Genomic DNA, 68,121 nt, shown 5'->3' with positions numbered 1-68,121 from the left:
CGTCTATTTTCCTTCACTTGTTGTTTTGTTCAATACTTTTCTAACTAAAAATGTTTATTTCCATGCTATTTCTTACTTTGATTCACATCTTCTATTTCTATCCATCCATTCACACAGTGGACATTTTGAGTATGATGATTCAATTTCTACCAGTTATGTTTACAAATAGTAGTAATATAGTAGGTATATATTAGTTTATCTAAATAAATCAGTCATTGAGAGAAAGTAACTTTGTAAACATTCAATAATATGAACTACTGAAAGTGTAGATCTACTTTACTAGTTTTCTCAAGTTTAAACTTTAGATGTGCATTGTATTAAATATTTTAAAAGAGAATTTAATCGTCCCCAGTGATTATACCTGGATCGGATAGAACTGTCGTCAATAAAAAATAGTTTGGTCTCTACAAAAAGAAGCTTGTAATGAAATTTTAGCTATATGAGCTTAAAAGTACAAATTAACCTAACTCATTTAAAAAATGAACAAAGGTCAAGTCACATACACGAGAGAGGCTATAACAGGATACCCTGTAGGCATCCAATGGATTGACTAACCTATTCGCATCCCCAATTGGTCCTGCAAGAGGTATGTAGCTGAAATGGTAAGTTTGAGCATAGCTGAGAACCCTTTGCAGCAACTCTTCAAAGTTCAAACACTCAAAATGGTACTCTTACGTAAAGGGAAAACTTTGTTACTCTAAGAAAAGAGCTGATTTAATACTGAATAGAACGTAAGAAAATTCTCCTGGGACCATAGGAACGACTTATTGTCTCCTTTTCTTTGCAATTTTCACGAAACTTATCAAATAACATGCTCATTTTATCTTATTTTTAATGATTCAAATTACACATATCTCATATATAGTCTGTGCATGTAACATATGGTGGAAACTGGAAAGTTAGAATCAGCCATACCTTTCTTGAGAGCGATGGAGTGGTGCATAGGCTTGGCTTGGCTTGTGTAGCCTTTCATTTCATCCCACTGAAATGGAAAAGGAATTTAGTTAGCAATTAGCAATTGAAAACAAAACTTCATTATCTACACAGCTTTGCATGTAGCTGTGTTCAATTGACTTGACTAAATGTGGCATGATTTTCATTCCCTACACTACATCTTGGCAAACAATAAGAATGGCCATGGATGATTTGATCAAGCAAGCAGAACAAGAAAAGAAAATGCAGTTGGCCCACAAAGCAGAACAGATAAAATGTGGGTACAAATAGGACATGTATACCATGATTCACTGTGTGTCTGACGCTGACTTTACCCTGAAATTTTCCCTCCATGTCTTCCAAGCCTTTCTGACTTCATCCAACTCACCATCTGGAATGCTTGAATAGTTTTCCAAATTCTCAACCCATTTTTCCCAAGGAGAGTTTGATGAGTCTAGGAACTTCGACACTTCAGGCAAGACAACACACGTGTAGAACTCATCAACTGCTTTGAGAATTTGTTCTGATTCAACCATAGACACCATTTCTTGCCGTGTAAAGTTTCCAGCTTTTGATCTCATTTTGAAAGCATTTCCCCTCAAAATCAGAACTTCTGGTGGAGCAAGTGGGAGGACAATCCGTGAAAACTTGTTGAGTGACACCGAAATGACGTCTTTTGGGATTAACTTGCGCTTTACAGCCACAGCAGTCCCAACCATTTTGCGTATCTGATTAGTCATTCAGTTAGTGTGATTGTGTGATTAAGGTTAATGTAAAACAGGTCATCGGAACCAAGAAGTGCATAAAGCTATATTTTGTTATTTGAATAGAAAAGTGCCCAATGTACAGCCCTTTACAGTGTTTAGATACCCAATGTAGAACTGGTTATCAGAATACTAAATATTTCAAGAGAAGAATGTATGAATGCAGCAAACACACCGAAGTGTCCAGTTAAGAAACCCCAGTGTTGAAGTCATAAAGGACCACTAGTCAAATTCCAAGAATGAAGAAACAAATCCTATTTGAATTATGTCCTATAGGCACGCAAAAATTAAGGTTATGAATGGTCATATCATAAAGGACCACCAGTCATGTAATAAAGATTTAAATTAACAGTGTGTCAAAATTAAACTCTTAGGAGTCAGAATCAACTAAGACTTACTTGATGTAACATGAACGAGTCCCCCCATATATGGATCTCTACATAATCATATCCCATAGATGTTTCCAACTTCCCACAAGAACAACGAAAAACATTTCTGAAATGGGAAGCATTTAATCTATCTTTCTCATCTGGTTCGTGTAGCCATCTTGCACGAACTACTACATTAGAGTTTTGACTACTCAAGCCATTGGATTCACTAGACTCTGGAGGCTTGTGGCTCTCTTCCTTATCACTTAATGTGGTTGGACTGCCATCCACAAAATCATAATCATCACTGTCGTCACTCTCTGATTCAAAACCTGATGCCAAACTAGATGATCCTAATCTGTCTGACATGACATCACTTCCAGATGATTGCCTTACTTGGTATTTTTTCCTGTACTTAGATCGAACAGTATAATTATGGAAAGGATGCTCTCCCTGCAATAATAACATCAGCGAATACAAAAAGTAAATAAATACCTGATTTTAAAAATTAGAGCCAATTACAACTTTAAAATCATTACTTTAGCCTCCCCTACTATATATATGACTCCTTTAAAATCACTATTTTTTTCAATTAGTTTTCACACATACCCCTTGAACGATTAAAATTATTTCACAAGTATTCTATGTTTTACAAATATTATACAGGTACCCCCTATATTTTACAAAACTAACATACAATACCTCTGTCTCATATCCTGTGGTAGAATGCCATATATGGACCACAAATGTTTCTTACAAAACATTGTTCAAACAAAATGCATTACAAATTTTGAAAATCGCCACCATTGACCCAGCCCAGAATTAAAAAATCCCTCTCAAAAATACCTACTACAAACAGAGAAAACAGATTGTCCACAAATATAGTGAAGGAGAAAACGCACAAGGTGTCCAATACTTCAAACTGCAGGGCCATGGTTGTTTAATGAAGGAGATAATGACACTTTTTACATTAAAAACTTCATTAAAAATCACGTGCAGATCACATAATGTGAATAGTAAACAAAGTTAACATTGTTTGCTAGGGAGGGATACAACTATAACCAGATCAGAAAAGTTCAGAAATTTTGTGTTGGTGTAATTACATCAAGCTTTAAAGGGTGTCTCAGTAATTTATTCTAAATGGAGCTAACACCATTTGCAAGGAGGGAGTGCAACTGTAACAAGGTCACAAAAATTAGAGACTTTTGTGTAACATAAAAAAGGAGAAAATACAGCTTAATTACAACAAACCTCCGGAATGTGTTATTTTAATTAGCTCTAAACATTGTGTATCAATGATCTTCTTCTCTTGTTAACAATACATAAACAATCGCCCATTACAATTAGGTTTGGCCTATACACAGATTGAAAATACAGCAAATAAAGTTAGAAGCAGCACTTGATAGAAACTGAGATCTATACTAGAGAATTTATGTCAGGAAAAACCATTCAGCAACTAAACAAAAACATAAATGAAAATGAGTATACCTCAAAAACATTAAGTATACTGTTGAACTCTGAAATATGAAAATCAATTTCATCCTTGCTAAAATGACTCTGGATTCCTATTATATCAGCAGGGAGGAGATAAGAATATTTCCGCAAATTGCACTCCCTTCTAGGATCAAATCTCCTAAAACAAGCCAAAACTATAAAGCTATAAGTAACTGTAAGAGAGCAGCAGTAATTGAAAATCAAGGAACACTTGCAATTTGTGAGTCATCTAAAAAAACATAAGTCGTACCAATAGTCCGAAAGAAAATATTTTTTTTTCTTTGTGCATAATCCCACCGGTTAGTTCTATTCCCACACGGTGGGGAAATGGCTTTGGTTGCTGTTATAATTTTCCCACGGATGACAATTTAATCTGAACATTTTTAATTATATACATAACTAAGCATACAGGATTTGTATAACACTTGCATGATTTGTGAAACAAATTGGGCTTTCAATTTTCATACTGAATAGAAGCAGACATAGATGTGTCACGTCACGTGTACTTATAAAGTGGGTTCAGAAGTAAGAGCTCATATATCCTTTAAGATCGTAGTTGAGCAGTCAATTGTAAATTAATTTTCCTATATTAACATTATCAATTTCCTAGTGACAAATGTTAGGGTAGCATCCCTAATCAAATATCATTAAGAATGGACAAATAATGAGATGCAGGAAAAAAAATCATTTAATCTATCGAACCACAAGTACGTATGCATACCAATCAGCATACGAGAAGAGAAATTCAATTATGAAACAACCTCAAGAAATCAAGCATTACAATGTATATATATAACCAGCCAGAGATATCTTACTTCGTTGAAGGCAGAATGCTAAAAACTCTGATGGTATAAGGAAGATAAGAGTTAATGCGGTTTGCTAGCGCAATGCCATAGTCATCACCTTTCCATGCATTCTCAGGGATTTCCATCTTAAAGGATATCACTGTTGCCAGAGAGTGGACCTACACAAGCAAATCATACAAGTGGGAAAAAAATGAAGATATGTAAAAACACAATAACAACAACAAAACCAATTCATAAAAGGAATAACAAGAACTTCAAGAAGGTTACTCACTCCTTTATCAGTTCTGCTACTGCGGCCCCATTTCACTTTGTTCAAGTCCCCAAAATTACTATCACGCATGCCACCGGCAGTGAAAATCGCAGTTTCCAGTTCTTTCTCAATAGCTACATCATGTCAAAATTCTAATACTTTAGCAACACTCCATTGATTCACACACATAGGCTTAAGTATATATATGCCAGCAGTCAGAGTTTACTTTAAAGAATCAAACTATGTATAAATTCAAATAACAAACACACATTTGAATTTCACCACAGTACCTGTTAGGCCATATTCATAACACAACATGATTCCAAATTCCAAAAACACTTGCCTACATTAATGAGCTACATCCATCTTCATAATTTCAATTTTCAAACAAGAACTAATACTTTAATGGGAGATTTTCTACCATAACCAACAAGATAATAGAGAAAAATGGTCTTACTGGATAATGTGTGTTCATCCCGTTGTATCTGCAGGCCTGCAAATAACCCCATGAAATCAAATTAGCCAGATTTTAAAAAAAGAAATGAAATTTGAAAGAAGAAAGAAAAGGGCTAGAGGGTTACCTCTAAAATCTGTTCCAACATATCCAACCCTCATTACAACCTTTTTCTTGAGGAAAGGTTCCCATTTGTTAGAAGGGGTTGGAAGAGAGTGAGTGGAAGAGCAGAAGCAATTGAAAACAGTTGGAGGCAGAAGCAGATATGGCAAAGAACAAGAAGGGAATAACATTGCTACCAAAGTGGATCTTTTGCTCTGTCTTACACGAGTTGGAACTGAAAGAAAGTGAGGAGAAGAAGAAACACAGTTACTCATCATTTTCCAAACTTTCTTTCAACTCAATCTATTATGCTATGCACTGCCAACATAACATCTTCGTGGTACGCTCACGTTAAATAGTGCAATTATCGTACTTTTTCTTTCGCTCTATTTTAATTTTCGGTTTAATTAATTAATTACTAGGTGTTTCAAGGATTTTTTTTAATTGGATTTGTATTTTCTTAAAAAAATTATTAATTGCAATTGTGCAATTTTGATACTCCTGTTTTTAGTTGTGTAAATTTGGTTGCTTTGCTATTCTTGTATTATTATAATGAATGTTTAAATTAATATTAGTTATAGATTTACATTGAAATTTTGTCATACTGGGAAGAAATACATTCTAATGACACCACGTTTTTTTTTCAGTTCTAAAATAGACAAAAAAAATAATTTTTTTAAACGAAAAAAATTAATGGTTTAAGTATAATTTATGAAAAATATATATTCACTTGTCTTATCAAATTGTAAAAAAAAAAATCATATAAAAATAAATAATATAATGATTAAATTAGTATTCTATTTACATATAATTTTATTACAAATATGAACATAATAAAGAGTATGATTACTACTTTATTAATAACATAAGGGATATATAATGTAATTTTTTTCTTATAAAGATTTTCCTCAAATGTGATATTGTGCCCATGGTTGATCGGATAAGTTTGCACACATGGTAGTCATACAACACAAGTTTTTGAAAATCATGAATTAACCTCACAATGATATCAGTTAAGACACTGGAAAAAATGGAAAAAAAATAATCTATATAATAAAATCATTAATTTTTTGTTTATAAGAAAATTCTTTAGTTTTTATATTTTTATATTTTTTTTAATTTTTTAAAAGTTTTAGAAATATGTTATTTTAAAATAAAATAATAGATGTAAGTGTCACTTTATTAAATATATAAGAAAAACAAATGTCATTAGTTCAAAACATTAAAAAAAAACTTTCCATATTAAAATTAGAAAATGTGTAAATCATTTTATTAAAAATATAATTGAGATGTGCATTTATTTTAAAATTAGAGAAGGTGAGAATATATTTAGAATGACCGTTGAGGATCTAATGCAATTTCTTCTTTTATTATTGGTCAGAAATCAACCCTCATCTCTAACTCAGTATGAGAGATTATTCAATCTGTTTGTATGTAGCTAAGGTTATTATCATTGACTAGAGAAATTTTCAGCCTCTGAAGTTGTCATTTATTGCTCATATGTTCAACTTGATGAATTCTTCAGGAATCATTTCCACAGGGCATTCAAACCAAATAATTAAAACTCATCTTTGACTATAAATTCTTTCAGAACTAAAAGTATTGAGCAAACATGATTATCCATTGATAGATCCAAGACCAAGTAGGCTGAATAAATAGCGCAGGACAATCAGAACAAAAGTATTGAATTCCTTCTTCACCTAATAGCAAGAGCAGAATAGAAAAATTCAGGTGCTAGCCCATGGAAACTTTAATTGAGGGGTTAAGCAACCAAATTCAGAATAGGAAGAACAATCACCTCCTCTGAATGCTGGTTCTACTTTCGAGATTTTCTTGTAACAAATTCCAAGCCTTCCTGACCTCATCCAGCTGATCATTTGGTATGCTTGTGTAAGCATCCAATTTCTCAATCCATTCTTCCCAGGGAGATCCTGATGGGTCCAAAAATTTTGAAACTTGAGGTAGCATAACTGATGTGTAAAAGCCATCCACTGCCTTGTTAATTTCTTCTGATTCCACCATTGCCTGCATTTCAGGCCTTGTCACATTTCCTGGCCTTGTTCTTATTGAGAATCGGTTTCCCCTTAATATTAGAACTTCTGAAGGTGCAAGGGGTAGTATAATTCTTGAGAACCTTGCCAGTGATAGCTTTATAATATCTTTTGGCAGTACCTTGCGTTTAACTGCCACTGCTGTCCCAACCATTTTTCTTATCTGGTTAGAGTATAAAAGGTCAAATCACAAAGGTTATAAAAACAAGGAAGCAGAATACATCAACAATTTAATTCAATACATGGAAACAAAATGACAGTGGATGCCAAAATCTCATTTAAGGTTTGACAGATCATGCCATGACTAAAACAAGCAAATAGAGGTTAGTTGGTCAATCATGATCCTTACTGAATAACCAGGTATTGCAATAGTATATGCAACTTCATCATTTGTCAGAATATCAACTTTCATATTAAGTAATCAAATAGCAACTAGGAAATAAAATCAACTTCATTAAATACTGTGGGTATAATAAATTGCTTAGATCAAAGGGGGCTAAGTTATCCAGAATTTTCATAAATCAATACAAGTAAAGCATAAAAAGTTTACAACAAAAATGCATACTAGTGTCTATGCATGTGAACCTTAATCCTGGGGTATTCTCTAAGAATAAAAAAGTTAGAGAGGACTAATATGGGGCAAAGATAAGAAATACCTGATGCAACATGAATGACTCTCCCTGTATGGATATCTCTATGTAATTATATCCCAGTGATGTTTCCAGCTTTCCACAAGAGCACTGAAAAACTTTTCTGAAATGGGAAGCACTTAATCTGTCTGCTTCATCAGGTTCATATAACCATCTAGCACGAGCAACCAATCTAGAGTCTTGGCCAGGCAATCTATTTCCATTCTTATTGCTAGAGCCAACAACAGGTTTACCAAAATTATGAGTTTCTGAACACTTCTGGCTTCGGCACTCTATATTTTCTGTAAATGCCTCGTCAATTTCAAAATTTTCTTCCTCATCACTGTACTCACATTCAGACTCATATGGTGGCAACCTCTCTACACTCTTTGATGACAATTGCTTATTAGGAAAATGTTTCCTGTACTTAGCCCTAGCCGTATAGTTATGGAAAGGATGTTCCCCCTATGAAAGACAATTATAGATAGTAACACTAATATCAGAGAAACAACATAAAATATCAGAAAGCCTGATCCTAATATAGTCAAAAATCTAAAATTTCTAGCACACTTTCAGGAAACACAGCCATCTGGCATCCATGTCCCAACTAAAAAACCATCTAGTTAAACTGATAACAGAAAGAGGAAGAACTAGTGAATGTTTTGTTTATGTTACGCTTTTAAACTAACTGCTGGGTCCATACAAAATGTTGGGTAAGGAAGGAGACAATAATGTGATATATTAATACATGTATGAACCATCAGAAATTAACTAATAACAGGGGAAAAAAATATTCATTACTACTCTCATTGTTTCTTTTCAATTCACAGACTTTTGAAAGATTTTTGTTTCAGTTTAACTGTCATTTTTAAAATTTATCACAATAATAATTACTTTGTTGTCATCTGTACTCTTTGACTCTTCACCTAATCTTTTGCATATATGTATTTATTGTGATGTAAAAACGAAAAGGGTAAAATAGAAAATCTTATAAATACCTTGTTAAGATCAAGAACATTGTTTACAATTCATGGTTTGTCGAAAATAAACTTAAACTACACTTAAAAAGAAACAGACGGAGTAGCATTAGTAATTAAGAACCAAAATAAATGGAGGTTTTTCTTTTAACAGATAAGGGAGGGAAAGTGAGACTAGAATACCACACCTCAAATACATTGAGAATATCATGGAACTCTGATATGTGGTAATCAATTTCATCATTGCTGGAATCGCTTTGAATACCAATAATTTCAGCAGGAAGAAGGTAGGAGTACTTTCGCCAAGCACATTCCTTCCTGGGATCAAAGCTCCTAGGTCAAAGACATAAATCAAATAATTAGAGAAAGGGACCACCAAAGAGCAGCCGGACCTCACAAGTCTATCATTAAAAATTGAAATATGATATGCAGTACATTATCATTATATAAAATGTTCACATCACAACAGATTTCAGTTCAGAGATTACTCCATATTATGAATACTGAAAAATGATATCCATTCCAAGCCTTACCTTTGTGAGGGCAAAATGCTTAAAACTTTGATATCAAAGGGAAGATAAGAGTTAACATAATTTGCAAGGCCAAAGCCATAAGGGTCTCCATTCCAAGCATTCTCCGGGATTTCCATTTTAAAGGATACGATTGTTGCAAGAGAGTGAACCTAATATATAGACAGCATCAAATAGAAAAATCAGACTACATATGCACCAAAATCAGAATAGTACACAATACAAATCAAAACGACAGTTCACAAATTACTCCTTTGTCAGTCCGGCTGCTTCTAGCCCATTTAATCTTCTGCAGATCCCCAAAATTACTTTCACGAATGCCACCAGCCTTGAATACGGCAGTTTCTAGTTCTTTCTCAATAGCTTCATTTTTTTTAAATCACAACACTTTAGAAACGGTCGACCCAACTAGCTAGGTGGATTGAACCACACATGTACTCTACAAATTTACATTATACAGCCAATACAGATAAGAGAAATGCTAATAACACACTCTTTAACTTACTCTCTTAATCGTCTCCTTTATTATTAGCTAATTTTTTTTGAAAATCACAAAATTGTATGATTTCACTCTTTCTTCATGATTTTGTAGTATGTTTTTGTTAGTACTCCTGGAACACACAGTACTTCCTAGTCACTAATGCGTTGACACCAAACACGAAGAGTAAAAGATTTAAAAGTAACAAGTTTTTACTAAATTTTCAAGAATCCTTCAAATTAAAAAAAAGAAACTACTTTTTAAATAAATTTCATTCCTCCCCCTCCCTAGGTAGAGCATTTCTACAAACATCTTAGACTCAAAAAAAAAAAAAAAAGTCTTGTTCTTTCTCTTCTCAACCCCATATGCATAGAGCAATAAGGACAAGCAAAAAGAATCATACTGGAGAGAAAATGTTCATCGTGCTGCATTTGGAGACCTGAATGAAGAGTGAAAAACAAACAAGCAAACAAGAAATTAGACACGAGACGAAAAAGGGCATCGTAGTACGAGAATATTGGTGCTTTAAACAAAGATAGGAACAACAGGGTATGCTAGGAAATTGGACCTCGGTAATTGGTGCCAACATATGCAACGCGCATTACAACTTTTTTCTTTCGTGAAGGTTGCCATGACTGTGAAGAAGTAGAACAACAGCAATGGAATCGTGTCCTTCTCTTATTCTTCCCAAAAGCGGGTGCTACTGTAAAGGGAGCTTTCCTGAGCAAAGGAAACAATGGCACCCGCAAACACCAACTAGCCATTTTCGCACTCCACACCTCAGAGTACATTATGAACACTACTCCAACAACGTTGTTAATATATTTTTGAAAATATTATACTCTTAGTATCTTAGCAAAAAAGTTCATATTTGGCTATGTTTTATTTAAATAATTGCGTTGTAGTTCTCAACCAAAGGTTTAGATCATGATTTAAAAGATCCTATTATACTTTATAATAACAAGAAAATATCAATTGCAATCACTTGAAGAATTGAATTAAACTTGATACACTTGTTCATATGCTCACTTATGTTCGCAATTAAACTTTGGATAAGTAATCATAACCATACATTAGTAGTTATTTATAAAACAATTGTTGTTATGTAGGTTGAAATTTTATTTTATTTTTATCCTTTTTTTTATGTTAGTTCCTAAGAGTTCTTAAGTAAGAATGGGCAGGAATTGCAAAAGAAGATAAGTTCAACATTTAATAATAACATTTGAAAATAATAAATGTTATTAAATATTTAGATTAGTGATGGATAGTAAATCTAAATTAACACATATACTAGTTAATGGTTGTATTAGTCTAATATTAAGTACAAAATCTATATTTAAATGATTTAGGACATCTCGATCATGTATAAAACATTTTACTATATTTAAGTGATATTTACATTGCATATTGCATAACTGAAATGTTATAGATTTAGGTATTTCAAACATATATAATACAGATTGTGTAAAAAAAATATATTTATAGCTGACATTTTCTTTATCTTTCATATTCCAATAATATATAATTATAGAAAAAAATATTAGAAATAGTCCACTAATCTCTAATTATAGAAACAATATTAGAAATGGGAAGAAGATATTATTCACGTTCTTCCCTAGAATCTAATAATCATTTATTCAAATAAACCTTGTGTGGAATATTCCATTTTGAAATAAATCACTAAAGTCATATTGAACACTTTAAATAAATGACTAAAGTCATATTGTTGATTGTAGTTTAAAGTTTCATTCTCTCAACTAAATATAATATTTAAAAGTGTTAAAGAACACTTTTTAACACCAGAAATATATTGCACTGAATTAGTAGAAATCTGTAAAAGAATTAGAAAAAGTTGAGTCTTCTACCTTATTTAATGGTTGAGTCTTGTCTAAATATACGCACGCAAATGCGAGGGTACCCAAAAACTTTAGAATAAGTGTTGATGTGCCACGTGTAGGTGTAGGATTTAGCTTGTTCATAAGATTATAAACGAGGAATAGCCCAACCCAACCCAATAACGACGTTATCTACAAATCTACCCTTCTTTCTATCTTCTCTTCTTCTCCCTCTTTTCGTTAAACCCTATAATCACCACTGCACTCCACTCTCCCCTCTTCTTCTTACGACGTCGTTTAAGAGGGAAAAACCATGAACCTCTCCACCCTCACCTCTTCCCACACCCAACGCCCTCTTCTCTTGCCCTCTCCCTTCCACTCCAGACGACGTCGTTTCAGAGTCTCCCTTCCTCGCTGTTCCTCCGACACTGCCTCCGCTCCTCCTTCGGCGCCGCCACCGCAGCAGCAGCGACCGCCCAAGGACCTCAAGGGAATCGAGGTCCTCGTCGACAAGCTCTCGCCTCCCGCCAGACTCGCCACCTCCGCCATCGTCGTCGCTGGCGCTGTGGCTGCCGGCTATGGCCTCGGCTCCCGCTTCGGCGGTAATCGCTATGCCGCGCTCGGTGGAGCTGTCGCTCTCGGAGCAGCTGGAGGCGCTGCGGCGTACGCTCTCAACGCGTCGGCTCCGCAAGTCGCCGCCGTGAATTTGCACAACTATGTCGCCGCGTTCGACGACCCTTCGAAGTTGAAGAAGGAGGAGATTGATGCCATTGCATTGAAGTTAGCTTCCGTTTCTAAAAATGACCGTTCATTTTTTCTCTGGTAATTTTGTTCCTGCTAGAGTGGTTGATTTTGTATTGGTTAATTTTCCAGGTATGGTGTGAGCAAGCAAGACGAGGCATTCAAAGCTGAGATTTGTGATATATATTCCGAGTGAGTGACAAACTAGTGTTGTTGCTATCATTTAAGTTGAAATTTATGATATATTCTGTAGGTATACAAATTATTATTATTGTCATTATTAATGAGTTATACTTGTTAACGTGTAGGAGTATTGAGTTATATGATATTTGGCTGTTTAATTTTTTTTCACTGAATGATTAATTTGTTTATAACGTGTGGTTCAGGTTTGTCTTTTCTGTGTTTCCTCCTGTTGGTGAGGAACTTAAAGGTGACGAGGTTGATAGGATTGTTGCCTTCAAAAATTCTCTGGGAATTGATGACCCGGATGCTGCTGCTATGCACGTGGAGGTATTTTTGTTTTTATTTTATGTGCATATGTGGAGAGAGATGTGTGTTATTGTGAGAGTGGAAGCGGTCTGTGTCTTACTGGTTTGGTTCTTGTTGATTCCCTAGATTGGGAGGAAAATTTTCAGGCAAAGGCTGGAAGTTGGAGATCGTGAAGCTGATGCTGAGCAACGCCGGGTAAGTTTGTTGTGTTGTAATGTTATCTTAAAGGGTTGGTGGCAATACCATTTAGATGAATAGTGGATACTTGGAGCTTGACCATTGTTGGAGTCTTCAGTGCAGGCATTTCAAAAGTTGATATATGTTTCAAATCTTGTATTTGGAGATGCATCGTCTTTCCTTCTACCTTGGAAGCGTGTGTTCAAGGTCACCGATTCCCAGGTATTTGTTACTTATTTGGTAATGGTATGCTGGCTTGTGCAATGTGATATTATTATGCAATTGTAATAAGATTTGAAGCATAGGCTCATAATTGTCTTTGGGCATTCGCTTATTAGGCAGGAAGAACTAATTTGCTGCATAAAATGCTTTTGCCATTTTTGTAAACAGTGGCACGCTGGCATGAATGTGGTCACATTTCTCAATAATTTTTATCTGTCCTCATTGTCATTATTTCAATTGCAGTATTTTTTGTTATTTTTCATTTGACTATAATCTATTTACCAGATTGAAGTTGCTGTACGTGACAATGCACAGCGTTTGTATGCTTCCAAGCTGAAATCAGTTGGCAGAGGTAAATGTGTAGTCAGTATTCCTCTTGGTCTTTGCTTTCTATTACTGTAACAAAGTTGATCAACTATCTGAAGTCACAATTTTATGCTTTAAAATTTTGCTTATTAATGCAAGAAGATAGTCTGGCACACTTTTACTATCTGTAATATGTATAGTAGTGGAGAAATGACTGTGAATGTTACCCCCTTTTTGTGGTTTTGCATGCACTTCTTATTAAATTATGCTTTAAACTTTGTTTGTATTTATCTGCTATACTGGATTTTATTCTTTAATTCTCTAGAATTACTGCAATCGAAATTAATGAATTCTTTCTATAGCAAATTTTATAAGTTTTAAATCAGGTTTTCTTCGAAAGTGCTAACCAATAATTTCTTGCCAGATATTGATGCAGAACAACTTGTTGCACTGAGAGAAGCACAACTTTTATGTCGCCTCTCTGATGAGGTTCATTTTCATTATTTCTTCTTTCATAAGTCATAGATAATTTTCAACTTCTATGTCCCTTCGTCTCACTATCAAATAGTTCCTTGGTATAGTATAATTAAAGGAAATTTTTCATTGAAGCTTGCTGAGAACTTGTTTAGAGCGCACGCAAGGAAATTGGTTGAGGAAAACATTTCAGTGGCAATTGGCATACTTAAATCTCGCACCAGAGCAGGGTAAGATTCATGATTCTTCTGCCTCAAAATATTATTGTTCGAGGGATTAGTTCAGTGCCAGTTTTCATTAATTGCTGAACCAATGATGGTTCCACATTAAAATTTTAAATCTGGACATCTTTTTCTTACTTTTTTTTCATTAGAGTTACTATTCATTTTTTAATTTTTACAAATGATGCAAAAATAGGATTTTCCATATCTGATCATTACTTTTTCAGTCCTGGAGTTAGCCAAGCAATTGCGGAGCTTGATGGGGTATTGGAATTTAATAATTCACTTATCTCATTTAAGAATCATCCAAATGTGGATCGCTTTGCCCGTGGTGTTGGTCCAGTTTCTTTAGTTGGTAAGCGATGTGATTATTAGGTGTCTATGTTCTTTGCTCTTTTTAATCTAATTCTTGATGTTTACCAATTCATTTTTGGCATAGGCGGTGAGTATGATGGTGACAGAAAGATAGAAGACTTGAAACTCCTATACAGGGCTTATGTTTCAGATGCTTTGTCTGGTGGTCGCCTGGAAGATAGTAAGGTAAATGACCATGACAATTGGATATTAAGTGTGAACTTGTTAGCATGTCTTCTCTCAATACACTAGTTTATTTTGAAAGTGGAGTAGTGTTTTCCAGATTTATGTTCTGACATCAGATTGAGTAAGTTATTTTCTAAATAATGGGAATATTCAGTGGCTAGTTGGACAAAGTAAATGGTACTATAGTATATCATGTTTGATGTATTGATTATCTATACTTATGGTCTTCCACACTCCCATTGGTTTAATAGATATTGAAGCCTAGCAGTTTAGCTTTAATGGTCATTCGTAACTGTCTCGCATGTTTGATCTTTCTTTTTGGTGTAGTACCAAAGCATGATTGAACAGGTTGTTCAGTGCATGCTGCCATATCCATATTGTTCAGTGCATGCTTATTTTAAATATTTCAGCTACAACAGTATTTATTTTCCGTACAAGGTATCTGTTTAATGGTTCAAGCCTACTGGATTTTCACTTAATGGAGCATTTAGCATTATAAAACAATGTCCTAAATCCTTGCTTAACACTTAACAACTTAAAGATTTTTTAAGTCAGGTGGTTTTTTTTTTTTTACTGTTATGTACAAGCTTAAGATTCCCCTTTGAAATAGACATGTTCTCTAATCTTCCTTTCATGAGTAAAATTCAGATGAACAAAGACGCAACAATGTTGAAAACCATGATATCTGTCTATAAAGAGTTGTTATTGATACAAGATATGAAACTTGACCTTGACAACACTGTTTCTTTGATATAAAAAATTATATTTTGAATATATTGTTATTTGTTTCAGCTTGCTGCACTAAATCAGTTAAGAAATATATTTGGACTGGGTAAACGTGAAGCAGAAGCCATTTCACTTGACATTACATCGAAGGTATATCGCAAACAACTTTCACAGGCTGCTGCCGATGGTGAATTAGATATGGCAGATAGCAAAGCAGCCTTCCTTCAAAATCTATGTGATCAACTTCATTTTGATCCACAAAAGGCCAGTGAACTTCATGAAGGTAAAACTCATCATGTTTGCAGTTATTTGGAAGTTGATTATATTCGAGGCCTGGATTATTGAACACTTAATTTATATTTATGTGCAATTCTTAAATCTTAAGATTGTAAACTTGCAATGTAATATTCAATTCTGTTTCTGCTTTCTCAGTTGTTAAGGTGGTTATCATTTTACATGATGTATCTGTCGTTTTTTTTTAATATTATATATTTATTTGATTATAACAAAATCTAATGATAGTTTGTTATTCTTAAGAAATTTATCGGCAAAAGCTTCAGAAATGTGTAGCTGACGGGGAGCTCAGTGAGGAGGACGTTGCTTCATTGTTGAGGTTGCGTGTAATGCTCTGCATACCTCAACAGACTGTTGAAGCAGTGCATTCAGATATCTGTGGCAGTATGTTTGAAAAGGTAGTTGATGTTTCTTTTTACCTATCTAATTTCTTTTTCCCTCAGGTGTCAACTTAGTGAAATTACATATTTCCTGCTATGCAGAAGTAGGATTCATCAATGAATTATAACAGACTGAGAATACTATTTAATCTTGTTCATGGTACTGTCAACAATAGTTGACATGTCAAGTTGGGTGGCTAGCTGTTTGTAGAATATTTTAAATCCTGGATAGTGGCTTGGTCCGACGTAAAAAAGCTTTAGCAGGATATCCACTATTTTTGGATTTTTTATATAGTTATGATAAATATTACTTAAAAATTAATGATATTCATAACTACTGGAAACATAGGTGCCCTGAACAAAACAATCACCTAAATACCAACAAGTTAAATACTAGTTTTGTAGATAGGAATCATCAATCATCTTCTAAATCCACAACCTTTTTAAAATTTTCACTACTATTACAGTTGTAGATTTCCTTTTTAAAACGAAGTGCCATTACCGCTGCTGTTCAGCCAGCTATTTGGTCTGCTACAGCTGCTACACTAACTGCTCTGCTGTGACAGTCCCTGTAGTTGGCAGGGCTTCTTTGAACCCTGCCATGCCTCTAAAAGCATAATATTTAAAACCCTGGTTGTAGGAGGCATGTAAGAGATTCATTCAGGATACACTAACTGCTCTGCTGTGACAGTCCCTGTAGTTGGTAGGGCTTCTTTGAACCCTGCCATGCCTCTAAAAGCATAATATTTAAAACCCTGGTTGTAGGAGGCATGTAAGAGATTCATTCAGGATATACTCGGTAAGGAAAAAAAAAGAAATAGAGAGAATGGAAGAAAAAGAAAGAAATAGAGAATGGAAGAAAAAGAAAGAGATAGATGAGGAATGGGTAAAAATAGAGGTTGTTTGGTTAAAAAGAAATAGGTGGGAATTGAATAGAAATAATTTTTTTTTGTTGATATTGTTTAATTTATGATTTTTTAATATTATTTTATTTATTTATTATTAAGAATTATTATTATAATTTTTACTATTTATTACTATTATCATCATTATTGTTGTTGTTATTATTCGACAAGAAAGATTTGTTTATTATGATCGGGGATTTATTTAACAGTCAAAGAAAAGAAGGTTATTATTATGGCAGCTGCTGCACCTGCACTAGTAGCGAAAATAGAAAACACATAATCAATTAAATGTTGCAGAATTGGTTTCGGTGCAGTGATAAAAATGACTTTCCGGTCAAATCTCTCTATTTGCTGTAAAGAAACTCTTTAATATGGGTCCCATTTACTTATATTTCCTTCCTTTTCCACCCTTCTAAACAATCTATTTCCACTCTTTTCTTTTCTCTCTTTCTTTCTTTCCGTTGTACCAACCAAAATTTCTCGTTTGAGGATGTGTTTTCACCTTGGAGGGTCGTTCTATTATATGATAAGTTACAACTATTGCATTTTAGTGTGGTGATAAACCTTGTAGCTTACATGAAATATACACTGTTGTTACTTAGGCTGTCTATTCAATTTGTAGACCTGTATCTAATTACTATTAATCTGTTTTTTGGTTGGATTATCTTAATCAAACTTGTACAAGTCTAAATTACCTAGTTAATGACGTTGACGTGAAGAAAAGGTTTTGTTCTTTTCATGTTGTTTTAGCATGACATGTTTCAGTCTCTGCCAGAATGTTCTAAAGTTTTTTGAGTTATTTCTAATGCATATTTCTTTGATAGGTTGTCAAGGAGGCAATTGCATCAGGTGTTGATGGATATGATGCTGAAATCCAGAAAGACGTAAGAAAAGCTGCACATGGCTTACGACTTACAAGGGAAGTTGCTATGTCTATTGCAAGCAAAGCTGTGAGTATCAAGTTACCAAGAAACCCAATACTCTTTTATCAAGATTTGAGTAGGCTTAAATTTTACTCTGGTGTTTTTTGGCATTACAGGTAAGGAAAATATTTATTAATTACATAAAACGGGCACGAGGAGCTGGAAATCGTACAGAGTCTGCAAAAGAGCTAAAGAAGATGATAGCTTTCAACACCTTAGTTGTAACTAAGTTGGTTGAGGACATTAAAGGGGAGCCAAGTGAGATTTCAACTGAAGAACCTGTGAAAGAGGAGGACATTACACAAAGTGAGGATGACGAAGAATGGGAGTCACTTCAGACACTCAAGAAAATAAGACCGAATGAAGATCTTATGGAAAAGTTGGGCAAACCTGGCCAGACAGAAATTACTCTTAAAGATGATCTTCCTGAAAGGGATAGGACTGATCTTTACAAGACATACTTACTTTTCTGTCTAACTGGTGAAGTGACAAGGGTTCCATTTGGTGCTCAGATCACTACAAAGAAAGATGATTCTGAGTATCTTCTTCTAAATCAGCTTGGTGGGATCCTGGGATTGAGTGGTAATGAAATAGTGGAAGTGCACAGGGGTCTAGCTGAGCAAGCTTTTAGGCAACAAGCTGAGGTAATTTTAGCTGATGGACAGTTGACGAAGGCCAGGGTGGAGCAGCTTAATAACCTCCAGAAGCAAGTAGGCTTACCTCAAGAATATGCTCAGAAAATAATCAAGACTATCACCACTACAAAAATGGCAGCTGCCATTGAAACTGCTGTAACTCAAGGGAGGCTCAATATAAAGCAGATAAGGGAACTTAAGGAAGCCGGTGTTGATTTGGACAGTATGGTATCTCAGAACTTGAGAGAGATCCTCTTCAAAAAAACTGTGGATGATATTTTCTCATCTGGTACTGGAGAGTTTGATGACGAGGAGGTATTTGAAAAAATCCCATCAGATCTCAACATTAACAAAGCGAAAGCAAGAGGGGTTGTTAAAGAGCTTGCAAAAAGTAGACTGTCCAACTCGCTCGTTCAGGCAGTGTCTCTACTGAGACAGAGAAATCGCGAGGGCGCGGTAAGTAATACTCAAAGCTTCATGTTTGATTATCTAAATTCACGTTGGAATGTGAGGGTAACAAGATTTTAGGTAGATGTTTACATCTTTACGTTTCACAATAAGAAATTTATTGTGTCTAAATCGGTATGACTTGAACAATTTTTAGTAGTTTTTTGGCACTTGTAGAAAATCTCATACTAAATTTTATCAATACTTTATTTCAGAATAAAATTTAATAAATTTTAACCAAAATGAATTTGAAAAAACAACTTGATTCAAAATCAATTTTGCTAATGTTGATTTAAACAGATTTTTAGGTTGGTTGTCATGAATAACCAGGTGTGATTGCTTCTTGCCTTTTGTGCAGATTTCTTCACTCAATGACTTGCTGGCTTGTGACAAAGCAATACCCTCACAGCCAGTTTCATGGGAAGTGCCAGAAGAGCTTGCTGATCTATATACCTTATACTTGAATAGTGATCCGGCTCCTGAGAATCTGTCTCGCTTGCAGTATCTATTGGGTATAAATGATTCAACAGCTGCTGCTCTTGGGGAGATGGGAGATAGATTGCTCAATTCTACTGCGGAGGAAGAGAACTTTGTATTCTAGTCTTCTCATCAAATGTTTTGTCATTAGGCATACATACTGGAGAGACCGCAAGTGCTCTTCATTTTGCCATTTTTTTTATCGGTAGCAGAAACAAAATATCAAAATATCACGATGTAGAAATCTTTGGATTAGAGATGAGTGCAGTGCAGTGTTGAAATATTAGATGATATTTTTGAGACAGTTGACTTTATTAGCTGTTATTTTGTATGAATGAAAATAAGTTGTCATAATCGGGCGAGGACAAGTTCTTTTCACGGAAATTGTGAGCTAGTGGTTGTTTTCAAGTTTATGACTCAGCTTAACTCTAGGGCTTTTGCTTCCTGCACCTCTCAATTGGGTAAAATTGATTGAATTGTCCTTTTGGGTTTTACATTTTTCTCTCTCCTTTTCCACTCTACTTTATTGTTGTGTTTGTTGTTACACTACACTGTTGTTACTGTTATTGCTACCTCAAGCTCGTTCTGGAAAGCTTATTTTAAATTCTATGCGTTCTGAAAATTTTAATTTGGAATCTTAGTTTGAAAGTTGTGATGGAAATTTTGTTTTGAAATTCTTCTTCCAGAAATTCTGAAAACTGTGTTATGGAATCCTGAAGTCACTTTAAAGAAAGATAAAATAGTCATCTTAAAAATACTTCACTTGGTAGTATCTAGTCATTGTATGGCATAAAAAGTTAACATAGTTCTAATGAAGGTGTATTCACCGTGCAACTTAAATGAAAAGCAAGGAGATTTTAGACAATCAAATACTTGAAAGTTATGGTGCATCATATGAGATTTTAATGTTGTTAAGAAATTAGAAGAGAGAAGAGGCAGGAGTCACGGAGGGAATAATAGAAGTGAAGTACCAACCCAATCATTATCACCTCCACAACAATTTATACACTCACTATGTAACATAGACACTGATACGGACATGAAGATACGTATAATCTCTAAAATGTAGGATACGGATACACGGATCTATATATTATATAATTATGAATTATATAAATTGACAATAAAGATTTATGTGTCCAAGTATGTTCTAGATTATTTCTTAGAGCAAAAATATGTTTTTCATGATTAGTTCAAAATGATTTGTTTCTTATTTTTATAATTATAATAAAAATTTATACAATAAGTTTGAGCTTTTAGAAAATTAATGTATTTTTTCTTTTAAGATTGTGTTAGAACTGTATTAGAATTGTCAAAAATCCAGCAAATACTTTTTGAATTGGACACTTCACGGATACGTGTCCTACAAGTGTCATACGAGTGTCAGACACCGACACGAGTATCAGACACCGACACACCATTTAAGAGAAGTGCCTGAGCTACACAATTTTTTAATTTTAATAAACTCTACTTGCCAAAATAAATCAGTTTACAATAGGAACATTTTTTTTATTGTTACATATAATTTTAAGAGTTAAATATGTTATTTGTATAGTAAAATTGATTTTCTTATCAGTTTGAAACTTTATATCTTTTGAATAGTTATAATAATAAAACTATTGAAATGAGTCCTTATTCGTTTTTTTTAAAAAAATGTTAAAATATTTTATGATAGTTAAATATTATAATATTATAATATATTTTAGGTTGAAGATTCGTTTGTTACGTAAAAAAATTCTATTAAGTAACTATTTCAATTATTTTCTTATTACAAACACTATAGAGATCTAAAGTTTGAATTAGTAAAAAAAAAAATCAATTTCCTAATTTTAATTTTATCATTGATATAAATATATATAGGCATTTCCTTTTAGAACTATCTTCCATTTTGTCATATATCTATAACCCTAATAGCATACAATTCTATTAATAAATAGTCAAACTGACCCTTATCCAAAGTTAACAAGAGTTTGTTTTTGCTTTGAGTGAAAATTTTGTAAGTGCATGCATAGGAATTTGAAACTGATGCATGATTTGAAATAAGGATTAGTGGGTGTTAGCATAATGGAATAAAAAGTACTGGGGTAGGTATTATTGCATATACCCAAATTCTAATGAAAATGTAGCATTCAGCATGCACACAAGGTAAACTATCCTAAACAGTCAAATATATGCTTATGCCACTCATTAGTTTTTTTTTCCATATAAACTTCTTCATAAATATTTTTAAAATTTATAAATGGTAACCAATTTCCCTATTAATAAAAATTAGTAAAGTGGATTGAATGATATGATTAAATTAAAATATAAAAATGATGACAATTTTTATTTCTTTAAGTCAATTTTATATATAAAGGTCTCCATTTATGTTAACATCAAAGTTATTCTTACTAAGTGCTGTTTAGAGAGAAAATTCGCAATTGATTCATTATCAACCACTCACCAAAGTCTATTCTCAGTATAATGTATCCAATATTTCACAATGATTTTGTTTTATTTTATTTTTTTTAAGTACAAATTAGTGACATTATCTCCAACTTTTGCTTTAGAATTGACTTGTGCAGCCAACTCACTTTTCACCTGCTTCTAAGTTCTTCACTTACTCGCACATACCAAATTTAAATACATGCTGTTTACTTTTGGAAATTATTATTATTATTAATATTATCATTATTATTATCATTTGAAGACATAGAGGCAATAGACACTTAGAAGTCATAGTTGAAACTAACAACACTTGGGAGTTACAAGGTTTGGCGGGTTTGCAAAACTTGATTTCTAAAGTTTCTCAAATAATTTTGTTGACTATACTTTGATACCTTTTATCATATGTTCACACTCCAAATTCATTATATATATAATACATATTTTACTATATATATATTATAAATATTTTACTATGTTTCAATAGTCTTATACTAATTAAGAGTAGAGATTAATGATAATTTAAATACATATTTTTTCTTTAATTATCTGATACAATTTTAAAGAATAAAATTATAATAAAACTCAAATTTCAGAACAATAAGTAAACAAGTGTAAAAATATTTCTTACAAACTTTTGCACTCTTACAAAAGTCTTCAAAGATATTTAATTACGACAAAGATAAGTATACAGTGATTAAAACAAAGAGTTGTTACCAAATTAATATCAATCACTGAGTTTTACTTTATATATACTTATTTCCATCTTCACCTTAATTAAGAACAATTTTTTTTTCTTATCGTTTTAGGATTTAATTTGTACTAATAAAAATTTACAATGATTAGTGAAAGTAATACCTAATCGAGCATTTTGGCATAAAAGTCTAGTCTTACGACAATGGAGTAAAAAGTGAAGGAATATTTGACTAGAAATGAAATTTGGTAGCATTTGTAACTACTAAGCAGCATTCATGAAAGATTAGGCAATATAGTCCAAGCGTGATGGACCCAACTAGCTTCAGCTGTTTTCAATTACGCAACCAAATCTAATAATAAATATTAATGTTAACATTGATGAAGATCCCACATCGATTAGAGATAAGAACGTTTCATTGTATATAAGTGGGTGCAAACCTCAACTTCCATGAGCCGGTTTTCTGAGGTTGAATTAGGCTTAAAGTTCACTTTGTAACATGATATCAGAACCATTTTCGAGCATATCTTAGCAAGTATTCGTTGGGTTTATCGGACCACGCATGAGCTCCTATCTATCACTTTGTAACAAACATTACAACTAACAACTTCTCTCACCCATGCTCTAATCCCATATAACCTCTATTTTTATTTCTCAAACATTTTGTTGTCTTTTTAAAGGACATATTGCTGTTTTTGAGGGTAATAAATGGATATGTTATTGACCGTCTATGTGTTGGACCCTCGTAGTGGTGAGTTTAGGTTATCTCAAATATGATAGTTAATTATGTTTCATATTGTAGTTTAATTTAATCTTACTAGAATTGTGTCTTATGCAGTTATAAAGTCTTAAAGTTGATAATATATGTGACTTATTGGTAAGTTGTGTTGAAAAGAAAAGAAAAACTGAGACTCATTAATTATTCATCAACATATTTTAAAGGATTCACTTACACCAATTATGCTAAAATTAGTCATATTATGCATTTTTAGTATATAGTAATCATATCAAAATTAAAGTGGATCATAATTGAGCATAGAAAATTAATTGCTCCATGCATAGGGTCCAAAATGGAGTGCTCATGCCTCACTATAAATAAAGCTTGAGGAGCAGTGTTTTCTTCACAATGCTAAGACATAAGCACCATATTAAGAATGGCATTTCATTCATGTGCTCATAGTTTTTCTTTCTCCATTTTGTTTTGCATGTTTGCCATGGTTACTTCTCAGCTAACTTCAATTTGCTACCAATCAACGTGTCCCCAAGCCCTCTCCATCATCAGATCCTCAGTTATCAGTGCAGTTGCCAAAGAGCATCGCATGGGAGCCTCATTGCTCCGTCTTCATTTCCATGACTGTTTTGTCAATGCATGTTTTCTCTTCATTCCCACCTTCATCTTTCTTTCTCACTTTCAACTAATCTCATGCCTATATCATTCAAATTCCTCAAGTCTTATAGTTTTCAAACTTTTCATACAAAATTCTTTTATAGAGCAGCCTTCTTTCAGAAATTATACATCATTCTAAAATATTATGAACTCTGTTTTTCCTAATATGCGTGTAAGTACACATGCATGCATCCAGTCCTTGATAAGTGAATGTGAACTTTGAACTCAAACTGCTTTTGGGAGTGGAAGAAGAAAATTGTTTGGAGTAGTAGTTGAAAGTTAATTGAATTTATCAAGCATGGAATGAAAAGTTGACATGCAAGTTCAGTTAACCAAATAAAGCTACATTGTTTAGTCAAATTAGCTCAAGTTTTTAGATTAGTTAAACACACATTTCTTTACATATAGTTTTCATGGTAATATAGCTAATGAGTATGCGTTTAATGCTGATTATTTGAAGTGTGAGAGGCATATCATATTAACTGCATTCTTATCCTTGTTGATATTGTGAATTAATTGTTAAGATACAACTTTTGTAGGGATGTGATGCATCTGTTCTGTTAGATGACACTTCGAGCTTTACTGGAGAGAAATCAGCTGGTGCAAATGTGAATTCTTTGAGAGGTTTTGAAGTAATTGATGACATCAAAACTAAAGTGGAGGCTGTTTGTCCCGGAGTTGTTTCTTGTGCAGATATTGTAGCTGTTGCTGCTCGTGATTCTGTTGTTGCAGTAAGTTTACACCATATAATAAATATGAACAGATAATATCTATAATAATAATAAACAAGACAAAGACAGTATATATAGTATAATGCTATTCATATATTAGTTTGCTAGTTACATTCTTAAACTTTTGTTGTTGCTATAGCTAAAATAGTTATTATAAAAGTACATAAATTTATCATACATAATTGTTTATGATCATATGATAGTGTAAATTTGTTATTATTCTAATGGAAATATATTAGAACTGTGATTTGATTGATACAATTTCAAAATAATTTCATTTCAACAAAAAAGTTGTTTTTCTTTACTGTTGTAATCTGGTGTATAGTTGTCAACATATCACACTCTTTCTCTACATAGCATACTCTAATTATATAGTGGGCTCTTTAGTATCTAACAATCTACTGGTATATGTTTTTTGGGTGTTTGTATCTCAGTTGGGAGGTCCATCATGGAATGTTGGGTTAGGAAGAAGAGATTCAACCACGGCAAGTAAAGATGCTGCCACTAAGGATATTCCATCCCCACTTATGGATCTTAGTGCCCTTATATCTGCTTTTGCAAACAAGGGATTTAACTCCAAGGAAATGGTAGCACTGTCAGGTAAATTAGAACTACTCTCTAGTAAGATTATGCATGCAACATTATCACATGTTGTGAATTTTCAAAGTGTTTTATCTTTCAAATTTTCATGTACATATAGGAGCTCATACAACGGGGCTAGCCAGGTGTCAGCTATTTAGAGGCAGGGTTTATAATGAAACCAGCATTGAGTCAAACTTTGCAACATCACTCAAGTCAAACTGTCCAAGCACTGGTGGAGACACCAACCTTTCCCCACTTGATGTCACCACAAGTGTTCAATTTGACAATGCTTATTTCAAGAATCTCATCAACCAAAAGGGGCTTCTACATTCTGATCAACAGTTGTTTAGTGGTGGTTCTACAGATTCTCAGGTCACTACCTACAGCAATGACCCTTCAGCTTTCTATGCAGACTTTGCTAGTGCCATGGTGAAAATGGGAAACCTTAGCCCCTTAACAGGGAAAAGTGGCCAAATTCGTACTGATTGCCGCAAGGTTAATTAAAAGTTACTAAGAAAATAAGATGAGCAAAAAAACAGAATGCTCATGCAGTCACAATATGTGATCTTTCATGTATTATGGTATTTTCTGGCGTATGCTTAGTGATAATAATCTAAGAATTTAAGTGTAAGGCGTTGTGATTAGAAGCTTCTGTCCTCTCAAAATAGAGGGGAATTAAGGAAAGTGGTGTATTTGAAATTCTGTGGCTTTTTAATTGAGTATTTTGCATCAATGTATCACATTAGCAAGCAGAAAATTTCAGCTCCATATAACTAGTTTTGTATGTACAATGTCCTACTAGTACAATACAACAGCTATAGTGCATTAATAGTGGCTAGCTATATACCATTAAAAAAATAGAAAAGTTTGATAAGATAAACCTTCCAACCAGCTGAAAATGCAGAACAACTTATTATATAATTCTTTCTGAAATAAATTTGGTCAGTTCCTTGTTAATTATCTGAAATGCAATAAACTAGACCATCTGTATCAGAACGTGAAACACTACCTTTGTCAATAGTTTATAAATTGTTTGTTTGTTACTCTCCACTCAACATTTTGGTTAGTGATGTTCTTGAGTTAAGTCAGGGGAGTGATTGGTCCATTATAACCTCTAACATAGCTCTGTGTTGTAAACATTATGTTTCAGAACTGTCAGAGATATAATATAACTCCTTTGGAGTAAAATACCCAAATTATTTTTTTTAGATTTAAATGTTAATTTTTAAAAAATTTACAAATTTTTTATTTAGTGTCTAATAATTTATTTTAAATTTTGGTTCTTGTGTCATGGCTAATTGAGTGAATGAAAAGGGAAATACTCAAAGCCTTGCAGAAGAGTATAGTGTTAAGTACAGCAACACGCGTGCTCTATTCTTTATTAGCAAAAGAATACATTTTCCCTTATGCTTCGTTCATTTGATTTGAACCATTACACGTTTGTAACCACATAAAATTTTAATTAATATAAACACTTCCAAGGCACAAGGCACAAGGCAATTGATCTAACAAAAGAAGCAAAGAAAAATATTAATAGTAACAGCAAGCAACACATGTCCCGTTTACAGACTCTTTTAACTCTTTGTGGTTCATTATGTGAAGTTTGAACCAAGAGTCTTATTATCAACATTGATAAACATTAATTTAAGATAATGTATAGAGTATAAAAATTGGCACATATATATACGACTTTATATCAAACAGTTGCTCAAATCATTATCCTTCTCCTGTTGTGACCAAGACATTGAAATAGTATGCAGTGCTAGTTGACTTTTCTGCAATTGTACCTGATCTCTCCATAAGACCCTGTAAGAGGCTTCAAGTTACCCATCTTAATCATGGAAACTCCAAAATCTTTGGCAAAAGCATAAGGGTCATTGCTGTATAGTTGCACCAATCTGTCACTTTCACTATAATCACCCTTGAATAGCTCTTGATCAGAATGGAGGAGACCCTTTTTGTACAACAAAGCGTTATAGTATGTGATGTCGAATTTTGAAGAAGTGGCATCAAGTGGTGCTAAGCTACTGTCTCCTCCTCTTCGAGGGCATGACTTACGCAAAGTGGCTGCAAATTTGGGGTCTATGTTGGTGTCATTGAAGATCCTGTCCCTGAAGGTTGTACACCTTGCTAATCCAATGGTGTGGCCACCAGAGAGGACCACCAAATCCTTGAGGTTTAGTCCATGAGTTTGGAAATTAGCAAGAAGCTGTTGAAAGTTGAAAAAAGGAGGAGGAAGATTGGCATTTGCAGCATCCCTGCTTGCCTTTCTTGCATCTCTTCTGCCTAGTAGCACTTCGTACCAATATTGTTTACCACCCAACTGTTGGCGATTAACACGTCAAGCAAAATATATTTATACAAAACAAAAGTTATTCTAAGGTTAGAATATCATACGTCTACAGTACATGATTTTAACTGATTTTTTAATGGTATACGTGAGGATTGACTCTAATGTACTAAACCATAAACCATATGCTGTTTAAGAGCTTAGTTAAACAATTTGGTTAAACAGTATAATGTAAAGGAAAAAAAGATTATTTAATTAAGACAGTTTAGTAGTTTGAAGATGAGTTAGACCGTCTAATATAAAGGAGAAAAATATCATTTATTTAAGACATATTAGTAGTGTTAAGAGGAGTTAGACCATCAACTAAATGTTTATTGTAACTTTCTTAACGGTTTTTGTTATTTCTTGTTATAGGTTCTATATATATGGAAGCTTTGTGCACTTAGAACAAACATATTATATTGTAAATAGACTCTTTGTACAGTTTTGTGTTAATTGTTTTTTTTTTCTTGCTTTATTTATAATCAAGCTTTTTGAATTTATAACTAAAATTATTATTTTGCTGTATGTATATAGAAGTTGGATGGATATTACGATGAACATGGTTTTAACCACACAATAATTTCTTGCAGAAGGAGAATTGATGAAAGATTTGGATTGAACTCACTATGGCTACAGAGTCACGAGCTGCTACAGCCAAGATATCTGCACATGATACTACAGGACGTTTGCAAACTTTATCAACTGCTGCTTTGATTTCATCAACCACCTCGAATCCTCTGATTGAATTCAGATTTGCAAATGCAGTCTTCTCCCCCAAGAAGAAAGGTGTGTCATCTAGCAGCACTGATCCATCACAGCCCTGCATTTTAGGTTCATGGTAAATTTGTTTAATACTATAAAACAACTTTGCTTTTGGTTCTGTTCTTTATCATATACTGCTTAAACTTTTGTTACAAGGTTCTGACTTGTACCCTACGCATCATATTGCACCACACACAGTTCTTTCATTCTGCTACCATTGCAATACATGCAACTAGCATTTGATATGTGGAGCATGTGAAGTGATGAGAATTTTGTTTGAGGATAAAATAATGTGCAAAACTTACATTAACAAAGCAGTCATGGAAATGCAAACGCAGCAAGGATGCTCCCATGCGTTTTTCAGCAACAATTGCCTTCTTAACAACTGAGTATATGATTGGCAATGCCTCAGGGCAAAGTTTGTCATAATAATCAGGACTTAGCTGAGCAAAGGTAGGAATCATAAATGTTGCCACCAAAGTGGCCATAACAAGCACAAGAAAAGATTGGAGATGAAAATTCATTGTGCTAATAAGATATTTCTGTGTCTGTAGCAAGCAAAAGCGTATAGGATTTATATAGGAGGGAATGATGCAGAGAAACTACATCCTAACTATAGCTTAGTTCCTTGTCTGAGTTACCAACATATATAATATTCAAGGTCATAATAACACACCTAGTGATTTTGTGCTCAGTACCATTGACCACTATGCATAACAGTTGTTCAAGCATGTTTCACCAACTCTTAGATGCAGACATATAACATATACACATGTTTCAAATTATATACTCATGATTAAAAAATAATTATGATGAAATTGTTGGATCTTTCAAAATGATATCCAGAAGATGCAACACTAATAAACTACAATAAGAAATTACAACATCACTAATCCAAAATCATGAGACAATAGATTTATTTTCTTATATTTATTCGTTCTTTCTATTTTTATTTAGTGAGAGAGGCAACATAATTTTGAATGAGTTTGTTTAGATTTGTTTTTAGAAGAAATGTGTTTTTTTTGTTAATAAATCAAGTAGGTTTCACTTTTTTTAATCTATTTTGTGTTTATTTTAAAGAGAACATCTTCTTCTAAATAAACAAATCCTATATGTTTTTTGAATGAGAGATTATTTTAAAATTTACTTGTATCATAAATATTTACTTTAAGTTTAACAAAACTTCCTTTTTTGTATAATTATATATTAATTATACGGTCGCGAGGGATTATTTGGTTTAAGACTATTTTATATGTTATAATTTTAAATATTTGTATGAGAAAATAGTGGAAATGTATTTTAAATAATAAATTTATTATTGTTTCTTCATATATAAACTTTTAAAAATAGGAAACAAAAATAAAATAATATGATATTTTTGCAATTAAAAAAATAAAGTATTAATCTTGGTAGCTGTGAAATTTGATGCCATATAAAATGAAAAATCCAATATAGAAATTGGTGGAGCTAAGCCTCTTTAGATATGTCATTAGAAAGAACATTTAATTAATACAGTGGCATGAGAAAACACATTAATTAGATGGTTCATTACTCTTACTTTTTCTTAATTAACTATATATTGAGTTGAAAATTATGAAAGGGACACCTAAACTTCTGACCAGTTGTTCAACAAGGAAACCCAAACGGTTCTTATGTAATCATAATAAGATACATTGAAGAAAATAAACCTTTTTTCCCTCCACAATATTAATACCCTTTTTAATATATTTTTATTATAACATTGGTTGGGAAGTTTAAGCTGAGTTGAAAGTCAAGATTAAATAAAAATGACTTACTTAAAAATTAATTCCATACACAGACCCTACAAGAAAATTATGAAATAAAAATTAATTTTAGAAACTAAAAATAATTAGTTATTATAGTGACTAAATTAGAGACCATTTTAGAAATTAAATAAACTTTTTATTTTTAAATTAATTCTATTATGATTAAATGGTTTCTAACTTGGTATCTAATTAGCCATGTTTTCGCTATCAAATTTAGAATCTAAATAATTAGTAGTTAAAATCTTGGTTGCTAATTAGATACCAATTTAAAAACTATTTAATAATAATAAAAATTAATTTAGAAATCAATTTTTTTTTAGTTTATAAAATAATTTTTAATTTAGTTACTATTGTAATTAATTATTTCTATAAAATTTGGTTTTTATTTGATGATTTTATTGTAGTAAGAAGGTTAAACTAACTGAAAGACCAAAATTATAATAAAGATGTAAGAGATAGCTTTAATGATTAAAATTGTATTCTTTTATTTGATTATTTAACAAGTTTGAATTTAGTTTGTCAACGTAAAAAATAACATTATCTAATTGTGTTAGGATCTAAATAACTATGGCCTACGATATTTCTTCTCGATTAACAAAAATTAAACTAAAATATATTTATCACACGGAAAAAATAAATAATGAAGTTTTGTGTTTTAATATGTTTATTACTTTTCTGTCTTTAGTCGCTGACAAAACTCACCTCTTTATTAATTGTTGAGTAGGATCATGATTCACGTCACTTCACCACATTTTTTCTTTCTTTCTTAATTTCAACAGATCTCACAGTAGTTAATAAATCGTGATCTTGAGATTTTTTTTTAAAAATAAATCGTAATATTCTATTTGCATATGTTTATATATTAAAATTGTTTATGAATTTTTTCAAATCATAATTCAGTTGACAGAATTTTTCTATCAATAAATTAGACTTACTGATAAAGTTAGATTATTGGTTAATTAGTTGAGACAAGTTGCTTTCAAAGCTTACAAGAATATTAATCCATTAAAACACTAGCTGAACTAAATTGAAGTTGGGCCTTGTAGTTATTATACTGGGCTTCAAATATTTCAAATATTTATCTGTGAAACGAAACTCTTGGAAATTCTTAGTTAAAAATCACTCTTCTTAAACGTTGTGTTCGAACACACATATTAGGCTTGATATTCTTAAAATATTTATAAAATATATATCGGTAAAGTGTCTAATTTAAACAAGAATCTTTGACAATTCTAACACAATTTAAAAGAAGATAACATTAAAAAATGTGTCCTATATTAATTGATTTCATTTGCCTTCAAGTATTTAGGGATCAATATCTATGAAGTACTTTTAAATAGAAACTACAATAAAATTATAAAATAGAAACTAATTTTAGAAGAAAAAAAAATTAGTTGCTATAATGACTAAATTAGAGATAATTTTAGAAACTAAATAAATTTTTGGTTTCTAAATTAGTTTATATTATTGTTAAATAATCTCTAATTTAATTACTATTACAACTAATTATTTTGATATATAAAAATTAATTTTTATTTAATGATTTTTTTTTTAGATAATTACTTGTTGAAATGCATAACACACAATGTGATTGTCACACGTCTCAGGTTTCAGATTACCATTTGAGTTCAACTATTCATGATTTGAAGTTGCTTAAAACAACACATACAGCACGCAACATTTTTCTTGAACAATACACAGTCATGTCTAAAATTGACATGACTAAGCATATGATACACTATGATGCAATAAATAAAGATTCTTATTCTTTCCATTGCATAATCCAGAGCTTGTAATCTGTGATTCTAATTGATCCTTCTGCAATGACATCTGATCTCTCCCTGCCTCCCAGTAAGAGGCTTCAAGTTACCCATTTTAATCATTGAGGCTTTGAAATCTCTAGCAAAAGCTAAAGTGTTTTTACTGTATAGCTGCACCAGCTTGTCACTTTCTCTGCCTTGTCCCTTGAAGAGTTCTTGATCCGAATGGAGGAGACCCTTTTTGTGCACCAAATCTGTAAAGTATTTGGTGTCAACTCTTGCAGGAGTAGGATCCAATTTTTGTAAGTTGTTGTCTCCACCACTTCGAGGACATGTATTCCTCAAAGATGCTGCAAACCTGGGGTCAATGTTGGATTCATTGTAGATTCTGTTTCTAAAGGTAGTACACCTTGCAAAGCCAATGGTGTGACCTCCAGAGAGGGCCACAAGGTCCTTCACATTCAATCCGTGAGATTGGAAGTTGGAAACAAGCTGAGAGAAGCTGAAGGTTGGTGGAGGAAGATTGGAATTTGCAGCACTTCTGCTTGCAGTCCTTGCATCTCTTCTGCCCAATAACACTTGGTACCAAAAGTGTTTACCCCCATACTATTAACAGTGAAGAAAAACATGTTACACTTTCAAAGAATCACAATAAGAAAAAGGGTAAAACTTATATTTTTTTTATATGATTACAGATAAGTCTAGTTAAATAATGAATATTTTTGTTACCAGTCATGATGGCTGGGTTAATAGTTTAGTTTAATATTATTCCCATTGTCCATGGAGAGCAAGGTTGATGATTGTTATTAATTATATGAATCTTTGTCATTTTGTACTTTTCCTTATGAGAATGAAATGTTTGTGTAAGACTTACAATGGCTACGGAATCACGAGCTGCTATGGCTAAGATATCTGCACATGACACCACTGGGCGTTTGCAGGCCTTGTCCACTGCTGCTTTGATTTCATCAACCACAGAAAACCCTCTTGCTGAATTATTATTTGCAAAAGCTGTCTTCTCACCAATGAAGTTTTTAGTGTCATCTAGCAAAATTGATCCATCACACCCCTGTTGTTTCCAATACATTTATGTTATGTTTCAGTAAATCAAATCAAGCACTATAGTAGAAGTGACATGGTGATTAGTATTATCTTTGATCTTTGGAATATATGTTTAACTATTACTGTTAATTGGACCACCATTACTGTTATACACCATTTTACAGCTCACAAGGCATAAAAGTCTTTAGCTACTGTTCAATCAACCTTTTCATTGGACATCATGAAATTTAAATTGTAATTACAGTAAGGTACTGTTTTTATTTGAAAAATTATTGGAAGCTAGCAGCCAATAGTTAGGTGTGCATTCTTTTCCATGCAATTAAATTACTCTATAGTTTCATATCATAACATGATTTGTGTCAGTTTGTGTAGAATATAATAATAGAGTTTAAGTAATTATTGCTTACTGCTCCACTGTTATGGTACGTGGATGATAAGATAGAAAGTGGTTACAGGAACAATGATTGAAAAAAGGCAAGAGTAAAATATACATGAAAAGCATTGGTACGTGCAATTTGTTAAGAAGTTCCTTTCAATGTATGCATGCAGTTACCTTTAGAAAAATTGTAAAAGAAAATTTGTAAAAGGAAAGAAAGAGAATCTTTAAAGATAATAGAGGTGATATATGATAAGAAAAATATAATTATAAAATAAGTGTAAAAGTTACTATTAAAAAATCACAAGAGAAAAAAAAATTAAAACTCCAATCAATCATTATACTTTTTTATCAGAAAAAAATTAATAAATTAAAAAAAAGTGTTCTAACCCTTAAAAAAAATAATTAGACTATCTAAACTTGAGACATAATCCTCTTCTCAAACAGCACAAAACACAATAAAATTGGTTATAAAATCGAGTTTCACATAAGAAATATATACAAAACTTTACATTACAGACACAAAAACTCTTCACCTCTGTGAAACCATTCCAAACATAAACAAAAGCAAAACATTCATTAAAATTTCATAAAGTATATATCACTGGGGCAAACTCATAATTTAGAAAAGAAAAAAAATGTTTTTAAATCATATAGTTGAAATTTCTTACAATTAATAACATTTTTTTTAAATTAAAAAAAAAGCATTACACTTACATATCTCTTATAAAGAAAGAAGTAGGAAGTATAAATATAATTCAAGATCTCAGAAAATATAATCTGAGTTGATATTTTTCACCAGTTTTTTTCTCTATATGCATAAAAGAGTTCAAACTTACACCACAACACACACCACACCACATGTTTAAGGAATAAAAGTTATTTGAGAAAGTGTATTTGCATACATGTTGAGTTAGTAGAGTTATTTAATGGTTAAAAGCTAAGATATTTTTGTTGTGTGATAGGAGCATAGCCTGTATCAGATAGCAGTAGTAACTTACATTGACGAAGCAGTCATGGAAATGCAAACGCAGAAGAGAAGCTCCAATGCGTGGTTCACGGTTAATTGCTCGTTGAACCACTGTTCTTATGACAGGTAATGCCTGAGGACAAACTTTATCATAGAAATGGGAAGAGAGGTTTGCATTGGCAGGGATCATTAATGTGATCACCATGCCAATTACCACAAACACAGCCAATGATTGGACACCATCATGAGAACCCATGTTTAAGCTATGACTCATAACTTTGCTACCAAAACAAACCACTTATATAGAAAGAAGGAACATGCTAACCACAAGCCATGTTGTCTCATTTTTCATTACTTTAATAAATGTTATTGTTCACAACATTATTCTATTTTTCTTCAATATTATACATATATAATATAACCACCTTTTTGTGTCTGCTACCTTTGACCAAAATATATAAGTTTACTATAACCACTGCAACATCAAATAGAAAGGGAGGAAGAAGCCATAGCTTATCTTCAACATCAAAACCAGTGATTCAAATACAGTAGACGGCCATCACCTCCAACTTTTATATAATGATGAGTTTTCAGTGATACATCTTTATAATACAAAACAAACTTCGTTTTTTCTTCTTTCTGTAGATCTACTTCAAAGAATTATTATGTGTTTCATAACTTTTTACATGCTTCAGTCAGTGTACACAACAAAAACAAAACTTTCTCTAACTATTTATCATGCTTGTCATTCGAAACTTACTGTTATAAGTTGAAATAGTCTGCAGTTATTAGTTGATCTACTTATAAATAATTTTTCACCATCATTCAATCATGAAATATATATTTGTACTGAGGTGGTTATTTTTTTTTAATTTTAATTGGTTTTAATTGTATCAAAATTAAATTAAAGAGCTATTAAAACCAGTTGCTGTTTATTACGAATTATTAATAAATAACTCATGTAATAAGACAGTATGCATATATATATATATATATATATATATATATATATAAAATAAAATTTATAACAATCAAAAGGCATAATTATTGGATCTTTGTTGGTTTTCGTCCTTTACTTTTTCTTTTTCATCTCTCAATGATTTGTAATGAACATGTTACTATTCTTCACGTGTAAAACTATATATATGTTTTTATACACTACAAACTAATAACAACAAAAAAATCATCAAATAAAAATTAATTTTAAAAATAAAAAATAATTAATTATTATAATAATTAAATTATAAATTATTTTAAAGATTTAAAAAATTTTAGTTTTTAAATTAATTTTTATTATTGGTTTCTAAATTAATTTCATTTATTGGTAAATATTTTCTAAATTAGTATTCAATTAGATAATATAAATAATTGGTAGTTAAAACTTTGGTAGCTAATTAGATACCAATTTAGAAACTATTTAACAATAATAAAAACTAATTTAGAAACCAATTTTCTTTTAGTTTCTAAAATGATTTCTAATTTAATCACTATAGCAACTAATTATTTTTTGTCTTTAAAATTGGTTTCTATTTTATGATTTCCTTGTAGTGATAGGTCCAAGTACGAATTTACTTTTGTTTCGTTGTTTCAAAAATTAAATTAGAATCAGTGTTTAGAATTTTATTTTCATTTCCATTTTTTATCAAATTAAATTTAAATAAGTTTATATTTTGAACACGTAAAGAATTAAAATATATAGTCACAATTTTTAGCACACATCGAATTTTAATGAAGAAAAGATACTAGAAATTCTAGTAAAAGACTTTCTAACACATTTTTATATACTTTCTATTATAAAGAAGGATGATTAAAGCAATAATGAAATTAAAGAAATTATGAGACTAATATTTTTATATGAGATTATGCTCTTATCATTAAGGAATATAAGTGTTTGGATGATAGAGTTACGATAGAATGTGTATTAAGATTTTAATGATTATTGAGTTGAGTTCATAAAATTCAACACTAGTAATTTCTTTATTTTATCATCAACTAATTTAATACCTGTAAGTTTTTTTTTTTCTAAGAAGTGTAAACATATGTTTTCCTCATTTATATATGTCAATGATAGCAGTGTAGTTAGTTTATTTGTCTTCGATTCAAAATTCTTAACTCACTGTAAATAAATATTTAAAATGTATAAACGAGTATATATGTAACACTCCATAATAACTATTTAACTCACATATAATATAAGGGAGGCCAAGAGATGTAAAGACTCCTTAAGAATTTGTGGTCCTTTTCTTTGAAATTAATTATTTTTATTAGATTTATTGATTTCTTTTATTTACTCTAAAAAAAAAATACACTAACCAAAACAAATATACTAATATCTTCTATATTTAGTTCTTGGACATGTAGTCATGCCTCTTCATGTATCAAATACAATCATAAGATAAGATTCATTTTAAATATATTCTATTAGAGACTAATATCTAATCCATTCTAAACATTCAGGTTTACAAAGTTAAGCTTAATAAGCGTCTTGTTAATTTTTGAGTGATAATCTAAATTAAAACAAAGTTTGTTCTTAGGTTCTCTTTGCTCGAGCTACAATATGTAGACCGAGTGATAATTCTCAAACTTGAACATGAAAATAAAGATTAAGTGATACACAATTTTACAAGTTACGAAAAATTAACCAGACACTCACTCAAAGCCATAAAACTTCATAACTTGAGCAAGGAACTTACAAAGAAGAGGGGATAGCTATTGTTTTTCTCTTATTGAAATTTTGACTCTAACTTGAGAGTAAGTCTCCAATTAGTCTATAATGATTTGAGAAATGAATATGAAAAGCAATCATCTCAGACACTACAGATAAGTTTTGCAGCGATTTGAAGCTCCAACTTACGCATGTGATATGATAAGTAAAAAAATATTATATCAGTATAACGTGGCTACATTCATAAACCTAACTCGTGGACTAATTGTATTATTTTGTTTATATATTTTTATGTTTAGAAATTATGAAGGAACAGCTAATATTCCTACAAGTTGTTGGACAGACATTTGATTTCTGGGGAATATCAAAAAGCTGATCAAATTAAGAAAAGGACAAAAGGACCCATATACCAGTCAATGGAGTCTGTTAAATAATCTAACCGACAACATCATTGAGTTCTACCAAAACTGTTTTTTTTAAATACATAAATACAATCAAGTTGACCATCTTTTACATTGTGTTCTATTGAGTGCGTTAGATAATAGAGTTAGGTTCATCATTGTTATTAGATAAGCAAATGGGAGACTTTAAAATGAAGGGTAGCATATGACAAATTTGGCAGAGAATACTTTCAATATCTTTTTATCAACTGAACACAGTGTAGATCGAATTCCACACATACACTGTTTCTGCTCATATTTAGTAATACAGCCCAAGCTTCTTGCACAATCATGGCAGCAAAATTCATGGCTCAGCAAGCTCTGACCCAACAAAGCAGCACGTTTGTGATCCAGCATTCAACATACAAACATTATTCTGCAAAACCAGCAATTCATGGCAAACTAGACAGTGGCAACTGAACCCAGCCACAAATTCAAATATTTTTTCACTGATCGGCTATGTTATCAGAAAATGTTAATCACTTGCTATTTATGTGTTCTATTCAGCAAAATCTCTCAGTGATGAGTTAAATTATTTGCATGATTCTGTTAGGTTGATTGTCTTTATATTTACATGTTTTGAAATGTTGGGGACATGGGATTTTGTCTGCTAGTTTATTTCATTAAATGACTTTACATAATATTTACAGAAATCAGTAGCTGGAGAAATATTTCCCACCTGGTTTTTTGGAATTATTTTATATCAGGTAAACACTTGTGAGTTTATGTGATGTGAGTCTATTCACATGACACTGCATGAGTATGCATAGACTTATAAATGCAACCCTGGTTCAAGTGCTACAAAATAGCAGAAAAGAGGAGGAACAGGGGAAAGAGTGACTACATAGCTCAAATCCGTTAGAAAACGGGTGGATAAAATTTGCCAAAAATTTTCAAGAATTGTGCTCTATCTGTCTATTATATCCAAATAAACCAGGCTCTATGACAAAAGCACAAAGACAAAGCATCGTTGTTTTTTCTTTTAATCCTTTATACACTCAAACTTTTTAGTTAGTAGAGAAGAAAATTTCAAATTTGAACATTTATAAAGGCCAATAATAGCAGCACATAACTGATTAAGAATAAGGGTAATAATCAATCTTTCCTTCTTCAAGCCAGTTAAGTTACTACACTGAAAACTAAGTAAAATGGTTATCTAAAACTAACACATGATATTTGGTATTATGCTTAGAATAGAAAAACGAATGAAAAGGGATTAGATATTTATAATTACATGGTGACATGCATGAAAACTTGCAGTAAATCACTCTTGGTGAATATTCTGTATAGCTGTGGTGATATTTTTACAATCATATTCCATGATCTTCATCCAGTTCTCAAAGTCTCCAATTTCCTACGAATTCAGATGAAAGTTCATAGCAAGTTAACCTCACTTTATAACAGTAAAAAGTTAAATAATAAGTTAAGCACATATCATACTTTAGATGGCTTGTCTTTGACAATTAGCATTGCAATCCAAAGAAAAATATACAATATATACAATCTGAGCCAAATTTCATGAGAAGGAATTATACATTAATCCTCTTCTTCAATTCCCACTTTAATTTTGTATAAGGAGTCTCTCAAAATAAAAAGGGATTCTAGGTACTAAGCCATTTATCCCATCCCATGGCTACTCTAAACTTGATGGATGCCTATTGCCCGAATTAAACTCCTGCACTAACCTTAAAATTACAACCATCTTCATTATTGGGATATCCCTAACCATAGACGTAGAACCAAACCTCTAAATTATTTCACAAATCAAAAAGTGCCAAAAGAGAAACTCAAAAATGGTGCCATCAAGCACAATGAACATCTGGCAAGAAGAAACATCATCACATTCTAGGATTACATAATTTTAGTTTACCAGCCCAATTACAAACTCAATAACAAAGGTTGCTTAGAAAACGGTCAGCAACCGCAATTCCACACCAAGGATTTTGTGGTCTTCACATCAGCATTGCGGCCACAGTTTGTGACCCATTAGTGTCTACAATTTTCTGGAACATAGAAGATTATGATGCAACTGCAACCACTGTAATTTAAAACCCTGCCCGATAATTTCAAGAGAAAGCATGTCAATCACACCCCTAAACTTGTACCCTGATTTGAAATTAGATGACGATGAAAACAACAAAACAATCTTGTACAAATAGAACTGTCAAGCATGTTGTTTTGTTACATGTCCCTTCTAATTCTAATCCACACAAATTAGCCAGAGCTGTGTCCAATGCAAAACACAACAATAATAGCTAAATTAAATAAGGGTTTTAAAATACTATCTACATCGGCATTGTCATGGCACTAACATAAATTTAAAACCTTGATTGCAAGTAATAACGATAACAACAAATTTAAAAAACACCCATCTGAAATTTCAGCAAAAGCAGCACATTGATCGAAATTAAAAACGATGAATGAAAGAAAGAAAGTAGTGGCACCTTGAGAGCAGTGTTGAGGGCATGAGTGGTAGCGAGCCACTGATCAGTTTGCTTCATGAACCTTGTGATGGTGGCAGCAAGGGTTCGAATTTCGAGCTCAATACGCTTCTGGTTGATGAAGGAGTCCTGCACCCCGCCATTGACTGCTTCCACCAACAGATCAGAAACGCGTTCAGTTTTCCTGATGGCGTCCTTCTTGGCTTTCTCTGCGTACCCAGATGAAGAAAGTTGGTGTTAGCGAAACAAGATTGGATTTTGATGGAAGGAGAAGAAAGGGGAAAGAGAGATATACCTGTGCGGTGGGCAAGGACGAGAGATTTGTGGTGGTGGAGTTCGAGCAAATTGTGCAGTGAAGCTTCTAACCCTTTTGGTTCTGCCTCCATTCCCACGTACCCTTTTCCATTCATTCGATTCTAAACAAAGTGAAGGAGCCCCTCTGCTTCTGCTTCCTGCCAAAAACTTACCCTGCAAATTTCCCAATGTAATATGGGTCCTGTGTTTCATGAAAGAAACTATCCAACAAGAGAAGAAAAGGAACCACATAATCAATTAATATTTTTTTTAGAAGTGAATATTTGGTACAATAAATATTATTATATTTTATTTTAATATAATAAAAAAATTACAATTTTACTATAACAACTAATTTACTGTCACACTGAGTTCATTTTTTCCCCAGGAGTTTGGTATTAGAATTTTTTTTTTATCAGCTTGGTATTAGAATAAACATATCATTTTAACAAATTATAAGATAAACATAAACTCATCTCATTCAAGAGTTTTTAGATTCGTTATTAATAATATAATGAATATTAGTTTGTAAAATATAAAAAATGTCTATTTAAAATTCTAAAATCCCCAGTAGTTTAAAGTATAAGAGTTGAGTTTTGTTAAGTTTGATAGGATCATTTTGTCGTTAAGCTTAACACATAAAGATTAATTCCACACTAAATTGTATTTTAAAAATCAATTTGACATGGAAGTTTTCAATCTTTTTTCTGTATTGAAATTATCATTGGGTTAACCAAAATAAACATCTACCGTTAATAATTTAAATATGTCAATATATGCCACATAATAAACTGAAGTTAAGCATCCACATATTGAATTAAAATAGTATGAAAAATCTCACCTAATTGGTTATTTTGAATGGAATCTTCAACCTATTTACATTTTCATTTATTTTTATTTATTTAGAAGTTTAAAGTGGAAAGATAAACTTAGCTTAAAAGGTTTGAAACCAGCTAAGTTAACAAGTATTTCAGCTTCCAAGAGTTCAAACATATAAGAAAAATGACAATGTGACAATTTAAAGAGTGATATACAATCTTGATGTGATAGGTTTATAAATAAATATATATAATAAATAATAAATTTGTAATTAAATTATATAAAAAAAATTAAAATAATAATATTGAAAGTTGTAATGTGATTGTATAAAAAATTGGAGTTATTCATATATCATTACTCAACATATAAATGTCTAAGGTCTTCATTTTCAATATTCTTATCCTAACCTAGGTCTAAAACTGTAGCTCAACCTTGATTTTTTTCAGCAGTCGTGGCTCAAACCTCTTTGTATTTAATACAAGATGGTGTCCTTGGTAGAGTGGAAGTGGTCAAGCTTGTATAAACCACTTTATTGGAACTGTTCAAAATCAATTTTCAATATCAGAGTGAACATCGTCACCTACCTCTATTATGGAGATATAGACATTGCATTTATCTTTTCCCTCCCTTTTTTCAAAGAAAATGAGTAAAATGAAAATGACTTAGTTTTTGGTCCCAAAATAAACGAATGAAAGTGAGATTGATGGAGTATTTATCAGTTCAAGTCATTGATTTGTCACATTGCTATATGAAATTGAGTGCATAACCAAGTAGTGTGTGTTAAGTTTCGAAAATCAGAAAGCGATTGCTACCAATTGCATGCATCTCTTCCAAACCTTTCTCACTTTTGGTAAGCTTCAATGCAAAGAATATGCATTCTTCCAGCATGCGACGCCCGAATATGACGAATTTTGAAAGCTTTTCAAGAACAAGATAAGAATATTCAACCTACTAAACTGTAATTTGTTAATATATGTTTGTAGCAGATAAACAAATGCAATGATTGTGTTATGGAATTATAAGTTAATTAATTTGATGTTCAAAATATGCCACCTTTTTCTTGATTGCAGAAGTTCAAGCTTGAGGGGCATGTGATTGAAGCAGCCTCTTTTGGCTTGAATGAAGATGTTTCTGACCCTTTGAAAATCTTTTAGGTTCCTTACACAGCCATAACATCACTATTCCTATGATCGTATTACATTTACCATCATCTTTTTTTGAAGCAATTCTGCATCTTATCCATCGTTGGTTGGTGATGTAGTTTTTTACTTCAACTTTACCAACTTGTCTTTTTCAAATCCCACCCAAGTTTTGGCATTATCATACCCTAAAAGTTGTAAATTTTGGCAGCCATAACTTTCTTATTTTTCTCAAAGTTCGTGTCTTCTTCTGTTTAACACAGTGCCATTCAAAGGAGATTCAAAGAGAGGCACTATGTAATAATAGTATGGTTAGGGAGAACAAAAGTCTAAAAGCAAAGAATAAAATAAGGTAAATCCGACAAAAGGAAATAGAGATTCCAAACAAAACATGATTGGAGAAATAAAAAAATAATGTTAAGAAAAGGTGTCTGCTAAGGATGACTCTTCTGCGGTAGATAAAGTCTATAAAAATATAGCCACTTTGGCTGTAACTTTCAGATAATATATAATTAAACTGTATTAATATTAACAAGTGTTGCTAAGATTACACTGGAGAGTGTTTAACCTTTTGTTTAACAAAGAGTAGATATGTAAGAAATTACACTAAAGCTTACCAAGATAATCAATCACAGATTATAGAGATTCTTTAATTATTATTTGAATTTATAACATGCATTAATGTGCCTTAAAAGATATCAATTACAGATTCATTCATGTCAAAAGCTTGAGTAACATTCGTATCATTTTAACTTCAATGATTAGGGTATTTTCTCTAGGAGTACCAACAAAAAAACATGTTTCTAAGGTGAATAATAATATGAAAAGAAAAACGATGTAATCATTTTATAAAGATTTTTTTATATCAGCAAAAATAAGTAAATAAATTCACTGAAAATTACGATACTCTTAATGTCTATGAGTGTGTAAAAATTGTCTGAAAAGTATAATATGACATCTTTCAAACATGATTTAAAGCATTGAGATACAAAACATTGCATGGACACTAATGCAACACGTTAGTTTTGGATATAATAAACAATAAAGTGACGTGTAGAAAAAATTAACAAAATTTACCCTACTATATATTATCTTCCATAATAAGGTTTGCTGAAAAAGATGAATCACAGGAGAAAACAAGATCTGCTGTTAAGAAGTTAGTCACAATTTCTTAAATAAAAATATTAAGTAAAGGTTTGTTTAAAAACAGTATAATCTCGTAAAAATAAAAACTAGTTTCGTACAATTTAGATGTAACCCTAAACCCTAACTTTCCTTTAAATTATTTGGGTTCTCAAATTCTAACAAGCTGTGTGTTGAAGCAACTGAACAATGGCAAATTATATAATGCTAAATTTATAAATATATATAGTGACATATTAATTAGTATACTGAAACAAGAGCTAGCAAACAAGCATCGAAATTTCCTTTATATCTACGAACTTATGCCCTTAAAATTTTGATTGAAGCTCCACCACTGGTTTCTATGCTCTTTAGATAAAATGAATATAATTAAGTAAGATGATGATTGACGATGATACTACCCAAACAAAATAAATTCAGGCACTTTTGATTGGGTAACTAGACCAATTTTCTTGCTCTCATTGCTGAACCTAATATAATATTAATTAGCACCTACTTATTCAAGTAGCATTTCTCTTTGTTATGTATGATATAATATAATACACCAATAGCATGGGCTTTTTGCAATTTTTTGAATAGTCAACCTAGGTAATGTTCTTCAATCAGCATAGCCAAATGCATCGACCAAGTTCATTTCACCACAATCTTACTGTGTTCCAAATTGCAAAAAACAAATGTATAATAAAGGAAAATGTGCTAATTATTTTCAATGGTCAATTTCAATCTACATTTTCCAGACTCAGACAAATTTTATGTGCCATGCATTCATTTGTCAAGTAAGTTCTTGATGATTAGGTGAGTTGCCATCTCAAAACTCTCACATACCCTCTCCTATATATCTATGCACCATTTTCTTTTCATCATCTAAGCTCATCCATCCACCACCTTATACTTCTGCAAAAATGGTACTTCATTCTTTTTCTTCTTCAACAACCACTTTTGCTATAGCTTTCTTCACGCTTTTTCTTATAGGAAGTTCTTCAGCTCAACTCTCTGAGAACTTCTACGCCAAGAAATGCCCCAAGGTTTTGTATGCTGTAAAATCTGTGGTTCAATCTGCAGTGGCTAAAGAACCTCGCATGGGAGCTTCTCTCCTTCGCCTCTTCTTTCATGACTGCTTTGTCAATGTAAATCACTCTCACCTAAATTCTTCACTTTTTATTTATCTTACTTACATACACTATAATACTTTATCTGCTCAAGGGTAATACTTACATAGTTTTAGCAGCAAAAATTTCCTATTCTTTCACTTTATATATGTATATGTATGTATATCTATATGTATATATGTATATGTATATATATATATGTATATGTATATATATATATGTATATGTATGTATATATAATCATTCACGAACGTATTATTTCATGAAGAATGTAATGGACGTTGTAATACTAAAATACTGGTATTTAATAATGTGATAGTATGTTCTTTACGTAATTATTTTTCTTTCTTTCTAAGTTACTATCACTTTCAAAGGTCAATATCGATGATGTGACATCACCAATATGACACGGCATAAAAAAATGAAGTGAAAATGTTCTTATCCAGATGTTTTCATGCTATGTAAACCACTTATTTTAAAACATAGGTTGTTTTGGTTATTCCACCCACAGGACATAGGTGGGAGTAGAAAAAACCTCTTTTTACACCCCACAATTTTTTTTACATTTATTTAAGAATTAAATATAATAAAAAAAATATATTAAATTAAATTATTAAATAATGAAAATATAAATTTTGAATAGTGTCAAACTATCATATCCTGTCTCTCTGATAAAATAATTAGCTTCAACATATTTAAATATTCGAATTCGTAGTCAATTAGAATGATCATGTAATATAGTATTCTACTTATTTATAACTGAATAAAGTGTTTGTCATATGAGTTCATGTTTCATAAATATTCTTATTTCTACTTTTTTTTCCTTTTTATTAATCTCCTTTGCATAATACGTTAATTTAAAACAACACTTAGATCGAGTAAAATAACGTTTCATTTCATATTTCAACAAGAAGGAAAAGATAATCAATTAGAAAAATTATTTGCCAAAACAAGGATTCAAAAATGGATTGAATTAATTGAAGTAATCTCATTCAATCTGTTAAATTGAATTGGTTTAAGTTATATTTTTTAAAACTTAATTGAATAAGTTATGAGATAAAATGAATTGAGTTGATTCTTTGAGTTTGGTTTGCTTCTTTTAATAAATATTTTTGTTAGACATTATTATGTGAACAATTGAACACTTCATGTTATTTGGTTCAAATAAATCATATACAATATCACAATTACATTAATAATTTATCAAACTAAGTTATCAAAAACAAATAGTATTGTTTAAATTGTATTAACTTTGTAGCTATGCATTTTATGTATTAGAAAGGCTTGGTGGTTACATAGAAGTAATTGGTGATATTGTGTTATTGCTTAATTGGAAATAGGGTTGCGATGGTTCAGTACTACTTGATGGGCCTTCCTCAGAGAAGACTGCACCACCCAATGATAAATCTTTGAGAGGCTATGAAGTCATTGATGCCATCAAGTCTAAGGTGGAAGCACTTTGCCCCGGAATAGTCTCATGTGCTGATATAGTAGCCATTGCTGCTCGTGACTCTGTCAATATTGTGAGTTCTAACCCTTCCATTTCTCAAAATAAGTACATCACCCACATCAAAATTATCAAGGGTTATTCAACACCTATATGATGTAGTAAAATGATACAAAATAAGTATTAATTTTTGGTTTATAAAATTTGATTATGCAGCTTGGAGGGCCATTTTGGAAGGTTAAACTTGGTAGAAGGGATTCCAGCACTGGATTCTTTCAACTTGCAAGCAGTGGTGCTCTTCCATCTCCAGCTTCTTCCCTCGACACCCTTATCTCAAGCTTTAAAGATCAAGGCCTCTCTGCCAAGGACATGGTTGCCTTATCTGGTATATATGTCCTTCTTTTTTCTACTTTTGCCCTTAACTCTTCCATTGTGTGACACTGTGTATTATTGCTAATATCATTAAGAAACAACTTTTTCTGAAATGAAACAATTTTAAAAATATATTGATTAAATTACACTTCTAAACTGATGTCTCAATACTGATAAGAAGAAGAAAAAGTGAGAGAAATGTGAATAATATTAATATATAGATGAGTATTGTGACAAAAAGTAAAGTAAAGAAAAAGAAATTTCATAGTATAATACAGTATCTCTTTACTTAATAATTACATATGGTGGATTAGTGGACCTGATGTGACATTTAAACAACTACGTGCATGCATGTCATGCTCGTTCTCTAAGCTAAAGGCCATGTATGACTTCTGAACACAGAAGAGTCAAGTTAAAAGAAAAAGCATGTTTATTTGGTAATATTATATTACTGAAATTAGAGTACTCATCATGTTTATTTGATATTTTTTTTTTTCTGTGGTTTCAGGAGCACACACAATTGGGAAGGCAAGGTGTGCTGTTTATGGAAGTCGCATATACAATGAGAAAAACATTGAGAGTTTGTTTGCAAAGGCAAGGCAAAAGAACTGTCCAAGAAATAGTAATGGGACACCAAAGGACAACAATGTAGCACCACTAGAATTCAAAACTCCTAACCATTTTGACAACAACTACTACAAGAACCTCATCAACAAGAAGGGACTCCTTCATTCTGATCAAGTTCTCTTCGATGGAGGATCCACAGATTCACTTGTTAGAGCTTACAGCAACGATCAGAGGGCATTTGAGTCTGATTTTGTCACTGCAATGATTAAGATGGGAAACATCAAACCTTTAACAGGGTCAAATGGACAGATAAGGAGGCTTTGTGGAAGGCCTAATTAGAGGAGAAACAACAGATAAATTATAAAGTGTGTTTTTCTGTGTTTTACATGTACACCCAAAAGTGGGGGGAGTTCTTTTGTCAGTTCATCTTAAGGTGTTTTCCTGTGCCTTCAAATGTACTTTTGTTTGTTAAGTTCAGTTTCAATTTTAGTGTACACAGTTTCTGTAAGGAATTAATTGTATTTAAAGCATGTTTCTTACTTGTAATTTCACTTTAAGGATGTATACATACAAACAATTGTAATGTTTCAGAAAAAGTGATGAGATATGTTGTTTTTTATAAGAATTATACTTTTGGTGTGTATCAGTTTACTGAGTTAAATTATTTAGATGCTGCTAATGAAGATTGAAGAAAATTTTAAATTCAATAAAGTTGTGCAACTTAAGAAAAGTATAGGAGTAGAGGAATACAATTAAATGAAATGAAAGAACTCTTTCAATAAGGTGTGAGTTTTCTCAAATGGGCAAAATCATCACCAAATTGATATGGATTAGTAGTTGATATATTTTTAATTACAGCATTTCCTTTGTGATTAGAATTGAATTTTATTAAAATAGCCACTACAATAAAATAAAATCATGAAATAGAAATCAATTTTTAGATACCAAAATAAATAGTAACTAAATTAGAGACCATTTTAGAAACTAAATAAAAATTTGGTTTCTAAATTAGTTTCTATTACTGTTAACTAGTTTTTAAATTGGTATCTAATTAGCAACCAAAGTTTTAACTACCAATTATTTAGTTTCTTAATTTGGTCTCTAAAACCTTGGTTGCTAATTAGATACCAATTTAGAAACTATTTAACAATAATATAAATTAATTTAGAAACTAATTTTTTTTAGTTTCTAAAATGGTCTTTAATTTAGTTACTATTGCAACTAATTATTTTAATATCTAAAAATTGGTTTCTATTTCATGATTTTCTTGCATTGAGTTCTCTCTATTATAATTTCTATAAAACTCACAAATTAATTAACCCTTAATTAAAATTGTGTGCGAATAAGGATGTGTTTAAGTGGGTTTTTATTATTTAGTTTTAAGGATATTTTGAAAAATAATTTAGCAAAGAGAGTGGAAGAGAAAAAATGGAAAGAAAATGAATAATTAAAAATCCAAACAGCTTAAATATGTTTCGAGTTTTGTTTTAAAAGTTAAAAACAATATTATTTTTAAAAATCATTTTTAAATTCACATCATAGAAAAATTGTTTTTCTTATTTGATTCCATAAGATTGATGAGACCTGTTCCAACATATTGAATTATATCTATAGTCATGGACCCAATATATTTAAAGGAATCAATTAGAAGAATGGTCCAAAACTATATTTTCGAATTTCATAGTCATTACTAACTACTACATTTCAAATATTCTTTATAAAGGTTGCTACTACAAAACAAAAGGTTAGATTAAGAGTAGTCAATTACATCACAATTGACAAATCAATGACAAAAGAATATGTGACATAAAAAAGGTCATAAAAGTAAATAATTTTAATAGCTCATAAGAAAATAAATGACTAATATTATACATACATAACAAATCATGAACATTTTAAAATTTTCACTACTAAAAAAAATCATTAAATAAAAATCAATTTTAGAAAAATAAAAAATAATTATTACTATATTGATTAAATTAGATACTATTTTAGAGACTAGAAAAAATTATTGGTATCTAAATTAGTTTTTATTATTGATAAATAGTTTCTAGATTCATATCTAATTAACTACAAAGTTTTATCTACTAATTATTTAGATTCTAAAGTTGATAGCTAATTAGATACTAATTTAAAAACTATTTATCAATAATAGAAACTAATTTAAATATTAATATTTTTAAAAAAAATAATATCTAATTTATTCAATATAGTAACTAATTATTTTTTTTGTCTCTAAATATGGTTTTTATTTAATAATTGTTTTTAGTGTTTAAATCTTAATTTTTTATATGAAATAACTTACTTTATCATTACTCACTTTAAAAGGGCAGATTGATTTTTATAGGATACCTCAATTTCTTAAAATTAAATAATTTTTATTTAATATCAGTTAAATTAAATGCACTTAAATAGTTTGAAATGTCTTATTAAACCCAATGCCTGTTTATTTTAACCAACTTGGATAAAAAAGATTATAGAACAATTTGCAATCTAGTTGAAGAGAAAATAAGTAAGCATTAACTCTAAAACCGAAATAAAAGTCTCTTTTTGAAGTTCTTTTTGTTGAATTTTCAGATTCTTATTTTTATTGAGAAACTTGACCATTAATAAAATGATCAATATAAAGAAAAGTATCTCTTCCTTCTTAAAAAATACACTCAAACCCCAGGCAAAAGTTCCAATATATTGCTGCTGAAGAATAAAATATCCACAACTGCATATTGCAAGCAATTCAATCGGTTTAGCATAAAAATGCAACTCTTGTGTCGCTTTAACTGTTGATACTTATTTTACAACTTCTCTTTCTATTTTATTTCTTAATAAAGTAGTGGTGATAATTTTCAAATAATCTCATATTAATAGACTAACTCATGGATTGAATCACTAACTCAACCCTATTCGGTTCATGCATATGATAAAATAAATAAATTGTGGATGTCTGTATGTTTGATGAACCAAAACTCAAGAGAATGTAATAGACAGAAAGAATATGATTTTGGAAACAAAAACAACCAAACACAAAGCCTAATAAGTCCACAAGTATCAATTATTTTTTTTCTTCAAATGCTTGTTATATACCACCATCTAAGGAAGAACACAACGTCCAGATCTCTATCTCATTGAAAGGGATAATTAGGACATCACCAAACAAGCCAAATACAAGTATTTGTCCTCTTACATTTTGCCTTAGCTCAGTAACAGAACCCAGGAATTTTTGTTTCTTAAACAAAAGTTACACTTGCATCAAAGAGACGTGTGTCACATGAGGATACAATCAATCCTCCTCATACATACATATTGCTCCCCTCACGCCTTTACAAGCATGTGTAATAAAGAAAAAAAAAACGCCTTTCCGCATATTATGTGCACAATGGAGCGTATAATCTTACATGTTCTGTAAACTGATTCAAAAACTTTGGATGGCCCAACTGGTTGCAAAATTGAGATCAAGCTCTCCCACCACCACCATGTCTTTGGCTTCTAAATTGATTAAGGAGCGCAAGGGCCTAAACAGAAAAAGAAATCCATCATCTCTTTTTGTACCAAAAGAAATAAAATAAGGCAACTAAATTATTAAAACTTAAAGAACCCATACCTTTTCTTTGGCCCTTGGGGTGCCTGATTGTGACAATGCTACCAAAGGTGGCACGGCTCCTTCTTGGAGCACCTTGTTTAAATATCTGTGATTGTATGAGCATAGATGTAGAAGAGCCGCTGCAGCATTCTCCTTTCCTCTCACAGAACCCAACTCAATAACCTCAACCAAAACAGGAATCCCACCTTCATCACCAATTGCTGCTTTCCCTTCTGGTATTGTAGCAAGATTTGCTAAAACAGCCACAGCCTTGTCGACCATTCCAGCTGCTGGGTCCATTAACTCTACAAGGTGTTTCACAGCACCAGCTTGCACAATCCGGTCCTTGTTTTCATGAAATATGGAAAGATTAAACAAGGCAGTGGCAGCATCTTTCTTCCCCCTAGGGCTTCCGTTCCCCAACAAGTCAACCAGTGGTCTAATTGCCCCAGACCTCCCTATCCTGATTTTGTTTTCCTCAGTAACTGAGAGGCTGAAAAGAGTGGCAGCTGAATTTTCCTTGGCTTCTGAACTCCCTGTCTTAAGTACATGAATCAAAGGTTCAATTGCACCAGCATTTGCAATAGCAGCCTTGTTGTTATCATTGATTGATAAGTTAAGGAGTGCTGTAACAGAATTTTCCTGGATCATAGAATCAGTTGATTGCAGTAAATCAACTAATAGGCTAATCGCTCCACAATTTGAAATCACAATTCGGTTATCCATATTGTGCTTAGCAAGAAGGCGAAGTTCAGATGTTGCCTCTCTCTTAGCATCAAGAGAATCAATCTTTAGCTGCTCCACTAATTTCTGAACCTGGGTTTCAGCAGCAGAAAGAGCAGCTCTTGTTTCAATAGACACTACCCTAGGAACAAGCCACTCGGATGACCGTTGCCATATAGTTTGGCTTCGAGACCTTGGCACTGCTAATTGGGATGAAAACTCAGATTCTCTATGCCGAGTTGGCAAGGGAATAGCATCTTGCCCTGCATTCAATTCACCAAAAGCATCCCGACTGTGGACTGAACTGGTTGACAGCAGGGTATTGTTGATATCAGTAGTTCTAATATCAGCTTGAGATTGTTCTGAGCTCAAGGCATTTCTGGATGGGGATGTTAATGATTCACCAACTGAATCGACGCTCCCTTCATGTGAGCTGGCAGATCCATCATCTGAACCTGTGTGTGATATTCTTTCAAGATCCGCATATGGCTCATGAACCGTGCCATTTAAAGAACCACCTGGATTAGAAGAGTGATGCAATGTTGATGTTCGTTCTTGGTGGGGTTCACCACTAGTTATAGCAGGTGAATTCTTGATCAAACCAGACTCCATAGATCCATGAAAGGGAGATGGTTGATTTAAGTTTTTGTACTTAATGGGATCAGGGAGCTTCACATCATGTGTTTCACACCAGTTAGCAATTAATGCTTTTACAGTGTAGTTAGGTATTAGATTGGTGTGCACCAGAGTCTGACGTGTCTTTGGACAAATAGTAAGACCTAGGTCAATCCAGTTCTTGATGAAAGCCCGCTCATATGTTTGTCCAGATGCCACAATGACCGGATCTGTCATCAATTCCAAAGAGAGAGGACAGCAAAAATCAGCAGGTACCGGCACTGGGATAGAACTCTGAGCTTGCTTAAGCATAACAAGATGCTCATGCATTCGATTCACAACTGATATCATTTTATCAATATATTCAACTTCTGAAGTGTTTTCAATTTGTTCAGCCTTCTCCTTCAACTTTTCAAGGGATACAGCCTCAATCAGGACCTCTTGATTAGACCTTAGACCCAGGTGGTCAGCAATGTTTTCCAAGACCTCCAAACTTGGTCCTACACCTTCCAGTTGTTCCAAAATAGCTTTTTTAATGGTTGATGATGTTTCATTTCCCAAATTATCAGGGAGACATTGTGGCGAATCCTTCAGCTGTTGTAAAATGCTGACACCCAAGGCCTGAATTGTTGATACTAAGAGATCAACTTGATTAACCTAGAGAGTAAGAAAGAGGAAAGCGTGAGAACCAACACATACTTAATATACAATAATTAAGGCAAATAACATCTGTGATAAGCAGGCCTGAAAAAACAACTAGTTCATAATATACTTCTATACCAGATGAAATCCCAAGTTAAACAAATATACAGGCAAATTGTTCGCTCAAACCTCAGCACATCTTGTCTAACCAAGGCGTACAAGGATAATGCTATGTAGTTAGACTCAATAAAAACTATAATTCGGGTGAACATCTAGTACAAAGCAGAGGTTTGTTTAGGCACTGGGTCAACATAAAGAATACACGTAGACAACAATTAATGTGAGCAACTATAATATTTCTTTTTACATAACAGTATATAATCTATGATGTGGTAGTTTTGAGAGGAAAAAATAGGGTGGGAAAACCCTTGATTATAATATCGAGACAAATGAAACTTACAAAGTAAAACTTGCTAGATAATGGATGCCAGTTCAGAATAAGCTCCCTCAACTCATCAACTGCCGGACAAAGTTCCTCAAATAGTTTCCTAAGCACTTCATTAGAAGCTATATCTGAAAAATCAGTAGTATCAATAATTGGCTTCAACAGCTTAAGCATCTTCTCTGCCTTTTGATAATATTTTGATACAGGTTCTAACTTCATCTTTTCAGAAAATGATAAATGCAAAAATGAGGATATTGCATCAGATAGAACCTTCAACAAAGATATCTCCATAACACCTGCACTATTAACAGAAAAATTGTTCAGTTGTATATCATTAGGAAACCAGACACTGAAAAAAGAAAAGGAAAACTTTTATTTCTCATTTGAAAATGAACAGGCCGACGAGAAATATCTCTCATTCAAGGTTTCCCCTTTCTATGACAGATCTAATACTAAATACCCAGTTGATACAAAACAGAATGCAACTCCCTTCTATTCACGCTATTTAATTAACTGACTAACTAATTGTTCTACCTATTATTGTAATTATTAGTGTTCAAAATGTAATATTATTTTTTATTATTTCTCTTGTGTGTAGCTTTAGGGTTAGGGTTTTTGGCAAGTGTCTTGCCTCTTCTTTGTATCTTACATATACATCAATAAAATTCCAACAGTATAGGTTGAGTACACTGTTATTTTCAATCCTCTCACCTTCTCCTGACTTTGATCATGCTTGGCCTATTGCTCTTAGAAAAGGTATTCAATTTACTCGTAATCCATATCCTAGTTATAATTTTTGAAGTTATCGCCGTTTGTCCCCTTCATATTCCTCTATTGTTTTCTCCTTGTATACCATCATTGTTCTTAACAATGTTCATGAGGCACTTGATCACCCTGGATGGCAACAAGCCATGATTGATAAAAAGCATGCACTTGAACAGAGTGGTACTTGAGCGCTTGTACCTCTTCCTCCTAGTAAGAAGTTTGTGGGTTGTAGATGGGTTTATGTTGTTAAGGTATCCTACTGGTGAAGTAGATCGTAAGAAAGCTCGCCTAGTAGCTAAGGGATACACTTAGATTTATGATCTTGACTATTGTAATCTTTTTTCTCCTGTGGCTAAGATCATCATTTTTCGTGTTTTTCTTGATGTGGTCGGTTGTCATTTGCCATTGGCCTCTTCATCAGCTTGACATTAAGAATGTCTTTCTTCATGGTGATCTAGAGGAGGAGATTGACATGGAGCAACCTCTTGGATTTGTTGCTCAAGAGGAGTTTGGTGTATTTTGTAAATTACATTGGTCTCTCTTTGGCTTGAAGCAATCACCTTGAGTCTGGTTTGGTAAATTTAGTTATATTGTGCAGATTTTAGGACTGAAATAGAGCGAGGTAGGTCATTCAATGTTTTATTGTCATACTTCTTCTAAGAAGTATTTATCTTATGGTCTATGTTGATGATATTGTTATTACGGGAAATTATATCACTAGAATTTCTCAATTAAAAAAGCATTTATTCAGCCTTTTAGACCAAATATTTGGGCTATCTAAAATATTTGTTTGGTATTGAAGTGGCACAATCAAGAGAAGGTGTCATCACTTCACAAAGAAAATATGCTCTTCATATTTTGGAGAAGACAGACAAGCCCATCAATAGTCCTATGGACTCAAATCAAAAGTTAATGAGAGACCAAGATGAACTTTTCTCAAATCCAGAAAGATTTAGAAGGTTGATTGGGAAGCTCATTTATCTTACTATAAGAAGACCTGCTGTTTCTTTCCCAGTGGGAGTTGTGAGTCAATTTATGCAAAACCCCCCACATTGATGAATGGAATGTAGTGATTCGCATTCTGATATATGTAAAAGAGAACCCGGGACAGGGATTGTTGTATGAGAACAAGGGAAGTACTCAAGTCTTAGGGTATTGTGATGCAGATTGAGCTGGTTGTCCCATTGATAGGTGATCTACCATAGGATACTGTGTATTTCCTGGAGGGAACCTTGTATCTTGGAAAAGTAAGAAACAAAGTGTTGTTGTTGGATCTAGTGCAAAAGCTAAATATCAATCTAAGACCCTAGCTACATGTGAACTTGTATGGATTAATCAACTCCTTCAAGAGTTGAAATTTTGTGAAAATGAGCAAATGAAGTTGCATTGTGACAACCAAACAGCTCTTCATATTGTCTCCAGTCTGGTGTTTCATGAGAAAAATAAACATATAGATATTGATTGTCATTTTGTTAGAGAGAAGTTGTTGTCCAAGGATCTTATTACTGACTTTGTCAGCTCTAATACACAACTAGCAGACATTTTAACTAAATCTCTAGGAGGACCTACAATTCAATTTATATGTTCCAAGCTTGGTGATCCGATCTATATGCTCCAGCTTGAAGGGGAGTCTTGAAATCTAATGGTATTTTTTTTTTCTTGTGTGTGTACCCGACTTTAGGGTTAGGGTTTTAGGCGAGTGTCTTACCTCTTCTTTGTACCCTCCTATATACATAAAAAAAAGTCCAACAGTGTAGGTTGAATACACTGTTTCTTTTATTCCTTGCATATGTTCAAGTATTAGTATTTGGAATCTTTAACATATGTAAATCTGAAAGAACAACAATTTAATAGTTCCAGCTATTAAATTATATAGAATAACATCGGATTTGAGGAAACTATAAGATCTAATATAATAACAAACTGACAAGTCTTTAACACTATTAGCTAACTGATTGTGTGAAGACCTAACCATGTGTTAGTGAACTGTACATGACCTAATGATGCAATTAAATGCCAATTTAGAAAAACAACTTTTTAAGAAGAGGAAAAATGAAATTGCTGCAAGAGCAGGGGAAGAAGTGCATAATATTAGAGAGTAAAATTAATCAGTATGAAACTATTAGAACATTACAAGTAGAGTCTAAATAGCCAGTGAAAACATGAAAAAATTCAATGAAAATGAGAATATCAATGCATAAGATTGCAAAGTATAGTGTTAGTCAAATGGACCATTCAGTTTTACAAAAAACAGAGATCATTAAATAATTCATAATGCATTTTCCCACCCTGAAAAACTCTGATGCATAAATTCACTTGTACAAAAGATTTTAGTCAACTGAAATTCTGATACGAAGAGAAAAACCCACTCCTACTATATTCATGTCTTGCACATTGCCAACAAGGGACTCATGCATATTACCCATTGCATTTCCAATTTAGTGTTATCCATAGAAACTCTACATAATAAAGCTTTAAGATTTATTACTCGTACAGTATTACACTCTTGTGCACATGAGCAAATATCCGTTATCACTGGATAACAATAGAACTTGAAATGCTAGCTAAGTTAAGCTAAAAGTACAGTAGACTGACTTAACACAATTCCAATAATAATGGTAACAAAATCTTTTTCCCACCTGGTGAGGCTGACAATACAGATAAAACAACAACCTTGTGTTCTTCGAAAATCTAATTTTTCAAAATCGTCATTTAGATCTTTATCTTGTTTAATGGTTTCTCTTTATAGTATTCCTTGTTTTTTTCTCTTCCTTTATTAATTGGATTATCATTCATGGCTACATCAACTAAACATTTCTTCTTTGGGGCATTTATTGGTCTTCTCCAACACATGACTAAATCAACTATGGCAAGATCGTAATCTTTTCCTTAGCAAGTGCTACATCACATTCTTTTTTTTATCTTGCCTAAATCAACTATTGTCGTAAAAAGTCAAGAAAGTTGTACGTTAACAATTGATTAGACAACACAGCTAGTCTCTTCTACTAAGGCAAGGCACACACTATGTAATAACAACAAAGCACAACATAAGCAAAGTTAGACTCAATTCAACTCAATCAGGAAGAAGAAAAAAAGCATGCAAACACAGCTTGACTCCAAATTACTGATAAGTTGATAACCAGCGTAGTTTACTTGAGCTAGACCACAGGTACATTGCAGTTGGAAATATAAGGCCAATCAAAAGTTCTGAGTTTCAAGCAGAAAACACATCACTACACAACAGTGAATCAAACCAAGCAAGACCAACAAATTTCCAGATTAAAAAAAAATAAAGTGCTACAACAAATTTCCAGTTAAGCATGCAAACACAGCTTGACTCCAAAATGCTATAACCAATAACCAACACAAATCAAATGCAGCAACATATGCTCGATGAGAACAACTACAAACTCAACACTAACCCTTTTAGTGAAAATGCAACCTTTTTGTCCAAATGAAAGCACGATGTGGTGAAATAAGTTGCCAAATTCAAAATTATATATAAAAAATAGCCAATAATTGAGAGTTAAGAAACATGGGTTTTACCAAAAAAAGGGGTGGGGTTGAGAGGAGAAGTGGCAAATGGTTCCCAGTTGAAAGTAACAGAAGGAGAAGAATTGGTTGACAGCACCGCGGAAATGGGCTTTCCGGCAACCGTTGGAATGGGAGGAGCTTCAACGCGCAGTGGTGGCGCTAAAATAAATGTGGAATTTTGGGGAATTTGTATTCTTCTAACCTACACTTTGACTTGCATAGATGAATTATAGAAATAAAAGGTGTGAAAAGTAAATGATTATTGTTATAATAATGACATGTTTAAATTGTATATTCCGGGAACTTTCATGAGAAAAATAAAAACAAAAACTGCATATTAAATTTTTTGTATATAAATTAATTTATAAAATTATGTAATTTTTTGAAACTTATATATATACACATATATATTAAATTTTACATAAATTAATTTTAATTTATTAAGATATATTTTCTCATAAAGAAATTTATAAAATAAAACTCTATGTGTTTAAAAATAATCAGCTTTTGATTTTTCTTTTGATGGAACAGTGTTTATAACTGTGTGTGTATGAGGTATTTGAATATGAGTATTACATAATTAATATTTAGTAATGGGTCAAAGTTATTAAGTTGGAATATTAGTTTTTTCTTGACCAATGAGTGATTGTAAAACTAAACTTGTACACTTCTTCTAATAGATTTCCTATGAAAATGTTGACCACCAGTTATTTTAATATATATATATAATTTTTGTCAATTTTTTTTATCAGAATTTATATTTATAATAAGAATGTCCAAGTAACTTAAAACTTTTACATTAACTAAAATTATATTTACCTTTTCACATTTTAACAATCAAAGTAAAAAGTTATTTTCTTATTTGTAAAATTTGAAAATTAATGAGTTTTTAACAATTACTATTAGTTATTTCCTTTGTCCAAAAACAGACATTCATGAATGATTCACACTTGTTAACAAATTAGTTAAATTAATTAATAGTAATAAATCTATCTGTAATTGTAAATTTTTTTCTACATTTATCCTCATATAATTAATATAGACATGAAGAGATTATCCATAAAACTTATAATTCCATGTATTTTTATCCAAAAAATAGTTACTCTAAGGGATAATCATAGAAGAGTTTTATAAAAATATTTTAAAAAAAAACTCAATTTATGTATATTCTGTATTTGAATTTTTTATTTAATTAATGCTTTAAGTAACAGTTTAAAATAGTTATTTTGAATAGCTTAGATTTGTGAAACTCTTTTTTACACCTAATTGTGGTTATTTTAAAATATAGATCACATAAATAAAGGAATTTTTTTAAAAAATATCTTCTATAAGAACATTGTAGGACAGATGAATTTGGAGTTTTTATATTTTATTTTTGACGTAAAATATAAGGGTATTAAATTCTTGGAAAATTTTCCTTTAAATTCTTCCAAATTATCCGTCCCTTTTTTTTTTTTTTTTTAATTTGACCATATTATTGTGAAGAGATCTTCATGGTTTTGTTAAAAGTAAAATAAAAAATTATATTTGAAGAAAAATATCGTATTTGGAATTAGGAGTAGTGCTTCTATGCATCATTTATCCACCTTCATACAAATTTTAAAATTAATCTATTTTGGTAAATTAAATAAATATTGTACACTTTTCTGTAAATTTACCACAAAACATCTAGCACCACTGGTATATAATAATAGTAAGCATCGTTTCAAAAACTTAAAACTAAATTTCTACTAAATTTTTTTTATCATAATTCCTGTATTTATTTATTTTTATTCATACGTTAGTATTATTAGAAGGATATCTATCAGCATATAATATTCTCATTATTTTTACTCTAACTAGCGAATAAAAGAAAAAAAAATGTGTTTTCTTTATTTCCAAATTTAATCCATATGGTTTCAAATGAATATTCTTTAAGTTTTAGAAAAAAATATGTGGATTAAATTTAATCAGTCTTTTAATTATAAAACGATAAAAAAAATCCTTTAAACTGAGAAAACAGGTTAAACTCATATATTTTAAAGTTTAATTTTATTGTAAGAATACAGCTTTACTTTTTTTTCCTCAACAAAAAAAATTTAGTTTTTAAAATAAAATAATGTAAGCCATATACTCAATTCCTTCTACAATACTATTTACACTTTTATTTTCTTATCTAGAATATTTTTATTTTTATTTTTTTAATCTATTTTTATTTTTTTATCTAACATTCTTTAATTATTAATTTTCTATCTAACAACATTCAAAATAAATTAATTAATTAATTAAAAATAATTAATAATTTTAATTTTGAATAATTATAAAATCATGTAAATGTTAATCAATTTAATAATTAATAAATAAAAATGGTGAAAGACACAATCTGTCCTTTATCATCTTCCCACTTCGGAGTAAGCAGCAGTCACACAGTGACAATGGCCTCCATTTCTGTTTTAGCAAGATCATTTCTTTTCAACCATTCAACCAAACGCTTCTTGGGTACCTTCAAACCCCATTCTTCTCCCTTTCTTCTTCAATGGGCCACAAAAACCACAAAAACTACCTGCGCCCAACAGCAACCTCTCCGCAACGTCATTGAAATCCTCGAAGAACGCGGTCTGGTCGAGTCCATCACCAGCGACGCACTTCGGGCCGCGTGCTCCTCATCGGTCAAGGTCTACTGCGGCTTCGACCCCACCGCGGAGTCTTTGCACCTCGGCAACCTCCTCGGCATCATCGTGCTGTCCTGGTTCCACCGCTGCGGTCACCGCACGGTCGCGTTGATCGGGGGCGCCACCGCCCGCGTGGGCGACCCCTCAGGAAAATCCGTCGAAAGGCCCGTACTTGACCCCGAGTCCTTGGAGAAGAACACGGTGGGTATCTCCAACACCATTGAACGGATTCTGGGTCGCGGTCAAAATCCGAACTTGGATTCTGATTTTTCTGTTGTGATTATGAATAACTATGACTGGTGGAAGGAGTTTAGTTTGTTGGATTTTTTGAAAAGGGTGGGTAAGTTTGCTAGGGTGGGGTCTATGATTTCTAAGGAGAGTGTAAAGAAGAGGTTGGAATCAGAAGAAGGAATGAGTTTCACCGAGTTCACATATCAATTGTTGCAGGGCTATGATTTCTTGTACTTGTTTCAGAATGAGGGTGTACGTGTTCAGATTGGAGGTAGTGATCAATGGGGTAATATAACTGTTGGAACTGAATTGATTAGGAAGATATTGCAGGGGAAAGATGCGTATGGCTTGACATTCCCTCTTCTTTTGAAGAGTGATGGCACTAAGTTTGGAAAGTCTGAGGATGGTGCCATTTGGTTGTCTCCAACGTTTTTGTCTCCCTATAAGTTTTACCAGTATTTTTTTAGTATTCCTGATACTGATGTGATTAGGTTTTTGAGGATTCTTACATTTTTAGACATTGAGGAAATAGTTGCCTTGGAAAGGGAGATGATGAAGCCTGACTATGTGCCTAACACCGCACAGCAGAGGCTAGCTAAGGAAGTTACACTGTTTGTTCATGGGGAGGATGGTTTGGCTGAGGCTCTTCAAGCCACTGAGGCGTTGAAGCCGGGGTCAGGGACGAAGTTGGACTGGAAAAGTATTGAGGGGATTGCTGAGGATTTGCCATCTTGTTCTTTGCCTTATGAAGATGTTTTGAATCTGTCATTGGTGGATCTTTCGGTCTCTTCTGGTTTGTTTGAGAGTAAGTCTGCGGCAAGGAGGTTGTTAAAGCAAGGGGGGCTTTACTTAAATAATAGCAGAGTGGATAATGAAGGTAAGAGGATTGAGGCTGCGGATATAGTGGATGGGAAAGTTCTCCTGTTATCAGCTGGCAAAAAGAATAAGGTGCTGGTCAGAATAGCTTGAGAGTGTCTATTCAGTGCTGAGTATTTTTTGGAGACTGTTTATTTGCTCTGTGATTTTTTTGTACTTTTATGAAACCTTTGATTTCCCTGATACACATAAGCTTATTCTCTAAGTGTTGTTTTCTATTTAGAATCAGAGTTTCACCTCAACTTGTACTGGTTTGTAATGCAAACCTTTATTTCACGGGCTATTTAGGTGGGAATTCAATTTTGTTTAGAGAATAGCATCAAAAAATTTGTTTGGAGAATAACCCCTCTTATTCACATCCATTATTTAGTAAACATCGCAGGTGTGTGTACTTATGGATAATCTAACATTGAAGCTGTAAATTTTGAAGTTCAACATTTCTTGAATAGAAAATATTGGAAGTGAATACATTGTTAGTCATTGTTTAACAAATGCTAATTGCAGTGAGCATAAATTAGTGAACTCATTGGTCGTTGGTTGGGTGCAGTGGTCTTTTTTGCTGGAAGTCTTGATCTTTGGTATGTAACATTTTGATGTTTTGCCACATAATAAGTATTGCGTTTCTGACATGAGTAAAGCCTGGTTGAACAAGTTGAAGTTATTCTGGCTTTTAATTTGTGTGGCATATTGATATTGATGTCAACTTGTATGCTTATATCGAGAACCAGATGTAGCTGGTTTTACTACTGCTCAATGAGATCATCTTTGCAATGAAATGTTCTCTTATGTATATCGAATCATTAGACTGGTCAGTGCATCAAACACTAGCTTCTCATTTGAGCCCTCCCTAAATTTGAAAACTTTTCTGGCTTAATGGCTGCTTCAAAGATGTTGTTCTATTGTATGACATTGAATAGCTTTTGTTCTGACCGATTAGGGAGCTACAACTTCGTGGATGACATAATGGACAATGAAACTAAAAATTCATTAGCACAATAACATTCAATCATCCCAGAATAGCATTTTGACTGTTATTTTTTACATTTCATTTGATCATTCGTGTACTAAAATGTTTGGAATGACTTCTTAATAAGAATGAAATCTTAATATAGTGACAGTGTCAATAGTCGATATCAAAATTGCCACGGATCAAAACCATAAGTTAAAGGGTTAACTTGAGTGCTACTTCAAAATAATTTAAAGTAGTTCCTCACCTTATTTTGCTCATCTTATAATGTGTTAGTAATAGACTTTTCGACTAAAAGTATTAATAACAGGCTATTTTTTTTCCCACATGAATAGAGGCATAGAGCTAAGATTTATTACAGTTTTAGTGCTTTGAAAAAAATATTCCATGAAAACATAAATCTAAAACGATAAATAAATCAGAAATCATTTATAGAAAACTTGCAGTTAATATTTTTCAATTCACCAGTCAGTATATAATGATTCAATAGTATTGGAAGTAATTCAATAAGATCTAAATCACACAGACAATAATGTAGTTAAATTTGGTGACATTCCAAATCATCAAACCATGTTGAAGCTGCAGTGGGCAATTCTTTCTTCAACATGCCTCGAAATAATCAGGTCTCAAACAATAATTTCAATGCAATTGGTTCTTCTTTGTCAACAATCCTTACAAATCTCGTGTAGGATTTTACACACACAAGTCAAGATGAAGTATTTCAAGTAAATATATTATAAATATTTATTTTTGTACTTGATTTATAATGAGATAATGCAATAATTTAATTATGTGCAAGGAAATATAAAATAAAAATTCAAGACTTAACACAGTCTTAATAATTTTGAGATTAAAAAAAATAATGGAGTGCATTCCCAAAATCTTATGTAAGAAGATATTAAGTTAAAATCCCAAAGGAAAATATAAATAAGTTTATATATATAATGGAGATAATGAGGTTAAAATGATTCATTTTTTGTTTTAATTCTAATATATTTTTTATACAAAAATATTATTCTTATGAGTTTTAATTATATAAATTTAATATTTATACAAACTAAAATACTAGTTTAGTCAAGATGTATTCAGATTATAAAAATTCTTACTCTATTATATTCTTATTGAATTATATATTATATTGTATAGCCGATTCTTTTTTTCTTTCTTAAAATAATGAAAAAGTTTCTCGGAACATGTCTCTGTCTTTTCATTTTTTGTTGTTGTGTAAGCTCAGCATCAGTGTTTTCCTGTTCCCAGAAGCTGAAATAGTAGCAAAACGAACTTTGGTCTCTCTCACTGAAACCAACCAAACACAAAAAGAACACAATCTTTTCAGTAACGTTGGTGTCAACAAACAAAAAATGTCATTGGCAAGAAGATTAAGGTATTATCTCTCTCTTTCCATTCCCAAATTTCATCCTTTCCTTCAAAACCCCATTTCCCTTCTTTGCTTCCCTTCACCCTCTACTCTCCACTCTCACTCTCAGCCCCCACTCATTAACCATCTTGATGATGCTTTTTTCCATTTCAATCACATGCTGCATATGCATCCTACCCCACCCATCTTCCAATTTAACAAGATTTTAAGTTCCTTTGTGAATTCTAAGCATTACCCCACTACTATTTCTCTCTATAAGCAAATGGAGTTCACTGGAATTGTGCCTGACTTTTTCACTTTGAACATATTGGTTAACTGTTTCTGCCACTTAGGTCAAATGGCCTTCGCTTTCTCTGTGGTGGGCAAGATTCTCAAACTGGGTCATCACCCAACAACCATAACCTTGAACACTCTCATGAAGGGTCTGTGTCTTAAGGGTGAGGTCAACAAAGCGCTGAATTTTCATGACAAGGTATTAGCACAAGGGTTTCGGCTAGATGAGATTAGTTATGGGATTTTGATCAATGGGGTGTGTAAAATAGGAGAAACAAGAGCTGGCATTCGGTTGTTGAGAATGATTGAAGGAGGGTCTATTAAGCCTAATTTAATAATGTACAGCACAATCATTGATAGTCTATGCAAAGATAACCTTGTTAATGAGGCTTGTGATTTATATTCAGAAATGGTTGTCAAGGGAATTTCTCCTGATGTTGTCACTTACACTAGTCTAATATATGGCTTTTGCATTGTGGGTCAACTAATCAAAGCAATTGGATTGTTAAATGAAATGGTATTGAAAAACATTAAACCAGATATTTATACCTATAGTATATTGATTGATGCTTTATGTAAGGAAGGAAAGGTAAAAGAAACTAGAAATGTGTTAGCTGTGATGGTGAAAGCATGTTTGAAACCTGATGTTATTGTTTGGAGTACTTTAATGGATGGGTATTTCTTAGTTAATGAAGTGAAGCATGCAAAACATGTATTCTACACTATGACCCTAATGGGAGTAACTCCTGATGTTCACTGCTATAGTATCATGATTCATGGACTGTGTAAGATTAAAAGAGTGGATGATGCCATGAATCTTTTTCAAGAAATGCATCAGAAAAACATGGTTCCTGATACAGTGACTTATACTTCTCTTATTGCTGGTTTGTGCAAATCAGGAAGAATCTCTTATGTTTGGGATCTTATTGATGAGATGCATGATACAGGTCAACCTCTTGATGTAATCACTTATAATAACTTAATAGATGCTTTATGCAAAAATCGTCATCTTGACAAAGCAATTGAGTTCTTCAACAAAATGAAAGACCGGGGAATTCGGCCAAATGTGTACACATTCACTATACTTCTTGATGGACTTTGTAAATGTGGAAAACTTAAGAATGCACTAGAGGTTTTTCTAGATCATTTGACTAAAGGCTATTGTTTAAATGCCAAAACATATACTGTTATGATCAATGGGCTGTGTAAAGAGGGCTTGCTTGATGAAGCATCGGCCTTATGGTCAAAAATGGAAGACAATGGTTGCATTCCAGATGCTGTGACTTTTGAAATAATGATTCGTGCTTTTTTTGAAGAAGATGAAAATGATAAGGCAGAGAAACTTCTATATGAAATGATTGCTAGAGGCCTATTGTAAGAGTAAACTAGGTGAGATTCTTTCTAGTGACACATGCTATTTGAATTTGGTGAGAATCAAGTAATATTTATATCTTTTGATAGTTTCACATAACGTGTAATGAGCTTGTGTGACATTACTTTTTATTAGAAGTCATAGGTTGTTACATTTATTTTCATATCCTAACAACAGGAATCATTGATTTTTTTTGGAGTCTTATATAGCTACATTTTTCCTTCCCAATGTTCTGTCTATTTGCTGAGACTACTTTTATGGATTTTCAATCACTGTTAACAATTAGTGTTTTAGATAACAAATCAAGCTGAAGCTGAGATGATTATTTGGAATAGCTTTATACTGCTGAACTAATAGAACTTATTATGAATGCTAAGAATTACATAAGGTGTGCAATTACTTCAGACAATGAAGTCATATGTAGTACAAACATTGAAGTGCTCAGAAGTTAGACGAACACAAAAAGAGATGCTTGCCAAGACCTTGGTATGCTTGTTCAAATAAAGACAGTTAATTAATTGGAAATTTTTCAACTTTCCCCTGGATTATCTATACTATGCAGACAAAATAACTTAAAAAGTCACAGATAAAGGTCACTAGAAATTAAGAACGTCATTAGACTTTCTGCATATCTATAACAGTTTTATTTTTGTTCCTTTTTGTTCCTTTTCATTTGTGTAGTGATACTTTCTATGTTAGATAAGTAAGGACTTTTGTGTTAGTTTTACTGTTTTTGTTATGTAGACTTTTTATTGCTACTATGGTAGATACATGCAGGGTTATTAAAAACAAAATGCATATTCTGTGGGACCTGCAACCTCAAGAAATAAAAGCACAAAATAACCCTCACACAACATAGCAATGAGCTCTGTCTTTCATCTTTGAAGCAATACAAATTAATTGTGAAGAAACAACCTTCAAGCTTTTACTTCATTCTTTTAAGTCATGTTTATTTTTACCATAATTTGTTTCACTATCTATTGAGTAAAAATAAGAAAGTTAAGTAACATAAAAAAATATTCACAAATTTACTATGTTAAAATTTTATTAAGTTTGAGCCATAACTTAATAGTACTGAATCTCTAGGCTAAATCTACCTTCTTGAAGGACAACATATACATTATATACAATCCATAACAATTATCACTGTAATTTTTTATTAAATTATTTTTAGTCTTGAGTTTCGATTTTAATGATTTCTTTTCTGTTTTAGTTCCATTATAATTTAAATTTTGATTATTATAAAATATATATTTTCGTTTTTATCTCTTTAAAATTTGAAACTATTATTTTTATCCCATTATTCATTTCAAGATAGATAATTAATGCTTACTCTAGGGATTAAAAACATTTCCAAACATATCATTACTGACAAATTATAAGACCAGATTATACAATTTTAAGAAAAATAACTGCATAAATAAAATACAACTGCATATAGTTTACTTAAAAGTTATAATACTTATAATTTTGATAACTTGTAAAAAATAAATTGAACTTTTAGAAAAGTAAATGTAATTATAACAAAATAATATTTTTTCCATTTAAACATAATTTATATTATACTTTACCCTTATGAAATCCTACTCTTGAATGCATGCTAACTTCAAAAATACATTTGAATCTTAAATCTTTTTCCGAAACAATCAAGAATCTGTTTAAGGGACCATGTTAAAATCCAATCCATCCAAATTATAACATTTGTTTTTGGATAAAGCAAAGAATATAGTGATAACCTGTTAATTACTAAACTTAACATAAGATATATGCTATGATTAAAAGGTTGAGCATATAAGGAATTTGGCTAACACCCTCTTGTCCTTTAGGTTAATTATTGGAGACCAAGTTGCAGATGATTATTCCATGTGAGAACTCATTAATGCAAAGCAAGTTTTGAGCTGTCCCTGTCACTGGGAAGGACCTCTCTGATTAACTACTGTGACACAGCTAAACTAATATCCATGTGAAAGCTTGATTAGATATGTATCTTTGACTTTTAATCACATATATATAGATCCAAAGACCTATCATTAATATAGATCTATGTGTCTGGGAATCCTCACAAGCACATAATTTATCTTTTTCTGACATTTAATACCACATTAGAACTTGTCAATCCTACATAAATGTCATATCAGTTTGATAACATTTTTTAATCCATATTATTAGTTAAAATATTGCATGATTTACCACCAAGTCGCCCAACTAGCTTGAATTGCGTGCTATAAAACTATTTCTTGCTTTCACTTCTCAAAAAAACTGAATAAAGAACACCAAATTCTCTTGCCTTGTTGATGGGGTGTTTGACATGATACACAATATGCTTGTATGAAGCTTCTGAAGTTTTGAATATTAAGTGAACTATTAAGTAATAGTAAACTGAACAATAACTAATTAATGGCCATGTTGAGCCAACGATGCGAATATTTCAAGCAACGGTGACAAAACCAAGTTCGATCTGCGTCATAATCCATACGCATCTTTCCTTCAAACTATCACACAATATAAATATTAAAAATGGAGCATTCTATACATGTGTATTACCTATCTTTTTTATTTATTAAAATTTTCTAGTTCACACTATCTCAGGTTGAGTTTCACACGTCAAAGGAATCGAATGCTTTCATAGGTTACCAGATTTTGTTGGTGGAAAGATTGACTTAGATTGCATACCCTTTACTTGCACTGAACAACTTTAATTACACTGCAAGCAAACGATTCCACCATTCCTTTTTTTTTCTTTGATTCTTTGGTGTTCAACGTTAAAGGTGGTTCTCAGTTAAGCTTGGTTATGCATGAGAGAGGTTACTACTGATTCGAGCATTGGCTTAAATCAGTCTTGTACTATTTTATATCATAGTTGAGTTATTTGATGTCATGAGTATAACTTTTGGCTCGACCCAAAAGCTGCTTAATTCTCTCTTTTGGCTACTGAAATGAAACTGAAGAACTATTTTATTCTAGATTACACTACGTGCTAGCAACTATTGCCGCTAACAGATAATCAATCTTTCTATTGTTCTATTATTCTACCTAACTTTTTTTTGGTGATCACATAAGATTCCAATACCACCATGCCTAACTATCACACTTTTTGAAAGAAAAGGTTATATCACAGTATATATGTCTCTTTTTTCTTAT

The 68,121-nt window shown here is 32.0% G+C and overlaps 11 protein-coding genes and 1 pseudogene across 16 annotated transcripts; 6 read left to right on the top strand and 6 right to left on the bottom strand.

Moving 5' to 3' along the window:
* Positions 1-283: 283 nt before the first annotated feature.
* On the bottom strand, positions 284-5,499 carry LOC137823419 (Pseudouridine synthase family protein). Of its 3 annotated transcripts, XM_090293640.1 has the most exons (10): positions 5,197-5,499; positions 5,073-5,108; positions 4,637-4,749; positions 4,375-4,523; positions 3,554-3,698; positions 3,317-3,419; positions 2,096-2,518; positions 1,236-1,661; positions 916-982; positions 284-577 (listed from the first exon to the last, which is right to left on the bottom strand). In XM_090293640.1, exons 1-6 carry the CDS (start codon positions 5,447-5,449, stop codon positions 3,378-3,380), a joined length of 738 nt encoding a protein of 245 aa, XP_090149766.1. In that variant the 5' UTR covers positions 5,450-5,499; the 3' UTR covers positions 284-577; positions 916-982; positions 1,236-1,661; positions 2,096-2,518; positions 3,317-3,377. The 3 variants fall into 3 exon arrangements, with proteins under 3 accessions (XP_090149766.1, XP_068484637.1, XP_090149765.1); XM_068628536.1 differs by lacking the exon at positions 3,317-3,419; XM_090293639.1 differs by lacking the exons at positions 2,096-2,518; positions 3,317-3,419.
* A 1,138-nt stretch (positions 5,500-6,637) lies between these two features.
* On the bottom strand, positions 6,638-10,886 carry LOC137823417 (putative tRNA pseudouridine synthase). The gene is made up of 8 exons (XM_068628535.2): positions 10,405-10,886; positions 10,240-10,275; positions 9,609-9,721; positions 9,362-9,510; positions 9,017-9,161; positions 7,879-8,316; positions 6,970-7,385; positions 6,638-6,871 (listed from the first exon to the last, which is right to left on the bottom strand). Exons 1-8 carry the CDS (start codon positions 10,625-10,627, stop codon positions 6,868-6,870), a joined length of 1,524 nt encoding a protein of 507 aa, XP_068484636.1. The 5' UTR covers positions 10,628-10,886; the 3' UTR covers positions 6,638-6,867.
* A 941-nt stretch (positions 10,887-11,827) lies between these two features.
* On the top strand, positions 11,828-20,003 carry TIC110 (translocon at the inner envelope membrane of chloroplasts 110). The gene is made up of 15 exons (XM_068633230.2): positions 11,828-12,451; positions 12,545-12,604; positions 12,799-12,922; positions 13,028-13,096; positions 13,202-13,300; positions 13,586-13,652; positions 14,031-14,095; positions 14,216-14,310; positions 14,529-14,656; positions 14,741-14,841; positions 15,634-15,850; positions 16,105-16,259; positions 17,971-18,096; positions 18,186-19,160; positions 19,510-20,003. Exons 1-15 carry the CDS (start codon positions 11,985-11,987, stop codon positions 19,750-19,752), a joined length of 2,991 nt encoding a protein of 996 aa, XP_068489331.1. The 5' UTR covers positions 11,828-11,984; the 3' UTR covers positions 19,753-20,003.
* A 3,735-nt stretch (positions 20,004-23,738) lies between these two features.
* LOC137826511 (cationic peroxidase 1) lies at positions 23,739-26,214 on the top strand. Its single transcript, XM_068632495.2, has 4 exons — positions 23,739-24,113; positions 24,673-24,864; positions 25,299-25,464; positions 25,565-26,214. The coding sequence occupies exons 1-4, from the start codon at positions 23,901-23,903 to the stop codon at positions 25,948-25,950; spliced, it is 957 nt and encodes a 318-aa protein (XP_068488596.1). The 5' UTR covers positions 23,739-23,900; the 3' UTR covers positions 25,951-26,214.
* A 671-nt stretch (positions 26,215-26,885) lies between these two features.
* Positions 26,886-29,162, bottom strand: LOC137826510 (peroxidase RIP1). Its single transcript, XM_068632494.2, has 3 exons — positions 28,846-29,162; positions 28,404-28,598; positions 26,886-27,769 (listed from the first exon to the last, which is right to left on the bottom strand). The coding sequence occupies exons 1-3, from the start codon at positions 29,062-29,064 to the stop codon at positions 27,209-27,211; spliced, it is 975 nt and encodes a 324-aa protein (XP_068488595.2). The 5' UTR covers positions 29,065-29,162; the 3' UTR covers positions 26,886-27,208.
* A 2,786-nt stretch (positions 29,163-31,948) lies between these two features.
* On the bottom strand, positions 31,949-35,261 carry LOC137826509 (peroxidase RIP1). Its single transcript, XM_068632490.2, has 3 exons — positions 34,527-35,261; positions 32,962-33,156; positions 31,949-32,693 (listed from the first exon to the last, which is right to left on the bottom strand). The coding sequence occupies exons 1-3, from the start codon at positions 34,767-34,769 to the stop codon at positions 32,133-32,135; spliced, it is 999 nt and encodes a 332-aa protein (XP_068488591.1). The 5' UTR covers positions 34,770-35,261; the 3' UTR covers positions 31,949-32,132.
* A 3,381-nt stretch (positions 35,262-38,642) lies between these two features.
* BLOS1 (GCN5L1 family protein) lies at positions 38,643-40,591 on the bottom strand. Of its 2 annotated transcripts, none has more exons than XM_068629842.1 (3): positions 40,337-40,591; positions 40,045-40,250; positions 38,643-38,954 (listed from the first exon to the last, which is right to left on the bottom strand). In XM_068629842.1, exons 1-3 carry the CDS (start codon positions 40,449-40,451, stop codon positions 38,865-38,867), a joined length of 411 nt encoding a protein of 136 aa, XP_068485943.1. In that variant the 5' UTR covers positions 40,452-40,591; the 3' UTR covers positions 38,643-38,864. The 2 variants fall into 2 exon arrangements, with proteins under 2 accessions (XP_068485943.1, XP_068485944.1); XM_068629843.2 differs by lacking the exon at positions 38,643-38,954 and adding an exon at positions 39,041-39,653 and having other exon boundaries at positions 40,337-40,572.
* Positions 40,592-44,055: 3,464 nt separating this feature from the next.
* Positions 44,056-47,577, top strand: LOC137824293 (peroxidase 4). Its single transcript, XM_068629868.1, has 4 exons — positions 44,056-44,563; positions 45,886-46,068; positions 46,209-46,377; positions 46,873-47,577. Exons 1-4 carry the CDS (start codon positions 44,339-44,341, stop codon positions 47,268-47,270), a joined length of 975 nt encoding a protein of 324 aa, XP_068485969.1. The 5' UTR covers positions 44,056-44,338; the 3' UTR covers positions 47,271-47,577.
* Positions 47,578-50,019: 2,442 nt separating this feature from the next.
* On the bottom strand, positions 50,020-57,468 carry LOC137825851 (U-box domain-containing protein 4). Of its 2 annotated transcripts, none has more exons than XM_068631637.1 (4): positions 57,245-57,468; positions 52,949-53,234; positions 50,530-52,503; positions 50,020-50,440 (listed from the first exon to the last, which is right to left on the bottom strand). In XM_068631637.1, the coding sequence occupies exons 2-4, from the start codon at positions 53,222-53,224 to the stop codon at positions 50,381-50,383; spliced, it is 2,310 nt and encodes a 769-aa protein (XP_068487738.1). In that variant the 5' UTR covers positions 53,225-53,234; positions 57,245-57,468; the 3' UTR covers positions 50,020-50,380. The 2 variants fall into 2 exon arrangements, with proteins under 2 accessions (XP_068487738.1, XP_068487739.1); XM_068631638.1 differs by having other exon boundaries at positions 52,949-53,229; positions 57,245-57,443.
* Positions 54,581-55,321, top strand: LOC150025692 (secreted RxLR effector protein 161-like; annotated as a pseudogene).
* Positions 57,469-59,597: 2,129 nt separating the features above from the next.
* EMB2768 (Tyrosyl-tRNA synthetase, class Ib, bacterial/mitochondrial) lies at positions 59,598-61,466 on the top strand. Its single transcript, XM_068631706.2, has one exon. The coding sequence runs from the start codon at positions 59,647-59,649 to the stop codon at positions 61,081-61,083; it is 1,437 nt and encodes a 478-aa protein (XP_068487807.1). The 5' UTR covers positions 59,598-59,646; the 3' UTR covers positions 61,084-61,466.
* A 1,678-nt stretch (positions 61,467-63,144) lies between these two features.
* Positions 63,145-66,942, top strand: LOC137826748 (uncharacterized). 2 transcript variants are annotated; one of them, XM_068632880.2, is made up of 2 exons: positions 63,145-64,997; positions 66,807-66,942. In XM_068632880.2, exon 1 carries the CDS (start codon positions 63,151-63,153, stop codon positions 64,984-64,986), a length of 1,836 nt encoding a protein of 611 aa, XP_068488981.1. In that variant the 5' UTR covers positions 63,145-63,150; the 3' UTR covers positions 64,987-64,997; positions 66,807-66,942. The 2 variants fall into 2 exon arrangements, with proteins under 2 accessions (XP_068488981.1, XP_068488982.1); XM_068632881.2 differs by lacking the exon at positions 66,807-66,942 and having other exon boundaries at positions 63,153-63,341; positions 63,668-65,208.
* Positions 66,943-68,121: the final 1,179 nt, after the last annotated feature.

This window comes from Phaseolus vulgaris, chromosome 8 (assembly GCF_051622355.1).
Source record: "Phaseolus vulgaris cultivar YP4 chromosome 8, ASM5162235v1, whole genome shotgun sequence".
Lineage (NCBI taxonomy): Eukaryota > Viridiplantae > Streptophyta > Magnoliopsida > Fabales > Fabaceae > Phaseolus > Phaseolus vulgaris.
This window is presented reverse-complemented; position numbering and strand designations above follow the sequence as displayed.

What these genes read in the sequence shown, in the direction of transcription:
- LOC137826511 (XM_068632495.2), top strand. Translation starts at nt 23,901, where the DNA reads ATGGCATTTCATTCATGTGCTCATAGTTTTTCTTTCTCCATTTTGTTT. An exon ending in CTCGTGATTCTGTTGTTGCA is followed by an intron (nt 24,865 to 25,298) that starts GTAAGTTTACAC and finishes TTTGTATCTCAG; the next exon opens with TTGGGAGGTCCATCATGGAA. An exon ending in GGAAATGGTAGCACTGTCAG is followed by an intron (nt 25,465 to 25,564) that starts GTAAATTAGAAC and finishes ATGTACATATAG; the next exon opens with GAGCTCATACAACGGGGCTA.
- BLOS1 (XM_068629842.1), bottom strand. Translation starts at nt 40,451, where the DNA reads ATGAATGGAAAAGGGTACGTGGGAATGGAGGCAGAACCAAAAGGGTTA. An exon ending in CGTCCTTGCCCACCGCACAG is followed by an intron (nt 40,251 to 40,336) that starts GTATATCTCTCT and finishes CTGGGTACGCAG; the next exon opens with AGAAAGCCAAGAAGGACGCC. An exon ending in CCCTCAACACTGCTCTCAAG is followed by an intron (nt 38,955 to 40,044) that starts GTGCCACTACTT and finishes CTGAATTCGTAG; the next exon opens with GAAATTGGAGACTTTGAGAA.
- TIC110 (XM_068633230.2), top strand. Translation starts at nt 11,985, where the DNA reads ATGAACCTCTCCACCCTCACCTCTTCCCACACCCAACGCCCTCTTCTC. An exon ending in CTGATGCTGAGCAACGCCGG is followed by an intron (nt 13,097 to 13,201) that starts GTAAGTTTGTTG and finishes TCTTCAGTGCAG; the next exon opens with GCATTTCAAAAGTTGATATA. An exon ending in GCTGAAATCAGTTGGCAGAG is followed by an intron (nt 13,653 to 14,030) that starts GTAAATGTGTAG and finishes ATTTCTTGCCAG; the next exon opens with ATATTGATGCAGAACAACTT.
- LOC137824293 (XM_068629868.1), top strand. Translation starts at nt 44,339, where the DNA reads ATGGTACTTCATTCTTTTTCTTCTTCAACAACCACTTTTGCTATAGCT. An exon ending in CTCGTGACTCTGTCAATATT is followed by an intron (nt 46,069 to 46,208) that starts GTGAGTTCTAAC and finishes TTGATTATGCAG; the next exon opens with CTTGGAGGGCCATTTTGGAA. An exon ending in GGACATGGTTGCCTTATCTG is followed by an intron (nt 46,378 to 46,872) that starts GTATATATGTCC and finishes CTGTGGTTTCAG; the next exon opens with GAGCACACACAATTGGGAAG.
- LOC137826748 (XM_068632880.2), top strand. Translation starts at nt 63,151, where the DNA reads ATGTCTCTGTCTTTTCATTTTTTGTTGTTGTGTAAGCTCAGCATCAGT.
- LOC137826509 (XM_068632490.2), bottom strand. Translation starts at nt 34,769, where the DNA reads ATGAGTCATAGCTTAAACATGGGTTCTCATGATGGTGTCCAATCATTG. An exon ending in TCCATGACTGCTTCGTCAAT is followed by an intron (nt 33,157 to 34,526) that starts GTAAGTTACTAC and finishes TGGAAACAACAG; the next exon opens with GGGTGTGATGGATCAATTTT. An exon ending in CTCGTGATTCCGTAGCCATT is followed by an intron (nt 32,694 to 32,961) that starts GTAAGTCTTACA and finishes CACTGTTAATAG; the next exon opens with TATGGGGGTAAACACTTTTG.
- LOC137823419 (XM_068628536.1), bottom strand. Translation starts at nt 5,449, where the DNA reads ATGATGAGTAACTGTGTTTCTTCTTCTCCTCACTTTCTTTCAGTTCCA. An exon ending in GGATGAACACACATTATCCA is followed by an intron (nt 4,750 to 5,072) that starts GTAAGACCATTT and finishes GACATGATGTAG; the next exon opens with CTATTGAGAAAGAACTGGAA. An exon ending in ACTCGTTCATGTTACATCAA is followed by an intron (nt 1,662 to 2,095) that starts GTAAGTCTTAGT and finishes ATGACTAATCAG; the next exon opens with ATACGCAAAATGGTTGGGAC.
- LOC137823417 (XM_068628535.2), bottom strand. Translation starts at nt 10,627, where the DNA reads ATGTACTCTGAGGTGTGGAGTGCGAAAATGGCTAGTTGGTGTTTGCGG. An exon ending in GCAGCCGGACTGACAAAGGA is followed by an intron (nt 9,511 to 9,608) that starts GTAATTTGTGAA and finishes TCTATATATTAG; the next exon opens with GTTCACTCTCTTGCAACAAT. An exon ending in AGTCATTCATGTTGCATCAG is followed by an intron (nt 7,386 to 7,878) that starts GTATTTCTTATC and finishes TACTCTAACCAG; the next exon opens with ATAAGAAAAATGGTTGGGAC.
- LOC137825851 (XM_068631637.1), bottom strand. Translation starts at nt 53,224, where the DNA reads ATGGAGATATCTTTGTTGAAGGTTCTATCTGATGCAATATCCTCATTT. An exon ending in TATCTAGCAAGTTTTACTTT is followed by an intron (nt 52,504 to 52,948) that starts GTAAGTTTCATT and finishes CTTACTCTCTAG; the next exon opens with GTTAATCAAGTTGATCTCTT. An exon ending in CCCCAAGGGCCAAAGAAAAG is followed by an intron (nt 50,441 to 50,529) that starts GTATGGGTTCTT and finishes TTTTCTGTTTAG; the next exon opens with GCCCTTGCGCTCCTTAATCA.
- LOC137826510 (XM_068632494.2), bottom strand. Translation starts at nt 29,064, where the DNA reads ATGAATTTTCATCTCCAATCTTTTCTTGTGCTTGTTATGGCCACTTTG. An exon ending in TCCATGACTGCTTTGTTAAT is followed by an intron (nt 28,599 to 28,845) that starts GTAAGTTTTGCA and finishes CCTAAAATGCAG; the next exon opens with GGCTGTGATGGATCAGTGCT. An exon ending in CTCGTGACTCTGTAGCCATA is followed by an intron (nt 27,770 to 28,403) that starts GTGAGTTCAATC and finishes AATCGCCAACAG; the next exon opens with TTGGGTGGTAAACAATATTG.
- EMB2768 (XM_068631706.2), top strand. Translation starts at nt 59,647, where the DNA reads ATGGCCTCCATTTCTGTTTTAGCAAGATCATTTCTTTTCAACCATTCA.